Source organism: Aplidium turbinatum, chromosome 4 (assembly GCF_918807975.1).
Source record: "Aplidium turbinatum chromosome 4, kaAplTurb1.1, whole genome shotgun sequence".
Lineage (NCBI taxonomy): Eukaryota > Metazoa > Chordata > Ascidiacea > Aplousobranchia > Polyclinidae > Aplidium > Aplidium turbinatum.
In genome coordinates, this window is record NC_137475.1 from 12,510,281 (window position 1) to 12,582,369 (window position 72,089).

A 72,089-nucleotide genomic window follows, 5' to 3' on the forward strand; every position below is an offset into this window, starting at 1 on the left:
TCTGAAATATTGGGAAAATTATCAGATTAAAAATTGTTGGTGAATAAAAGAGCCTAAGAATCACAACAAAATATGAAATCTTTTGTTTTGGTTAAGATAGCTATATACTTCAAGTAGCCTACGTGTTTTTTTCAAAAGTTCAAAATAAGCTTCCAACCAAAGCAATCAATTTTCTGTTTAGGCTAATGGTCGAGGTTCCAATCTCAAGTGTCTCAAGGTTCAATGATCAAAGGTTGTCATGGCTAGTGGTTCCAGTTGCAGTGGGCTAGCGGTAAGGTAGACTAAATGGTAAAAATTAAACATTTAACGATTTTTCGAAATTATCTATTTATTGTAGCCCACAAGTAGTCAACTTCTACATCGGACGCATTTTAAATCAAAAGGTTAGGCCTACTTTAATACGAATTGTTTTCACCTCTTTCATTTGTAACTCCACGTTACGAAGAGAAAAGTTGTAAATTGAGGGTATTGGAATTCCAGTTTCCAGTATCTCTGAAATGGCAAACAGTTAATCTGAATGACAAGAACAATAGCTACGAAGAAAATGCTTGATTTTTTGAAAATGCTTGAAATGCATTTTCTCAGATTGACCTCGCATTCCAAGGCAGACCTATTGCTCACAATGTATTTTGTTACACTTATTTTTCCTATGAACCATTCTTCGCCACTCCAAGGGTCGAGGGGCTTTGCCTTTTACTGTACACTTTAATTATAGCCTAGGCTACAAACTACAAACAAGCCTACAAAAAACACCACCACTACGTTGATTAATTCATTTAAATTGCAAAATTTATTTGATAATAATTAGAGCCTATTGCTGAAAACTAACTAAACATCAGAACTGAGATGCAAATAAAAACGATATTACCATGTATTGCTGGAATAATGCTTGTTTCCAGCAAGCTGTCAACCAAGGATTGAACGAAATCTGGAGGGAAATTCCCCGACTCGACAACTGTTATGTTCAACTCGCCAAATCGACCAAATATCACGCTTTCGTTTATATTCACCCCTCCAAGAGCACTGATCGACTTGGAAAAAATACATTTTCTCTCGTAAATTCAAATATTTTATGAGTCAATGATAATCTATAAAATAGGTTTATGAATTCGGAGTACTGGAGTGTCTGGTGATTTTGAGATTATCATTGATTTGGTCTTTTTAGCGTTCATTTTCATATCAAATTCTTTACCAATTGACTTAACATTGTCCAATATTTCTTGCAGATCTCCTTGTGATTCAGCCAATAGAACAGTATCATCAGCATAGCGCAAATTTGTTATGTTCAAGCCGCCAACTTTTACCCCTTTCATATCATCAATGGGTCGAAAAATCATTTCTGTATATAAATTAAAAAGACATGGAGAAAGTACATATCCTTGGCGTCTTGTCCTAAACATGCCAGAACAATATTGTAAAACCTAGCCAACAGCATAGTGGCGTAACCAAGGGAGGCAATTGCTCAGAGAACCACAAAGTAAATACATGAATTTGGCACCAACAAAAGGGAAACTGGAAAAACAAGAAAAAGGAAAAATAACGTAGGCTACATTTAAATTGCCGATGCTTGACATTTGTCACATTTAGAACAGGGAAGCAACAGGCTCGATGACTAATATAGTCTTTCGCTGCTTCCTGTCTGTTGTGGTATCTGGATTGCAATAGTAGCCTACTATTTTATTCGTATTGTTTATAGTTGCACCATATTATTCTCGCAACAGACGAAATAAAAGTTTTCGCTCTCTCTCTCTCTCTCTCTCTTGCCCCCCTGTAAAAATGCAGCCAATAAAACAGGAAAACAATTTTGGATTGAATTCCTTGTCTTGTAGTAGGCTACAGTAGGCCTACAGTAACTCGCCTAATTTCACCAGATTTGGTTAAACACATCTGTTTTCCTTGATCCAGATGAAAACATTAGCTTATATGCCACAATTGATGATGTGTTACAGTATCTTGATTCAGCAATTTTGTTCTTTGGAAACTGTCATTTATGTTTCTTTTCCTTCAATTATAACCAAACCAGAATCAGCAGGTGCAGTCCGTATAACCAGGGGCATATAGTCATGAGGAAAATTACCCCCCTCCCAACAGAAATATTTTTGATTATCCCAACAGCAACATTTTTGATTGATATATTGTTGATTATTAACATTGGTCAGAGGCAGTGATATCTCACTTTGTTGTTTAATATTTTTGCTTATCAAATTGTTATGCTGAATGCTGCGACGCCCTCTCAGATATACTCTGATATGAACATTACATAAATAGTGTGGTTAGCGCGTTGGGCTCGCAGTCGAGAGCCTGCATGTTCGACTCCAGCCACCCGCACTTGCTGTTGTTTCTCTGGGCAAGAAATTTCACGATAATTGCCTCTACCCAGTGATCGAATTCGAGTAATGGGTAGTACCAAATTTAACTCATAAGTAGAGTAGACAACCGGAAACAGACATTGCCGTCGGCACCAACAAAAGGGAAAGATGGCAAAACCCAAAAGTTTAAAATATACATCGATAAAACAGTAGGCTACTAGTTAGTAGTTCGACTCCAGCCACCCGCACTTGCTGTTGTTTCTCTGGGCAAGAAACTTTACGATTATTGCCCCTACCCAGTGATCGATTTCGAGTAATGGGTAGTACCAAATTTATGTCATCAGTAGAGTAGACAACCGGAAACAGACATTGCCGTCGGCTGCAGCGTGGGTCATGGGTAGGGTAGCCTACGTCGGAAGGCGTACACCGATGCATAGCGCTCAAGTCCGCTTTCCCGCAATGCAGGATAAAGATAATAAAAAAACAAAAAAACAAGGCCTACTGCGTTATATTTTGTGCAAAAAATATTTGCTGACATCCGAAATTCTATCATTGAACACTGAACCAACCATTAGGCCTAGTCCAGTCTAGTTAGGCTATTCATCCAGCTATTTTGGTTTTTCATAGCTTAAATAAAGTTTTCACCCTCTGATACAGCATTATTTGACAGACTTTTACTATTGATTTTGGCCAAAATTACTCTTAGAATGCATAATTTTAAGGCATTTCTTTCAAAAGTTTCTGAAGAGGCTCTCCAGAACCCCCTCGCGGCTACTCATTTGCTCTCCTCGAAATTTTGTGATGGCTATCTCGCGCGTGATCAGCCCAAAAAAGTCTTCCTAAACCAAAAATGTTAATCTTTCATTGCCAATTTAAACTTATACTCGCGATAACCTCAATTTTAAAACAATTTATATCGCCTACGTTTATGATGTCACTGAAATGTTGCCCCTCCTCAAAGAAGGCTTGGTCTTTCTTTGCCCCCCTGACAAATTGATCCGGTTACGCCACTGTTACAGCATAACCTCTGTGCTAAAATTTACCGCCTAAAAGTAGGCTAAAACTTTCCGGATCGAATTTTGGCCGTTTTATGACTGAAGCAAATGAAGAATTATACTTTACCACTGGGTTAACCCACTCTCATTACTTTATTACTCACCAATCTGATGGTCAAAGCATCAATAAAGGTTTGATTGTCCGCGATAACTTGAGCTACGAGTTCATAATCGCCACTCAAGCCGATGGAGTTTTGTGAAAGCACTGCAGTAGGAGGACTGGTGAAACGAGTCAAATATCGCAAAGGCCTGTTACGAAAAGTTACTCCATATTTAGTTGCTATTCTGTAGACTACAACATTGGATAGTGAGGTTGTGACCCACTTGAATGTTAACCTACTTTACACTCAATCTTAAATATACAAAATAGGCAGGCCACAGCTTCCGTTGACTGCATATACTCCATTGGTAAGAGCTTCAAGATCCTTAAGAGTACTGTACGCGGCTGTGTCTTTGGCAAATACTTTATGACATGCTTGAATGTGCACAAAATTGGCTTTCTTTTATTCCAATCCGCGTTAATCTAAATCTCCAACAGGGCCGTGTGAGCACCATCTCGGCCTCCTTTCCCACCGAAACCCACTAGTAGGCCCCTATGTTTAGTGATTGTTCTTAAGAATAGAACCAGAAAGCGTTTAGGGCGCCAAGCTCTTTCAATGTGAGGAAAAAATTACATTCATCATTTTAGCAAAGAGTAAACAACTTTTAGGATTTTAAAGAAAAACAGGAGTTAATAGGCTATGCCGACAATGCAGAAGAGCATCTAGAAAAAAGTTGGAAAAGGACCAGAGTTTTAACAAAGTAAACTCTATAACATAAATGAACAATTCAATGCAAAAGTTAATGTCTAAATAAATGAAACGGAAAGGGAGTGTGGGCCGTGGGGGCTTGTCCCCTGACAATTTTGACAAATGTAATCTTGTTTTGTTCACTTTATAGGCATTTTTAGAAATAGTATATTTTTTAATCAAAATGCACACTTTGTGTGTAACCAAATTCATGAAATTAAAATTAGATTGGGGTAGAAGTTTTGTTTAAAATTTAAGTTACCCTACCATTTCAAAATGTTTTTATTCACAACCACAGAATGATTTCAATAACTTATTTCTTGAAAGTTTGTCTAGCCAAGTGTGTTGTAGCCTAGTAGCCTTTCACAAGGCTCGAACTTCAAAAATTGAATAGAAAATTCTAAAAAACAACATCTAAACTTTACTTCAATATTATGGCGCCCAACCTTGATTGATTGAATCTTTATCCTCGGACTAGCAAAGCTTCTTGCAGAGCTTAATCCCGGCAGTTTCGCATACTTGTAGAGGCTTTGAATCACTGACGCAGCCCGGTCACCGAGATTGACAGAGTGAAGTTTCTGATTGTTGAAGTGTTGTTGTCGGGGAATTACTCCATCCATTAGGTGCCGCTGAATGGAGAGCTGTCCTTAGAATGCGTTGCTCAAGCGCACACCTCGAGAGTCGAACCAGCGCCGCTTGACCTTGAAGATTATTCGTTCACGAAGTCACGCGCTAACCAACTGAGCTATCGGGGCGGACTTGCTTGCCCAATAGTGACGAGATGAACGAAATGTGGTTGAGCGAGCGAGCAAATGTTTTTGCAAAAGTAGAAGAAAAATTGTAAAATTACAAGCCGAAAAACGCCGCACAAACTAAATATGGGTGGGCCCCAGTTAGAGGTAGGCCCCCAGTCAGGGGTTTGAAAAGCTGTAAATGCGGCCTTGCATAATTTAATTAGCTATTGATTATCGAACTTCTGTAGTATTTTTATTTTTAAACAGTCGAAAAACATTAGACAGATTAAAACGAGTGGGCCTCCTTTCCAGCCGAGGATACGAGGGGCGGATAACACGGCCCTGATCTTCAACTACGTGATGTAAGCCTAGACATGACAAAAAAGTAGGCTACAGAAATATACCTTTAATGAAAAGGTGTAAGCTACGTTACTTACTTTTCTACGTGCGGAATAAGCGCTGGGTCAATGTAGGAGAGTGTCCTTACTGACAAATCAAAGTTGATGGCATCTCTGACCTACAAAAAAACATGATAAATTGTAGAAGTTATTTTCAGTAAAATAAATCAATCAATCTCGACGTTTAAGTCTCCATAATGTATATAATTTTGCTATAGCAAGATGAATTGTAAAATTATATCCTCCTGGGACCTCTCACCTGGTGCTCTTCAAACTGACGCTCAAAGAATTCATGACGTACGGCTGAAGCTAAATAAGTATTGATGGCGTAGTCGCTGATACCAGCTTGAAACATACGTCGGCTCTGACTCAGTGGGCTCATTGGAGTTTTGGAAACATTGTACCTGGTGAAAAAATGTTTAGATTATCTTAAAAAATAGATTTAAGCAGTTTGGAATCCATAGCTGATAAAAATATTGTAACATATTGTTTAGAAACGCTTTGATAGCCTATGGATCTCGTAGCAATAGTTCAACAAGCTTTTTTTTTGATAAAAGGAAAACCATCAAAGGATTTTACGCTTAGGGTACCATCAAGCGGTCAAATAAATAAGCCAGAGGGCTAAGTCGTAGGATTCTAGAGAAAGGTTCAGAAACATCTTCACAAGAACAGTTTGCTGAACCGCCAAAACAGGCTTGAAAGACACTTTCCTCCATACAAATATGTTGGCAATCAAACCTACTTTGATCGCTTAACAACTGAAAGATTCGTTTCACTTTCTCAGGCTGGATTGCCAGCGTAATGGTTTGATATTCCAGTATGTAATAGAGTTAAAATATCAATTTCTTCGCTTACAAACCCAGTTATTTAACCAACCGAAAGTTGCCACGTTTCAAAATACGCTAAATGCATTGAAAGTGAAAACAGTGATTGAAAGATGCCTTTTAAAAGTATTAGGTTATACTCGGTTGTTAAATATAACTTTACATCGAACCCTAAATGCAGGTTGATTAACCCTTCCAAGTCCCAGATTGGCCGTATAAGTAAACAATACTTGGACTCTATTAACGTAACCATCCGTGATGCATCACGACTGAATCAATGGAAAAACACAGACTCTGTGTTATCCTGGTTTAAGGCTATTCCATCTAAACGTCAATGCACCTTTTTGAAATTTGACATTGTTGATTTTTACCCATCCATTACGGAGGAACTTTTGTGTAAAGCAATTGAGTTTGCCAAACCATTTATGGATTTGGATGATTGTATCATACAAACAATTTTCCATGCTAGGAAATCGTTGCTTTTTGATGGTGGTGAAACTTGGGCTAAGAAAGATGGTTTGTTTGATGTTACAATGGGCTCATTTGATGGTGCTGAGATTTGTGAGTTGGTCGGCTTGTTTCTTTTGAACGAACTTTCTGCTATTGTTGACAGAGACATGCTTGGGTTATATCGTGATGATGGTCTGGCTATTTTGCGTAATTTATCTGGTCCTAAAGTTGATCGTTTGAGAAAAAATGTCATTCAATTATTTAAACAACATGGCTTAAATATTACTGTGGATACTGGTCTAATTGAAACTGATTTTCTTGACGTCACTTTGAATTTGCTATCTGGTAAATTCTGGCCTTATCGAAAACCCAATAATGATCCCATTTACATCCATGCCCAGTCCAATCACCCACCCAACATTAAGAGACAAATCCCGATTATGATTGCAAAGCGATTGTCCGCCACATCATTTGGCCAAAATGAATTTGATAAGACCGCATCTGTTTATAATGATGCCCTATTGAAAAGTGGTTTTGCGGAGAAAGTTTGCTACAACCCTGCTAATAACTTACGAACATCTAGGAAAAGGAGTCGGAAAATTTTATGGTTTAACCCTCCTTTTAGCTTGCAGGTTAATAGCAATATTGGTAAGGAATTTTTCAAACTTGTTTCCATACACTTTCCGCCCCATCATAGATTGCATAAAATATTCAACCGTAACACTATTAAGCTGAGCTACAGTTGTACTCCGAATGTTGCAAGCATCATATCCTCCCACAATAAAGCAATATTGCAGACTGATAATGAACCATCGCAGCCTGGTTGCAATTGCAGGGTGAAGCCAGATTGTCCTTTGAATGGGCAATGCTTGCAGAAGGCCGTTGTTTACAAAGCTACCATTGATAACGGCCCTAAGGTCCTTAATTACATTGGTTGTTGTGAAACTACTTTTAAAAAACGTTTTTCCAACCATAAATGTACCTTCAATGATAGGTCTAAACGAAACAGCACCGAACTATCTAAGGCAGTTTGGGACCTTAAGGACAAGGGTGTTGATCCTAAAATAACTTGGTCCATCCACAGCTGTGCTCGGCCTTATAGTGGAGGTGGTCGTAATAATTGTGGCCTATGTTTGGCTGAAAAGCTGGCCATTCTGAAGGCTGATAGTGGCCACCTTTTGAACAAGCGTTCCGAACTGGTGGGTAAATGTCGTCATAGAAACAAATTTAAACTCAAGTACTTCAAAATAAAATAAATTCCTTTTGATTTTCACAGGTTATTTTTAAAAAAAATTTCATTTGATTTTTACAGGTTATAAATCTCATTTAATTTTCACAGGTTTAGAAACAGATTTCATTTCATTTGTTCAGGTTACTACAGGTTACATCATCACAATTCTTTGTGATTTTCACAGGTTATAATTTTGAAAAAATTAAATTTCATTTGATTCTTACAGGTTATAAATCTCATTTAATTTTTACAGGTTTTTAAACAAACAATTTCCATTTATTTTGTTCAGATTACTGCAGGTTGCATTGATCATCAAACTGCATTCTGCTTTTTTGTGATGTCATAGAGGTTGCCATCAAGTTGCTTGGTTTCCAGATGGACAAATTAATTGAAACTTTGTAATAATGGATGAAGGTAGCCCTTAGTAATTCTGAGGTTTTTTTCTGCAGATTGGATTACGGTTATAATATTTAATATCTTTTCAGGAAGTACAGGTTTAAAGGTTTTTTTTGCAGATTAAATTACAGTTGTAATTATTTAATATCTTTTCAGGAATTATCGATTCATTACTTTTTTTGCATGTTTTTGCAGACCTTCTGATGATCCGTTAGGTGAAACAATTTGTAAAGGCTTCAGATAGTAATAACTATATTTGATTTAATTTGCTCTGCTTTGCTTTTTTGCTTAGCATTGAGCACTTTTTTGTAGTATTGATAGTTTTCATTGTTTTAGTAGCCTACTATATATTTGTCGGAAGTTTTCGACCGAGGTACGTAACTCATCCTGAGGTACTTGGCCCTTTCCCTCAGAAGTGATTGCTTCAAAGCATCAACACTTGGGTGAGCAATGGAACAGGCCTTTGCCTCCAATAACGATCACACACAAGAGTCCATGAGATTTAAATCAGGCAATGAGGGAGGCCACATTTCCTTGCTTTAGAATCTCAGTTCACGTGAGCACCAGTTTTGAGGCTTTCTTGAAGTGTGGGACGGTTCATCATCTTGTTGGAACGTGAAGGGCTGATCTTTGTAGTGTTGTGTCATCTCTTCAAAAGCTGGAACCAAAATATCGTTAATGTAGCGATCTGAATTGATTTTAATCCCTTGTTCTACAAAAATCAGAAAAGATTTCCAAGTTTTGGAGATGGCGCCCCACATCATGACAGAAGAGGGTTTTTGACGGCGGTAGGCTGTTCTCACAGAATCTTTAATATTTACTGAAGACTTTGCATGAATTCTATCACTCTGACTATTGAATTGAGCTTCAGTTGTGAAAATTTTTTTTCTGAAAAAATTGATCTGTTACCCGGCCATGCCTGCTTTCATTTCTCTGAAAAGAACCTGTGCTCTTTCAAGTCTCTTTTGCTTTTGGAGAGATGTAAGAAACTGCTTCTTTCTCATCTTGTAAGGAGACAACTGAAGATCCTTTTCCAAAATGGTTCTCATTGAAGTGTTGCTCACGTTCATGTCTTTGGCCATTTGACGGATGGATCTGTTGGGTTTCTCCTCAGCCTTTCTCAAACAGCCTTAATCACTTTCTTTGTTCGATCATTGCGAGGTCTTCCACTCTTAAGACGATCTTCAGATGTACCAAGTTCCTTAAATCTATTCACAACATGGTAAACGGTGGATTTGGAAACTTTTAAAAACTTAATGACCCCAGAGGTGGTGTTCCTTGCGCGATGGACCTGAGTGATGGCTTCTCTTAGGCTCATTTTAGACCTTGCAATTAATGCTTTCAGCTAATGTAGACCTAAATTTTGGAAAGTTTAGCAAGATATTTAGCATAGTAAAAGGCAATTAAATGATCTTCAATATGTTTAATCATAAAATGAAAAATATTTCAAGAACTTTCTGTTCCCCTGTATACTTATCCTTATGTTAAAAAGTAGGTGTACCGTTTTTCGGGATGATTTGTAGAAAAACACCGCCCGCTTACGCCAACTTCAATCGTGTTTGAATCGACCGTTGGAGGGCGCACAAGGCTAAAGTCAATGCTGGTGCTCAAAGGCAAAGCAAAAGTTGCTGAAAAAAAAAATAGTAAAAAAACGTTTACACAGCTTTTCATCTAAAAACAAGTTTTTTAAATGTATATTGACACCATTTTCATGCTTTTGTTTAGCCCTAATATGACTCCACGCATGATGTTTGTGGCCACCTTTATAGGCTACAACACATATGAAAATTATAAAACAATATCTTGCGTTCTTCTGGTGGCAGCAAACTAAGCTACAACTAACACAAGAGATTAAGAATGATAACCAGTTTTACCAGTCACCAGAAGAACGCAAGATATTATTGCATAATTGAATGCCTGGTGAACACTGAACAGTAGGGTGAATCGTTTTTCAACTTTTTTTCTTAATCGCTTATTAATAGTGCGGAAAAGTTGTGCACTGACATTGTAAGCACAACCCAAAAAAAATTTTCAAAAATTTTAATATCTTGGTTGCCCCAAAGAAGTTGAAATATTGGAAAAAGTGGAAAATTTCCAAAAAATTTATTTTTTGTTTTAGATTTTAATCGCTTTTTAAGAGCGCGGAAAAGTTGTGCACTGACATTGTAAGCACAACACAAAAAAAAAATTTAAAAATTTTAATATCTTGGGGTGCCCCAAAGAAGTTGAAATATTAGAAAAAATGGAAAATTTTCAAAACTTTTATTTTTTGTTTTAGTTTTTAACCGCTTCAGAAAATTTCAGAAAATTAATAGTTACTTTGCATTGCTGATGTCATGGTTGTCTGTATCCTGTTTAATAACATGAACATTCACCAACGTTTGCTTCCTTCCCTTCAGTGCGGGCCTTTTGTGTGTTATGTGTAGGCAACACAGCACACACTTGACTTACTGCAGGTTTCAAGCTGTATCTCTCTCACGCAGCTACACGGATCGCAAATCGATCTCATGACGACGACCATGACTCCAATTTCGTCCCACCATACTAGACCACCAGACCTGTGGCGATGCGTTCGATGGCACTTATGTGGGATCGCTATGCCATCTCTGATCAAGCACCGGCCGCTGTAGTGTCTGCTGCATTGCACGACGTAGGTATAGTAATGGTTAGTGCTGATAAAACTGGTATTATTGATAGAAACAAAGTTCGGAGATCAAGAAGTAGAAATCGAGTAGAATTGCAAGAGTCCAGGTCGGACGTTTTACACGGTTTGTATTTTGATGGCAGAAAAGACAAGACACAAAAGATTGAAGTAGACGATCATGGGGTGTTTCATAAAAGATCTGTTGTTGAAGAGCATGTGTGTATTATTATCGCCGAACCTGGATCTCAGTATTTTGGCCTGGTAAGTCCAACCGCGGGAACAGCCAGAAGCATTGTCGACTCCATAATGTCAGCAGTTTATGATAGAGGAACAGACACCAGCTTAATAACAGCCGAGGGGTGTGATGGTACTGTGGTAAATACGGGTCATGCAGGCGGTGTTATCCGACTGTTGGAATTAGAGTTTCGAAAACCGCTGCAATGGTTGGTAGCCTATGTCAACTCCACGCAAACGAATTACCCCTGCGGCATCTTTTTGAGTTTTTGGATGGCAGTACAACTGATCCTCGTGGGTATTCCGGACAGATTGGAAAGGCTTTACTTACATGTGATAAAATGCCTATCCGACGATTTGAATCAATACCAAGTAATTTTCCTCATATGGGTTTGACCGATTTAAGCACAGACCAAAGATACCTCCGGTACATTTGTCATTTCGTTTGTACAGGAGAAATTCCCAGTTCACTCGCCACAAGAAGTCTTAGTAAGCTTAATCACTCACTCTGGCTAACTGCGGGGAATTGCATTCTGCGGTTGTATATGGTTTGTATACCACAGAACCCTCTGATAATTTAAAAACGCTGGCTACCTTTATCATGAAGGTATATGCTCCTATGTGGTTTGAAATAAAGTGCAATCTACTCTGTATCAGCGGTGCTTTTCATCTATGGCAAACCATCAGCAAATCTTGCTTCCTCTCGGATAAACTAAAAGCCAATGTCGACCCTGTTACTCAAAGAAATAGATTTTTTGGCCACAGCGAAAACAGACTTTTATCAATGCTGTTTGACAAATAATCACATGTGCGTGAGCTGGGAATACGCCGTAGCCTATAGGCCTACTGCTTGCACGAGAAACTCCCGTTTACACTGAAATCCGGCGCTTCAAACTGCCAAAATTCAATTTTAATGCTGTCAGTTATGTTGATATGATATGCTGGCAAACCGATAACAACAAAACCGAACCTCCAATAACTATGAAAATGACAACAGAGAACTGTGGTCGTTCAAAAACATCAACACAGGCCAACATTCTCTCAATTTTCCCTGCCACACGCAAGCAGTCGAGCGAGGTGTCAAGGTTGTCACAAAGGCCTCTGTTGCAGTATGTGCTGGTGCCGCTAACCACGTTAGATTCATCAGAAGTCGGCTACAGTCCAGCAAAGACATGCCCCGTCTCAATACAAAACAAGATTTTAGATTATGTTCTTAAAAGGTTTGCGTATCTTACATGTAGGCTACTTGTACCATAATTCTACTTGTAAATATTGATTTTCTGCGTAATTTACACCGATTCGCGGGAGGCAGAGGCAGTGCAGTTACAAATGTGTAAAAATGGAATTTTTAAAAATTTGCAATTCTTTTTTGAATTTTAAACTTTGTTGGGGCACCCCAAGATATTAATTTTTATGGAAATTTATTTTTGCGTTTTGCTTACAATGTCAGTGCACAACTTTTCCGCACTCTTAATACGCGATTAAAAATTAAAGCTAAAAATAAAAATTTTGGAAATTTTCCATTTTTTCTAATATTTCAACTTCTTTGGGGCACCCCAAGATATTAAAATTTTTGAAATTTTTTTTTTGTGTTGTGCTTACAATGTCAGTGCACAACTTTTCCGCGCTCTCAAAAAGCGATTAAAAACTAAAACAAAAAATAAAAATTTTGGAAATTTTTCCCTTTTTCCAATATTTCAACTTCTTTGGGGCAACCCAAGATATTAAAATTTTTGAAAATTTTTTTTGTGTTGTGCTTACAATGTCAGTGCACAACTTTTCCGCACTATTAATAAGCGATTAAGAAAAAAAGTTGAAAAACGATCCACCCTACTGAACAGTCTTATTTTGCACAAAATAAAAAGGATATCTTATAACATACCCCGAGGATGTGAAATGACAAATGAACATCATCAATAGTGGTAATCAAATCTGAAGTCGGTTTTAGCTGATTAAATGATTTGCGCATTTAAAAGTAATGCTAAAGTTGATAAACTTGTTCTTGAATAAACCTTGTGATGACTGAACTCACCGTCAAATACTTTTATCCGTGAGTTCATCTCTGTGATAAGATATTGCACACTCGGACAAATCTGCAATGAAACAATACTCAAGTGGATCAGTAGCGTAGCCAGGAATTTTGAAAGGGGGGGGGGGGTTTGACGAACCAGCGGTGGGGGGTCTGGGGACCCCCCCAGAAAATTTTGAAAAATTACTTTGAATTTAGTGCATTCTGAGAGCATTTTCAACAAAAATGTTGGCATGAATATTCCTGTAAAATGGTGCTGTCCGGTGGCATAGCAAAAGGATAAGATCATGTTTTCTTCGGCATTTTTCGGAAATAAAGCTAAGTCTCTATGTTTTTTTGTTGCTAATTCCTGGCTGAGATGTTTGAATGTTTGGTATTGGCAAAACTCGCTCTTTTAATGCAGTTTCGTTTAAAATTACGCAATTTTTTTTTAGACTGAAAGCATCATTCTCAATATCGTGACGTCACACGCGTGCCAAAGGGGGGTTGTAACCCCCAACCCCCCCCCCCCCCCCCCCTTGGCTACGCCACTGAAGTGGATATTAATTTTAAATGCTTTGAAATTGTTAATTCCTAAACATTTTTCATGCATTTATTCTTCTATTGCATGAGAAGTGCTTTTTGTAGACTATATTTTATCGGGGTCAAATATCTTGACATTTCTCGAGCAGCCACTTGATGTTAGAGTTGTCCAGTATTGACAGACCAACTGTCTTTGGTAGAACAGGTGGTCTGAGCTCTTTCCTGGTGGCATATGTCTAAGGTCGGGAACAAAGGAGTGAGTTTGAAAGTGTTGTGTGTCCATTCCTCTTGCCAGGTCTTATTAATCCAAGATAAAGCACTGATGTAGATTGTGTTTTAAGGACAAAGGGATTTCTTGATGAGGCGGTTCTTTATCGCGTCGGTGGCCGTAGAGCGCGCGGAATGCTTCCAGTGACCAGCGGACCAGGAAGAGTGTGGCCGCGATTCGGCGAAGCTCAGCGAAATGCTTAAAAGAACTGATAAAAACTGAGTGGGTGTAGGTTTCAAGCATCTCGAAACAATATGCAAGGTGTTGGAAGCGGGTTTGTCGAGCAGGTGCATATGAGCACTACGACTCCATACATGAGCACACTGCTATACTATGCGGTGGAATGCACAAAAGCCAGGGTTGTGATGCGCAAAGTTGTTGTACCTGCCAGTCAACAGAGCACCCTTGGTGTTACTTTCTTGTGGAGTATTTTCAAGTGATGTTGATACATGAGAGTCGTATACAAACTGATGCCGAGGTACAAACACGTATACAAAGTGAAACCGGTACAAATTTCATCAAAAAGTGATGATAATAAGCGATCAAAACAATTACAGCAGGGGTGTCCAACCTTTTTGGCCAAAGGGCCACATGTAGTTTACGAATGGCTGCGCGGGCCACTTGAGTATTTACTGCTAATTTGTAATCTTAAAAATGACTGTCTGATAATTTCTAATTAAAAACCTCACACCCAAATTCTAATCTTAGAAATGTGTTTGTACATTTTATGGGTTATCATATATAAGAAGAGTGAAGTTGGTTTTAAAGTGGTTTAAGGTTTTTAATTGAAAGCAAACCAGCAGCAAAGCGTAAAAAATGTCAAATTGGCAATTGACCCTTCTGATGTTGCCGGAACAGCGGAGTTGCGCGTCCCGTAATGTATGGTCCGGCTGTTCCTAGGTTCATCCACGAAAAACTTGCTCGCACAAGTAAGTGCTGCCGAATAATGATGTCACGAAAACTGCCAATCTATGAATCCTCTGATCTTTTTCTTAAGAAACAATTTTTTTTTTGTAAAATTGTAGCAATAGAAAGTTTTGAACTTCACTCGCTAAAAGCAAGAAATATTGCTGATTGACTGACTCTTGAAGCACCAGTACTATTGTGTGGAAAGGGTGGATGTAACAATGTGGAAAATGTGATGCGTAACAATGTGCATTGTGATACAATAAAATTAACTTGAACAGTTGCGCACCCCATGCACTAGGGATTAAGAGTAATAGAGAAAGAAAGCAAACAATAAATGCCAATTTATCGGAATGTAAGTTCGCCATAAATTACGTTGGCGATTGAGTTGATTATATAATATATGTCATTTCGAAAAATATCACGCGGGCCATTCAGGACCTTCTCGCGGGCCACGGGTTGGACGCCCCTGAATTACAGGCTACCACATTTCATTATTTGGTTTAGAATGCGGTGATGCCCTTTTCTAAAAACTAGATGCTTTCTTCATGCATAAAATGCACAAAGTGGTGCATTATTACAAATATTCGTCAAGCTTTTTTGTTTGTTCACACGATAATAATAATTTTATGTGAGGTATGTTGATTCATACTAGGCCCACAATGAAGTTTGTTACTTCTACAGTCTGCCATATTTCAAACATGATCTTCAGTTTGTTTTCTTAACATTACTTTGCTGACGGTGTTGAAGTTCATACACAAAGCATTTGTGCCTACAATCCAGATAGCCATTAAACCGGTGCTGATCTTTATGGGATCGGGTCAGATCTCCTCAATCCTCCAGTCTGATGAAGATCTGTATCAGGCAAAGTAGGCTAGTTATTTGTTTTTTTGAAAATACTGTTATTTCATCTTACCAACTCCACAAACTTGTTTCGAATAACTCCTTTGATCAACTTCAATCCAGCTTCTATCAAGCTCGAGATGAAACTACCTTTCAGTTTGATGGACAGTCGTTGAACAGAAGCTCGGCAAAGGCCTGCTGTTATCTAAAATACAAACGTCGGTAAAACAATGCACACCACGAAGCAATTTTGTAAAAACAGCAGCAATGAAACCCAAAACAAAAAAAGTTACTCAAAACTCCCAAACTTCACAAGCAACAGCTGAATGTTTAAATATTTTAATTTTTTTAGGCCGACAACTGTTGCTCTCATCGGTATCCTACAAAATATTGTAGCGTATTGCAGAAACTTTTGTTGTTCAAGATTTCCTTGTTTTGATTGTAGTGATTGGTTACACATCACTTTTGAAAAAGCAACATTCTGTGCATGCATACATAGCCTAACACCGGGCAACATCAAAATTATTCCTCAAATGAAAATATGTTACCTAGACTAACTTTGGGATGCTGATTCCAAATCTGAAATCAGAATTGGTCTATCACGTCAGGATTTAAAGATATGAAAATTCACGAAATTCGAATTTTGCATTGATTGGCACTATATTATAAGGTACTACAGTATAAGGTATTGCGCAATTTTCTTTCCCAGCGAATTGTTGGTCTTCAATGCGTATCGTGTACGGTTAATATAGACATTATTTTGTAAATGCAATGTTCTACCTGATAATTAATGCATTCTTGAGTGTTCTTGGCGATGACTATGCGCACTTGGCCATGGCTATAGGGACTTGCGGAGTGGATGGTAAGGCTGTATCGATAAACCAACAACATCACTGTTTTGCAGAATTTCTAGTTTGTAACTAATTGTGAATTTAAGCTTTTGTTTACAATGAATACGAGCAGAAGACAATGCACGAACCACCCAGATAACTTCTGCTATATTTGTGGAAAATTTACCCCGAAGTCTAAGCGAAGAAACATTGCCAATCGTGTCAAGATTGACTACAAATATTACTTTGGTTGCAAAGTTGGTGACCAAGACAAGAACTGGGCACCTCACATCTGCTGTACCATCTGCTATGCCAATCTAATCCAATGGCTTAATGGAAAGAAGAAATCCATGCCGTTTGCGGTACCTATGATTTAACCACTCGGCAGCCGTGGCCGAGTGGTTAGCGCGTTGAGCTCACAGTCGAGAGCCTGCATGTTCGACTCCAGCCACTCGCACTTGCTGTTGTTTCTCTGGGCACGAAACTTAACGATAATTGCCTCTACCTAGTGATCGATTTCGAGTAATGGGTAGTACCAAATTTAAGTCATAAGTAGAGTAGACAACCGGAAACTGACATTGGCGTCGGCTGCAGCGTGGGTCAGGTGTATGTCGGAAGGCGTACACCGATGCATAGCGCTCAAGTCCGCTTTCCCGCAATGCAGGATAAAGATAAACAAACAAACAAACCTAAAAACCATACGTCGGATTGTTATTTTTGCACAACAAATATTGTTGGATATTCGTCTAAAAATAAGTCGAAAATCATCTATCCGACATGTGAGTCCGCTTTAAAACCAGTAGAGCATGATGCTGGCAATGGAATTCCTGTACCAATCCCTCCTTCATCGGGTACTATTGAAATGGATTTAACAGACGAAGTAGACGTGGCAGATGCAGATTCCACTTCAGATTTTTCGGATCATGATGAAAAAGACCAAATGATTCCCATGGATCAGGCATTTTTGAATGACCTAGTACGTGATTTATCTCTTTCCAAAGAAAAAGCTGAGCTTCTAGGGTCTCGCCTAAAGGAACTAAATTTGTTAAAGCCAGGAACAAAATTTTCACATTTTTGTCGACGACATGCAAATCTAGCCGCTTACTTCAAATTCGAAGACTGTGTGTGTTTTTGCACTGATGTTGATTCTCTCATGTATGAGCTTGGACATCAACACATTAGCACTGAGTGGAGACTGTTCATTGATTCAAGCAAAGTTAGTTTGAAAGCTGTCCTACTCCACAATGGGAATGAAAAGCCATCTGTCCCTATTGCTCATGCTGTCGGATTGAAGGAGACGTACGAGTCTATGGAAAACATCCTAAGGGTCATTGACTACCGGGCACATAAATGGAACATATGTGGAGACCTTAAAGTTGTGTCACTTTTACTCGGATTGCAGTTAGGTTACACCAAGCATATGTGTTTTCTCTGTTTGTGGGACAGTCGAGACGATGCAAACCACTATGACACAACCGAATGGCCAATGAGAACTGACTACATTGTTGGAAGATAGCCTATAATGTTAAGTGCCAACCCCTAATTGATCCCAGAAAAGTGTACTTGCCACCACTTCATATTAAACTTGGCCTGATCAAACAATTTGTGAAGGCAATGGATGTCAATGGAGATGGATTCCTATACATAAAAGAACAGTTTGGTGCTATAGGCTACTAAGTGATGCTAAACTGAGAGCTGGGATATTTGTTGGCCCCCAGATACGTGATTTGATCCGTGACCCAGTGTTTCCATCCAAGCTTAATTCAATTGAATTGGAAGCCTGGAATGCGTTTGTACAGATTGTACAAAATTTTCTTTGGAACTATAGAGCAGAAAATTACTCGGATCTAGTGGAAAATTTGCTGGAATCATACCGCAAAATGGGCTGCAGAATGTCACTTAAACTGCATTTTCTTCGTTCACACTTGGACTTTTTTCCACCAAACCTGGGTGATGTGAGCGACGAGCACGGTGAAAGATTTCACCAAGACATCTCTTTGATGGAATCGCGGTATAAAGGTCGATTTAACCCTAACATGATGGGGGACTACTGCTGGTTTCTCCAGCGTGAAACTGACACTGAACATGCTCGAATGAGCAAGTGTATAAAGCACTTTTGAGGGGATGCAATGCTATTTTGGTTTGGTTTAATCATCCTGGGTGGTGTTAAATTGTGCAATATGATAATGCTGTTATTTTCACTACCAATTACTGTGTTGATTACATGTAATGTTTTGTTCTGCACAGCCAAAATTAGCTAAAATGACAATTAAGGGTTGTCGTGTGCATATATCATATCTCAAAAACGTGATGTGTTAGAAAAAATTCAAGGCCAGATTTGGATTCAGCATGGCCACATTAGTCTAGATAAACTTGAAACGAGCAAGGAATAAAAAATAAGTTAAAAAATGTTGCCCAGTGAATTAATCAGGGCCGTTGAGAAGATAATTTAGACACGGTGCCAAAGAATTCCTCCGGCTCCCAAATAATCAAAACATCTCTAACACTCATGAGGAAAAGTAGTAAAGATATTAAGGTAAGAGATGGTTTTCTCTTTAAAAGGAGGAGTTGCCTCCAGAAATAGATTAGATGCAAAATAATGCAATCCGTATATCCAACGATTACGCGGTAGTTTTTTAGGTTCCCTGACCCCTTGGAAACATTCAGTGCCTCTACATCATCATCTTACGTCCAGTCTAAAACTACCCTTTCGACCCTTTGTTAACACTACCCCATGTAATGCAACCCTCCTGTTGACCAGATTGATATAATATTCATATGTACTTTTGACATATTAGTTTGAAATTTAGGGATTGACTTTTAACTCACAGTAGGTTGTCCCTGTCCGTCCTCGCCAAGTCTGATTTGTTGGGAGGCAGTGAGTCCTGAGATTGTTGCCTTAAACACACCTTCATCAGAAATGGTTTGTCTATAATATATACAGTATGCATGACAAAACCCATGCAAATACAATACAAGCGTATTATACCTTACGCTCGAATACATACAGTATACAAACAGTGACAGTAAGCGTTTTGAACAAATTTATTCTTCACTCAAAGCTTGTTTGGGATCACCCTGACTGGGATCATCAGAAAGTTTTTATTAAAATAGAATTAAATAATATTTCTTATAGTGCAACTGCTTTCAATGACGCCGTCGTTCTTGAATGTGTCCATCAGGTAGCTACCCTGTCCCTACTACTAGGTAGCCTATATTGATAGAGACCATGAAGTGAGAATGTAAGCTGGTTTTCGACAGCAATCACACCTTGACATAAAATATATTGTAATGTCTGGAGAAGACTAGTCTACATTATTAAAGCTATAGACCTACCATACAGACTTCAACTAAAAGAAAAATTGTGTTTGAAAAACTCATGAACAAATCTTTTTCTTCTGAAGAAGAAGATGAACAAATCAATACTCACGTAAAGAAGATAAAATTGACGAGTTTCGATATAAAAAAGTTTCCAGTGACTGTTATTCCCGCGTCACTGACCTCGGCTGTGACCAGGTTTGGAGACTCAGTCACAAGTGACGTATCACGAATGTCAAAACGATCAACGTTCACTCTGGTAAAGGAAAGAACGCTGGATTACACCATAGATGACTTACCATATGACTTATTTAAGTCATCTATGAATTCACGACTTAACGTTCAAATACGCATAAAAATTAATGATATTTGTGCTTGGAAACCTTTAGAAATTTTCTTGAATGCGTGGCCGAATGGCAAGTAAGTGTGCACTCAGCGTTCAATCAATCATCGTGAGCTCACAGATCATGCAAACTATTCGAAAACTCGCAATAAAAGAAAGAAATATGAAACAGATCTAAATCAACATCCTTTTACAATAGGGCTGTTTGTTTTAACACGAGTACTGCCGTTCACTTTACTTTTACAACAATAATATCAAAGCCAAATTTGAATCAAAAGTGAATCATTGACAAAACGTTGGCAAACCAGTTTTGCCAACGATTCACGTTTGATTCAAATTTGGCTTTGATATTATTGTTGTGAAAGTAAAGTGGAATTTCGTTTCCTTTTCACTTCCTATAACTGCATAATCATCATTGCTTCAATTTTTTATCTCTTGCATGCTTGGAATAACATGACTTACATAATAATTGATATGATAACTCTACTTATCTATAGGCTACCAGCCTACTCATCAAACTTTTCAATCTCATAGTTATAAGCATTCCTACGTTAGTTAAACGTAACCGATTTCATAAATCCACTCAAGAAAACTTTATGTCGAACAGCCAACTCACCCTGTAAACTTGTAGTTTATACTATAGACTTCACCAGCAATGTCAGGAATAGCAATTCGAGATCTTATGATGTCCATAAGCACGTGTTTGACTGAAAAAAATCAATTTTGAAACAAGAAATAACGTTTTATTAGCACAGAAAAATGCCTAAAATAACATTCATTGATAAGTTACTTCAAACAGGGACCACATTGTAAGAACACGTACCCACTCAGCGTAATAAAATATCCTGCTAAACATGTTTTCTTGTGAGCTACTAATCAAGCATTTCAACAAGTTTAAAAAACATGGTGTCATTTCGAACGTTTTAGGAAATCATAAACAATAACTTAAATCAGAGGTGTCAAAACTTGAAGCAATCATCACCTGCTTCCAGACCTTCTGGATTGATTCTTCCTGACATCCCAGCAAATTCATTCTCTTTTTGAGATAGGCAGAGAGACGGAAGTAACAATAAGCTTGCAACAACCAACAAAATAAATCGCTTATGCGCTATCATTGTCTGAGGTTCTTGTGGTAACGTACGTTCTGTTGCGAAAATTTGTGATAATGCTAATTGCACTGTGAGAGTGTAGATTTAAGCATAATCTGTTTCAAAAGATAGCAATAGCATAGAAACAACTATAGGCTATACTTTTATTTTATTTTCGCTTTGGTTGTTGAATGCTATGAAATCTCTGCATTGCAAAGCTTATAAACTCCTAGATTGAGATTACATTAAATAATTCAAATTAAAAAATTTCAACAGAAGACGGTAAAGATAATTATCAATGTTTTAATTTTAACTTCATTTAAAAAGTTAGCACGTGCAAGCTGTTTATGTTAATTATTCAACAATCGGTGTGCTCCAAATTATGTGCAAAAGGACAGTTTATCATCTATCTATGAAGAGACAAAAAGTTTTAACTCGTCAACAACTTCAACAAAAACAAATTTTTAAATGAATATTTTAGAATGTAAATGTTGAATGAAAAGTAATCGATTTTTTTGCAGATCACCTGACAGTTATTAAAACATCGTTTTCTGTTGCAAAAATTCACTAGGCTACATAGCAGTAGATTTATTAAAATAAAGTGATCATTTTAATTTTAAAAAGAGCCAAAAGTGTAGATATTAAACTCATGTTCACAGTTCATACTACAACTCATGTTCATACTAAACTCAGCAAAATGCTTTCATCTTCAATCCTATCGCCGCAGAATCTAGTGCCGGTAAGTTGACTTATTTTGACCTAATTTTGATCTATCAGATCTCAGTAGTTATTAACCAGGCGTTACAACCATGTTACTTCTAAATCGATCATTATTGCGGCAGTAGCAAAAAGTAGCTGATCAGTGATCACACTAAATCTGTTCATTCCTGTTGATTGCAGAGCTTTCGTCTCATACGTAGCCTACCGCATCGTCAGTGCATTTTCTACAACAAATTAGATCGCATAAAATAATACACTCAGATGACTCAGCATATGTAAACATGGAACATGAATTATTTAAGCCAATTGTCGAAACACATATATTTAAAATTTAAGTAAGCGTAGATAGTTTATAAAATCGACTCATTTATATTAAAGTAACTAATAAAAATCTGCATTGGATTATGATAATAACATATAGGCTACTTACAAATAACAAAAATATTTCTATCCGGAGGGCTACAAGGATCTTGCTGACTAATTCAAGGAAAATTATGTGATCAAAAGGTTTTGTGACGAACAGATCTTAAATTTTATCATTATGATCTGATTGTGGAACAATCATATTTTTACTGTAACCTTGCGTTGAAGCTAAAAGTTAAACATTCATGGCTTGTATATCTTGGGAAATCGAATACGGCTTTGCTCTAAAAGGCCAGATGCTTCCTGCATTAAATATAATAGTCTGTGCTTCCATGCAATACTTTCTGCTAGGGTTATCGTGGTAGTTATTAGGACGGGACTGCCTTGTTTGCCATTTTTGCTGTGCCTTTTATAGAGACCATTTTGTAATTAGATTTAAACGAAACTCATTATTAGCATTTAGCAATATGCCAAATAGGCTATTGCATAAAAAAAGAGAAAAAAAATAGGCTGAGTAAATCAAACTGTTTTAGTTTTTGAGCTTGGATAAACTTACTTGTTTTATCAGATTTCACAGAATTAAAAGCATATAAATCTACCAAATTTTTTTTAGTCATGAGCTCTTTCGACAAATTTTTTCTTGTATTTACCAAAATAGAAGAATATCTTATTTGTATCGTTCCACCAAATTCCTTTTGCCTCCAAACAGCAGCAAGTCATTAATTCAAGCTTCCCATTCGCACTGTCTCATAACAGTTGTAGTTTTTGTTCCGCTTTTTGACATTCACGTTTTTAACATATTGAAAAGCAGCAGACAATTAGGCCCATCGCCAATACGGGAAAACGTTAAAGGCCATACTACAATAAAGCTAAAATAGCAACATAGTTCTAGAAACTTATTTGAATGATGTCACAAGTATTATGGTTCGATAGTGCCTGAGCAGATTTCTGAAATGAAAACAAATGATTTGCTGACATCTTGAGAAGATTGTTTGTTGCTTGGTCTATTTACTGTACAGTGTACACAGAGGAGAGGATATTTTGAAGTCGGTGGTAATGATTCATAAAGGTCTATATTGCAGGGTACAAAAACACCTCTAAAAAAATCTATTTTTTACCGAGAAGAAAATATTAATAAATTTATCAAGAAAAAAATTTTTTTTACCAAAAAGCCTGGTCTCTAAAACAAACTAAATTGGATGTAAACGCGCTCCAGCATTGGAATATGTGATATTCATTTTAGGTACCTGGACTCATTAAAAAGATTTCAGGTCCTTAAAATCACCCCAGGCCAGGATCCAAAACTACCCTTTGGGCCACCTTTTATAAATGCTACTGACTGTGCAACTACGTATTCTGAATTCTATAAAGGCAGATTACAATCAAAGATGTTTCAAAACTTTTCAGGTGTTTGTACTGCGACTGACTGTTTTATTTAGCTCCAACTGTCATTGCTTTTCACAATGTTTTTCAGCTTTACCACGATTGTAGTGCCGTAGTTAATAACTGCAATGACCAAGTCCGGGTTGTTGCATTTTGTTCACTAGTGAGGCATCCCAAGCAAAAATCCGAATGAGACTAATTAATTTCTTTGAAGGATTACGAAGTTAAGCTACAAAAAAATTAACGTACTTTTGACAGGTACTCGCGGTTAAATTACTCGCCTACACCATAGTGACATAGACCTCCAAGAACTCTCAATAAAAACACACTTTTAAATTTATGACGCAGTCAAATGACCTATATTTCTTAAAATATAGGTTACACCACAGCTTATGTGTGCCGTGCATGATATTCAACAGCGTATTTAAATCTAAATATGGAGCCAACACAAGTAGCCTACAGCATTTTTCTAATGACATATTAACTGAAAATCATTTCATTTCGGATTTTTGCGTTGTAAAATTGCTGGCACAAGGATTTTTTTTATAAACTTTGAAGGAACAGTTTCTGCTCACTGGTTCAACTTCCTACCCAGTCTGCTACTTATTGAAAGAGATCATATTTTATCACTAGGTTTTAAAAATTAAAAAACTTTTTAATACGAATATATAGTTTTTATCCTGAAAATTTTGCTTGAAAATAAACATGTTCCATGCACATTCAACCCATTGCAGATAGGCTAGGCCCTACTACTCAAAAAAGAAGAAAATCTTCTTGGAAGTATGTAGCCTACAATACGTGCTCGGTGAGTGTCTGGTATGTACCAAATTGTTATTCTTCAGTAGTGACGTGTGTGACAATTTTGCACCAGGCACTTGTTGGCCTACCTTGAAAAGTAACACCAACTCACCAAGTAGATTAATAATTGCGTGATGTGCTTGGCTCCACCTCCTCTTGTGACGAAGCACATGACGATGCATTGAAGAAGAATGCTTGCCAAATACAAATGCAAAATCATGATTATCAAAAATCTCCATAAACTATAATTGTCGGCTAAAAATAATTTTATAGTCCACTACTTATGTCAATGTGAATGTAGATACCGTGATAGTGGTATGAAAAATAGTTTGAGCAACACTCTAATTTGGTACTACCATTGGACTGCGTGATAATAGTGCAAAAATCGCACCATATAGCTGACTAGTCACGTGATAACAAATCAATTAAAAGCTACTATCGGTCAAATCAAAAAATACTCATGATCTTTCAATTGCCATCTCTTCCAAGCACGCGAATAGCATTACTTCTTTACGAAATCAAATCAATCAATTCTTTTCGGTATTTGCGACTGACGTTTGAGTAACGCACTCAATGGACAGTGGACACCTCTGTTTCTAGCGGCACCTAGTGGATGGAATGATTCACAAACAACAACACTTCAGTAACAAGCAGAAACTTTATTTTGTAGCCTACATCTCAGTGCACGAATCTGTGTTGTTTTCCAAAGCCTCAAGAAGTATGCGCAACATGCAGAATTAAGTTTCTGAATGTTTTTTTCAGGCTGAGGAAAAAAAATTTACAATCAACCAGTTTTTACATGCAAAGTGCAAGCAAGTTTGTTTAAATTAGACTTTGGACGTTTGCGAAAGTTTCTTTGTGCAGATCTGCCATGCCATGCTAGTAAAGACGGAAATTTCGTCTAGTTGATAAACACAAACAAAACCGTTTTAATATGCGACCAACTTTTCAAGCAACAATTTTAAGAATGACGAGAATAGATTGCAATCTTCCAAAGGCACGTTACCATCTTCTGTGACGTAATAATGATAAGCATTTATGAAGCTATTCAAGCACCTGTTCAATTTGGCTTACACCATATCTCGTAATTCAAGATTTAACGATGATGTAATGTTTCAACAGGTGTGACAAAGGTGATGCAATCTTTGCTTAATTTCTATCAAGTCCATGACGTAAGACGTCAGGTTCAGTAGACAACGGTTTTATGTGATGTTTGATTTGTACAGAGATTGTCCGTAACATGGACATGGCTTGATCTTATTTTGTCTGAAACATCGATTGAAGGCAACATTCGACGTCGAAGCATTCGCATCTCATTCACTAATTGTTATTGAACTGTTGTGACCAACCGCTGGAGCGAACAAACGCTACACAGAGCTTTTATTAAGGATTCATAGAAGTATGATATAACCACCTGCAAGGCGAAGGGTGAGTTATTATGCAAAAGTAGATTAGCCTACTGCTATTCCTCTGAAATTGCGACTTCTCAAAGTGTTGGTGTGGTCTGTTCTCCAGTATGGTTGTGAAACATGGACCTTCAACACAGAAACTAGGGATAACATTGAAGCAGCTGAAATGTGGTTTTACAGAAGAGTGTTCCGAATTTCATATACTGATCACATCATAAATGCAGAAGTTTTAAACCAGGTACATCAAGATAAGAAACTATTGAACCGCATAACTGAAAGGCAACTCAAACTTTTCACTCAAATTTGTCACATCATCAGAAAAGAAGAATTCGAAAATCTCTGTCTAAGCGGTCGCCTTCATCGGGAGACGTGCTCGTGGCAGACAACGAAAAACGTTTGTATCTAATTTTCAACGAAATACATCAATCGGCCAACCAAGAACACTTTGGGACATTGCACGACGAGGTAGGCCATTACACGGGGAGCACAAGTTGTAATTAATGCGGATAGGAGCAAACGAAGTAACATCTACCGTACTCTAATGCCCTGACCTAAACGCAAGGTGCTTTGCACAGGATATGGCCGAGTTCAATGATAGAGCAAGAGCTTGCGTGATGCTCTGGGTTACTGCCGTGTGACACACGATGAAGAAGAAGAACATTCAATTGCTCACCTTTGAGAGATGATATGAATTAAGCATAGGCAACTCCAAATACTAGTCTGTGTTTAGATCTGCCTCGAATGCACAAAAATAAGCACAGATAGAAAAAATGTTGAGTGTGTGTAACATGTACCATGTTTTTAACTAACAAATTTACATTTTAACATTTAACCGAAACTTATCAGAATTGCAACATGCATTTCAACGCTGCAAATTCAAAACCTATATTCTGTTCTCACGGAATCTAGGTCACGCTTTCCCAGAAATGCCACTCTCACAGAATTTAGCTCACCACAATCGTATTTCTGAAGCGATGTAATTGTGTAACTGGCTTCGCTTAATAATTCTCACGATAAGCTATTACTGATAAAAAGGAACTACTTTATGAAATAAGCGGGGAATTGGAAAATGCTGATAACATAAATATATAAAACAGAGATTTTGAACGGCAGAAGGAGAGAACTAAAATTCACAACTGGAGAATGTCGCTATTCTGACACTGGTTGAAAATAAATTAAATTAATTAGATGTTTTTTCAATTTCCCGAGTTTGTAACTTTGATTTAAATAAAAAATGTTTAATTCTTTTTAATTCGTTTGCTTTTTTTGTAGGAAGTCATACCCCTAGACTAGACAGCCAGAAGCCTAAATTATCCTCTTTTAATTAGAGACTTAGAGTCTCTCAATATTCTTTTAAATTATCCTTTTATTTTATTTTTATAAACAAATTACGACAGTTAGATAGTAAAACCCCACGCTGGGGACTTAAGATAGACAAATCCCTACACTAAAGGGGACTTAGAAAGGTAAAAACCCTACACTGGGGGCTCGTCCAAAGGCGAAGTGTAGGCCTAACATGTTTTAAAAGGGTAATGAGTTCGTGCCTTTTTAAGTTAGAAATAGAAATTGTGGCAGAGCTTGCTTGCCAAATCTTTCATAGCTGATCTTTCTGCTTTTTCTCCAAATCTTTCTGCTTTGGGGAGAATTTTTCTTGAACTCTTTCTTGGGTGTCACCAAAGTGGTGCGCAAATTGTTAATTAAGTTTTATTCATTTTCAGCCCAACTTACGTTGGGAGGTCACTGTAGTGTCTGTGTATTTACATAATCTGTATTGGAAACCCGTAACGTGCTAGTATATAAATGACTCGTGTCTCGCTGTTTGGATTCTTTGTTCCGCCACGCAAATACAAGTGCTATGTTAAATCTGAACTATCAAGTTGTGTAAAGCAGGCTAGGCAGACACAACAATTCTGGCGACGAGGATAGTAGGAGAATACTCAGAAAAGAATGGAGATACCTACGTTTGATTTACAACCTTTTGACTGTGAAAGTCCTGGAGCAAGCACGCGATGGACCAGATGGAAACGAGCTTTTGAGTTGTATGCTGAAGGAAAGAATGTCACGAATGCTTCTAAAAAGCGAGCTCTGCTGCTGCATTGTGCTGGAATGGCAGTGCAGGACATTTTTTTTACCTTTGAAGGGGAATTGACCAGCTATGAAGCTGCTGTTCAAGCACTAACTAATTATTTTACGCCGTTAAGCAATGTCCCGTATGAACGCCATGTATTTAGATCTCTATTTCAAAAAGAGGAAGGAAGTGTAGAACAATTTATTACTCGATTAAAACAAAAAGCAGAAACGTGCAGTTTTGAAGACATGGATGATCAAATTCGTGATCAAGTTGTGGAAAAATGTAGATCGGATGCGTTACGACGCCGACTCTTAGAAAAAGGAAGTGACTTGAATCTAAAAACGTTAAGAGAATTGGCCTTGGCATTCGAAGTGTCAGAAGTTCAATCAAGATCATATGGTCAGGAAGTCAACAAAATCTCGACGTTTAAATCAGCTAAGAAAAGCTATCAATCTCGATTCCGATGTTACCGATGCGGAAGGGAAGGTCACAAAAGCAGCGACAGAAATTGTCCTGCGCAAGGAAAAGAATGTAGAAAATGCGATAAAATGGGTCATTTTGCAAGCTGCTGCAGAACAAAATCTGTTGGAACCAGCCACGTGGAAAAGAACCCGACGAATGGAAGCAACAGGACGAACCGAAAAAATAACATCAGACAAGTAAAACGAAATGCTGATGGTGAGTTGGACTATATCTTTAATGTATGTAGTTACAATACTGGAAAAGTTTCGGTAAATGTTGGTGGAATTAATATTTCAATGATTATCGACTCGGGAGCTACATGCAATGTAATTGATCGTGCACTGTGGGAAGATTTAAAAAAACAGCGCATTAAGTGCAAAAGCCATCTTTCGGACAAAACAATCTACGCTTATGGAAGTGATGCACCTTTGAAAATAGCAGGAATTTTCACTGCAGACGTTGAAACAACAAAAAAAGCACTGAAAAATGTCGAATTTGTAGTGATCGAAGGAAAAGGGCAACCGCTGCTAGGATTAAAAACAGCCACAGAGTTACAAATAATTAAATTTGATTCTGAACTAAATGCTGTAACTAAAAGTCCTTCGTTTTTGAATAAATATCAGTCATGTTTCGATGGTGTGGGAAAATTAAACGACTTTCAATTAACAATAGGCCTACCTGTTGATAAAAATGTAAAGCCTGTGTGTCAACCTGTAAGACGAATTCCATTTAACCTTCGTGACAAGTTGGAAAAAAAATTAAAGCAGCTGGAAGACCTTGACATCATCGAAAAAGTTGAAGAACCGTCAACTTGGGTTTCACCTGCAATGATCGTGCCCAAGCAAAATGGAGACATTCGTTTGTGTGTCGATATGCGCCAAGCTAACAAAGCTGTCAGAAGAGAACGTCACCCCATGCCTACCATTGAAGAAGTGCTGCATGACATGAACCAAAGCAAGGTATTCACTAAACTAGATGTCAAATGGGCGTATCACCAAATTGAATTACAACCTAGTTCTAGAAATATTACTACATTTGTGACGCATGAAGGATTATATCGATACAAGAGACTGATGTTTGGAGTTAGTTGTGCTCCGGAGATGTACCAACGAGTAATGCAACAAACGCTACAAGGCTGTGCAGGAGTCAAGAATATCCTTGATGACATTATCGTGTACGGGTCGACTCAAGAAGAGCATGACCGAAGACTCGAGAAGGTACTTGAAAGAATTCGAGATAGTGGGTTCACGCTGAACAAAGAAAAGTGCGAATTCAACAAAGACAAACTTGTATTTATGGGACATGTGCTATCGTCTAAAGGAATTGACCCGGAAGAGGCAAAAGTTGAAGCTGTTAAGGAAGCAAGAGCACCAAAAAACGCTGCTGAAGTAAGAAGTTTTTTAGGACTGGTGAATTATAATGCTAGATTTATACCTGATTTAGCCACGGTGTCGGAACCGCTTCGTATGTTAACTCGTAAAAGTGTTGATTTTCATTGGGGTAAAGCTCAACAGCAATCTTTTGAAAAGCTAAAATCTTTATTGTGCAATTGTGTAACTTTGGGTTATTATGACAAACATGCTAAAACTCAAGTAATTGCTGATGCTAGTCCTTATGCTTTAGCTGGAGTGCTGGTGCAAAACCAAAATGTGAAAAATTATGTTATTAGTTATGCTAGCCGTACTTTAACTGAAATTGAACGTAAATATTCGCAAACTGAAAAAGAAACTTTAGCTATTGTGTGGGCATGCGAAAGATTTCACGTTTATTTGTATGGGAGCAGTTTTGATTTATTAACAGATCATAAACCGTTAAAATTCATTTTCACTCCCCGCTCCAAGCCGAATGCTAGAATGGAACGCTGGATTTTAAGATTAATGTCTTATCAGTATGAAGTGAAGTATATCCCAGGGAGGCAAAACATTGCCGATTGCTTATCTCGCTTATTTTCTTCAAAAGCGCTGTGCAAACAGGTTGATGACACGCATGAGTATGTGAAATTTGTAGCAAAAGAAGCGACGCCTATTGCCATGAGCACACGTGACATCGAGCGTGCAACAAACGCTGATTTTGAGTTGCGCAATGTCATGGATTGCATTCTTTCGAACGACTGGTGTGAACTTGAATGTAAATCTTATCTAACAGTTCGAAGTGAATTAGCTGTCATTGGCCGTCTTCTATTACGAGGTACACGTATTGTGATTCCAAAAACATTGAGACAACATGTTCTTACGTTAGCTCACGAGGGCCATCCTGGTATCGTTGTCATGAAGAGACGTCTTCGTACTAAAGTATGGTGGCCTGGCATAGACAAAGATGCCGATCGTTTTTGTAAAAATTGTTTTGGGTGTCAACTTGTTTCAAAACCTGTATCCCCTGAACCCATGAAACGTACCGAATTGCCGGAAGGACCCTGGCAAGATCTTGCTATTGATTTAATGGGACCTCTGCCTTCTGGTGATTATGTTTTTGTTGTGATCGATTATTTTAGTCGTTACTTTGAAATTGATGTTATGAAAACAGTTACTAGTGAAAAAGTGATTGGAAGTTTAAAGAAAATGTTTGCAACGCATGGTTTACCTTGTTCAATAACTTCTGATAATGGTCCGCAATTTATTAGCAACGAATTTCATTCATTTTTGAGCGAATGTGGAATATTGCATCGTAGAGTGACTCCATTGTGGCCTCAAGCCAACGGAGAAGTTGAAATTCAAAATCGCTCATTGCTTAAACGCATTAAAATTGCACAAGCTGAAGGAAAAAACTGGAAAAATGAATTGTATTCTTTGTTTGTTTGTTTGTTTATTGGCCGCTGCGAAAAAATATGTACAATAAATCAAAACACAATGTACAGTAAAACTGTTGAAAAGTTTACAATAAAAAAAAAACGAGTAAAAAATGATGGTAGCATCACAGCAGCGGGAGGCTGCGAAGTGACCGTTCAAGGTCTTCAAGTCAAGCAGCCACCCTTAACTCATCAATGATAATTATAATTGAATAATTGAGACAAAGAGATAATAGTACATAAATAACGGTGAAGCTGTCCAAGATGATAAGAAGTCAAAAAACTGATTAGTAGGTTAATTTAGCATTTGTTTAATATGAGTCAATAATTTTCTTTTTGTACATTCTTTTAAAAGTTGTGAATGAGGATTTGCGAATTTCATCTGATATATTATTCCAAATTTTTGCGCCAGAGTATTTTATTGAGCGTTGTAGTTTTGTGGTTGTGTATCGATAATAATAGTAATCTAGGTTGGTCGAGTTTCGAGTAGAAAAGTTGTGAATTTGGTTACATTTTTTAAAGTAGTTTTTAAAAGTGTCGGGTAATAAATTAAAACTAAACTGATACATAAACTTAGCAATTTCAAAGTTGTACAGATCTTTTAACTTTAGGATATTTAGTTGTTTATAAAAGGGTGTGACATGGTCAGCCCATTTGCCTTTCACAACAGCTTTGACTGCCTTATTTTGCAAAACACCAAGCTTTCCAATATGTGTTTTGTATGACGACCCCCAAATTGTCAGTCCGTATATGAGGTAAGGATGCACAAGAGAATAGTAAAGCTGAAGCATAGCTTTGGTAGATAAACAATGTTTTAATTTAGAGAGTATGCCAACAGATTTGGAGAGTTTGGAAGATATAGCATCAATATGAGGAAGAAAAGATAGATTTTTGTCAATTAAGATACCAAGGTATTTAGCAGTGTGAACATTTTTTAGTTGGGTATTGCCGTAAAATACTTCAACATTAGTTGATTTTTGGTTGGTCTTGGGTGCAATTATTAAAAAGTTAGACTTAGAAGCATTTATCGTAAGTGAATTGGCTGTGATCCAACGTTTGATTCCTTTCAGTTCAAGATTAATTAAATTTTGAAGACTTAATAAATTATCGGCTTTAATAACCAGACAAGTGTCATCAGCAAATAATCTAGGAACAGAAGAAACACAGTTAGATATATCATTTATATAAAGTAAAAAGAGAAGCGGTCCTAATATGGACCCTTGAGGGACACCAAATTTTATTTCTTTTAATGTAGAATTTTCTTGACCAATAGACACAAATTGTTTACGATTTTTCAAGTAGGAAGTAAGTAAGGCATTGGCAACTCCTCGAATTCCATAATGATCAAGTTTATGCAAAAGTTTTTTATGATGAACTGTGTCAAAGGCTTTTTTAAGATCTAGTAAAACAAGTCCAGTCAATTCATTGTTCTGCATTTGCTCGTATGAGGAGGTAATAATGTCTAAAGCAGCATGACTTGTTGAATGGTTGGCACGAAAGCCATACTGAGTAGGCGTTAAGATCGAATGCTTATTTATAAACGACGTCAAACGTTTGAACATTAACTTTTCTAGAATCTTTGAAAAGCATGAGAGTAGAGAAATTGGTCTATAATTATTTGTTTCGAGTTTGCTTCCAGATTTATAAATTGGAATGACTTTAGCAATTTTGAGAACATCTGGAAATATGCCATTCGAAAATGCGTGGTCGAAAAGGATGGATAGAGGCAAGGCTATGATAGTCGAAGAGATTCGAAGGAAATAAGGCGAGATACCATCACTCCCTGCTGATTTATTTAACTTTAGCTGATTCGTATTTACTTATGTATCGCTCTACACCACACTCAACGACTGGAGTTAGTCCAGCCGAATTGTTGTTCAAACGAAAATTGCGTACTAAGTTACCATGCATTGATCGTTCTTATGACCATGATTCTAAATCTGTTCGTGACAGAGATTCAGAAATGAAGGAAAAGGGAAAGTTATATGCTGATCTTAGACGTGGTGCAGTTCAAGCTGATATTAAACCTGGTAACACTGTACTATTGAAACAACATGGCCGTGATAAACTTTCTACTACCTTTCGTAAAGATCCGTTTATTGTCACAGAGAAGCATGGTAATTGTGTGATTGTTGAAAATGATGACGCAAAGTATAAAAGAAACGTAACCCATGTTAAGAAATTTCATGATTCAAACAATGACCTAACCACTGATGTGTCTTCGAGACATAATGTCTCGACTGAGGCTTTCTCTGATTCAACTGATGTAATACCTGAACAAACTGTTTCGCCTGATAACCTTACTGACGCTGTTATTCTAACCAGGCCGCACCGCAACATCAAACCACCGCAACGGTTTAAAGACTTTGTTATGTAATTTACTGTGTTGTATTTAGCCAGAACTGCTATGTTTAATTCTTGATCTGTTGACTACATTTCGAAATAGTGTTTGATTCTGAAAAGGAAAGAGATGTAGTGTCTGTGTATTTACATAATCTGTATTGGAAACCCGTAACGTGCTAGTATATAAATGACTCGTGTCTCGCTGTTTGGATTCTTTTGTTCCGCCACGCAAATACAAGTGCTATGTTAAATCTGAACTATCAAGTTGTGTAAAGCAGGCTAGGCAGACACAACAATCACCAATGTGGTAACATTTATATTACATGGTTGTTAAATATTTCATAAAATTATTGATTTTATTGAGACTTGTCAGGTCAGGAGATCAATCACCCTGGTCATGGAGCAAGTGTAGGCTATTTGGACTTCGACATAAGACATTAGTTAACCAAATACGTAGGCAAGACGTTTCATGCTCAGGTTGGTCAACCGTGTTTACTTCGAACAATTCTAGAAGAGTTTTTCTAGACCCGTCTATTGAAGTTGGAGAAAGAGGGATGCTAACTTATTCCTGTTATCAGTGCTTTTTGAAAATGTTTGCCAGCTTTTGTGATACTAAAGGGAAAGAAACCTTCTGATAAAATAACAGAAGTGATGTCGCAACAAGACGTCAGCAAAGTCGTGTCAACAAAACCAAAAACATCGATTTGCAAGTGTTTTTTGGAATTTTTACTCCACTTTCTGAAATACTAACTCAAAATTCCAAAAAAAGTGCAGTCTGGTTTTGGATGGTTGCACTTCTTAATTAACGACTAAGGCTCGTTTTTTATTAGGCTAATATAAAACTATCAGTTTGCTTTCCACTACACAATTCACACCTTCAGTAGCCTTTGGACATCCATTTTAATCAGGGTTGCCAGATGCTCAAGCTATAATAAGGCCAAATCCATTATAAAATAAGGCCAAACCCATTATAAAATAAGGCCAAAAAAAGGCCAAATTTTTTATTTACTCCTAAGGCTAAATAAACGCTAACAACTAAATTGAAATAATTTTTTGAAAATGCCATTTTACGATCAAATATGACAGATAATAATTTAGCACTGTCAGAGCATAATGACCGGTTCGTTTGCATAATTTGATTAATGAAAAATTATTGTAGTAGCAGATAAACTAGAAACCATTATTACTTCAATTCATGAACAGTGCTATTCGGAACATCTAGCTAAGCAATAAGCATGAATTTGTCTTATTATTGAGTATATGTACCAGGGATGTCTACAACTACAGGATTGGAAACTATTTTCAGTGCTATATTTAACATGTACCATGTTTTTAACTAACAAATTTATATTTTAACATTTGACCGAAATTTATCATTATTGCAAAATGCATTTCAATGCTGCAAATTAAAAACCTAACGTTCTCACAGAACATAAGTCAAGCTTCCTGTTAACAAACGCCACTCACACAGAATCTAGCTCAACACATCTGTATTTCTAATGCGACATAACTATGAAACCGGTATAGCTTTTCCCTTGATTCTTACGATAGCTATTATTGATGAAAAGGCTCTACCGGTATATTATGAAGTAAGCGGGGAATTGAAAAGACAGGCATTCGAAATTAGACTTGCAAAGCGAACGGACTGAACTTTAGAACAAGAAGGTTAAATTCACGACTGGGGAATGTCGCTCTTCTGACACCGGTCGCAATAAATTATATTGATTAGAGATATTTTTCAATTCCTGAATAGCAAATTTGTAACTTTGATTTAATAAAAAAATGATTCATTCTATTTAATTTGTTTGCTTTTTTGTAGGAAGTCATACCCCTAGACTAGACAGCCAGAAGCCTAAATTATCCTTTTTATTATCCATTTTTAATTAGAGACTTAGAGTTTCTCAATATTCTTTTAAATTATCCTTTTTATTTCCTTTTTATAAACAAAATTAGAGTCTCAATAGCCAAACCCTACACTAAGGGGACTTAGAATAGCTAAAATCCCTACATATACATGACTACAGAAGAATTATTAAAATAAAACACTGTTTGTATCAACTAAAGAATGTATAAAATTCAATTTCGCAATAACAATATAAAATATAGCCTTCACTCACATCAAAACTTATTTGATGTACGGTATGGAAGTTTAAAACCACGAATCTAAAAAATCAAAAATAAACGAATGCAAAGATTCCCTGTCGTTCTGTAGCATTTCGCGTATTGCAAACCGGATCAGAAGTAAACGTGGAGTGTTCAATAGGCTAATCAGTGAAATGTGTTATCGTAGGCTTTTATAATAAACTTATTCACAGACCAACCCAGTACGAAATCAATACGTTTAAGATGTCATAAGAACTAAAACTAATACTCGGTTTTGAAATTATTTAGCAGCAAACAAAATACGACGAGATTGCACAAATGGAATGCAAACACATCACATTAACAAACAAGGCAAGTGTATACTATACGGTTTACGGCAGGTGCAACTTAATAGAACCGCCCTGTCCACTGCTAACACATTCTCTACTCTCTACCTATGTCTCTACTCACTAATTAAAATTAAAACGAATATAGGCCAGGCTCTAAGTGATGATAAGTGATACTTTTATATTACAATTGAAATTGAATTTCCTTAAAATAGTACTTTCTGAACCGGTTAAAACTTGCAGCCATAAAAAGGGCCAAATAAGACCAGATTTTCTGGCCTTATTTGCATCAATTTTTTAGGCCAACTGCAATTTAAAAAGGCCAGTTTTCTGGAATTTGGCCTAAAAAAGGGCCATTTGGCAACCCTGATTTCAATACCATATATTCTTAAAATCTGTTTGTTGAATTCGGTTGCTGAGTTTCTTCACATGAGTTTCAATTCTTCTCTGACAAGAAGCGATTTTTTTGAAGTTTTTATTCCAGTTTGGGAAGAGATGAAGCGAAATTGTGGACTCACCGTGAATTCTTTTGCTCATTGCCCTCTTTATCCTGTAAAAAAGCAAGGTGAGCACGACGGATAATTTCTATATCTGCATCTTTTTCGTCCAACAATCAAACTTCACCTTCAACGAGCTTTAAAAAGGTTGATTTATTTTCTTCGATCACCCAAACAAACAAACACGATCATACTCAGACTGCCTTTGAAAGACCTCGAAAGAAAACTAACCTAACACTCTAACACACACAAAATCACCTACCTGACTGCTCTCCATTCAGCGGCACTTAGTGAATGGAACAATTCCCCGGCAACAACACTTCAACAAGTGGAAAACTTCATTCTGTGAATCTCGGTAACCGGCCCTGCGTCAAGACTCAAGAGCCTCTACAAGTATGCAAAAATACCGGAATAACTTATTCAGGGCTTTATCAGTCCGAGGATAAAGATTCAAAACCAACCAACCAACTTCAAAAAAAGGAAAAAAAAAAAACCTTCAAGGTTAGCTTAAATTTTGAATGTGTCTACTTGTCTATGCTAGCGTAGTCTGCGTCTTATAGTACATGTTGCATTGTTGCATGCAAGTGAATTTGTTGAATTTTTCTCTTTGCGCCTTTCATTTTTGTGTTTTTCTTGTTTTTTGTTAATTAAATATGGACATCCTTGTCCCATACAAATAATTCATAATAAAATAAACAAATATTATCAACCAGCAAGGTGTTCTCTCATCGTCTCTAACAAAGAAAAACACTTTCCCGGGGACGTTTTTGTAATTTCTCGGTCTAAAAGTAGTGGTTGGGCCGCTGCTAGTTAGATAGTTCCTCAGCCGCTGTAAAGAAGGCCCTTTCATTGCTTGTTGACGTCATCACTGGTAGATCGTTACGCCTCACTAAGCAGGCTTTCTTTTCCTAACCACATGGCAAAACCAGCAATGCAGTGCTTCAGTGCCAGTGTCATGTGTTGATCAGTGGATGAGCTCTGAGAAGTTAATGTCTAGCAGAAATTATAGCAGTATTTATTTAGCAGGTTAATAATTCTGAAAACTAAACAATTAGGTTATTTCACACATTTATCAGGCTCTTTTTGTTACCTTATTGCAAGGTAGGCTATTGTGAATGCTAAATAACTTAGTTATAAATGCAAACTGAAAGGAATTGTAAGATTGGTTAGTTGCTAGAATTTATCTTTAAATAATATTTTCAAATATATTTTTAAATAAATTCTGTAAGTTTGGTGAGAAAACAATAAAAAGTTTGCAATGCCTTATATGTGCTGTGTTCCCAACTGCAGTGGAAATTATCATGGTAGATTAAAAGTGCAAGTTTTCAGTTTTCCAAAAGACGAGGAATTAAAAAAGAAGTGGCTCCATGCTATCAAACGTAAAGATTTTGTTCCAACAAAGTCCAGTCGAGTATGTACCTTCAACTTATTTTGTCAACTTGTTTCAACCCTAACAGAAAATCAGTCCGTTTATGAAATGTCTGCAGACGTTGAATCAATGTGAAAATACGATCGATTTGCTGTCTGGGAAGTAATGTCTGACTGCTGAACCGTTTAGTTTTACTGTTTCAAATAAATTTTATTCAGGCACTACTTTCTCTGCTCTGATTGAGATATTACGAAATTTTCTTGTAATCCTGTCTAGATTCCAACGTGTCTTCGATGTATTGATATGTTCCCTGTAGGCCAGCACAGAAATAGCGTTTCAAAAGGGCGAATTGACAAAAGAAACAATCCCTTTTAAGTTTACGCTTGAAAAGAGTTCTTCTGCTTGTTTAGATATAGATTAATTGTTCGAAAGAGTGTGTGCCTTTTTGAGCCAGCAAATGTTTCCCTTTTTGCAGCGTTTTTACATTGTCAGATGGTTGTTAACTGTTTAGTGTTTACTCTTAGGAGACTTCTGAGCTGTCAGCTGGATTACAGCTTTCACGAATGCTTGAACTGCAAAATGAGAAATGCCGTATATGTACAAAGCAAGTAAATGCAAATTAATGAGTCTGGATGCAATGTCGGTTTTGTTTAAAAATATTTGTAATTTTTAGGTATGTGAACTTCACTTTCACAAACATGAAATCAGCAAAACTGTTTCTGCATTTGATGAGAGAACAGGAAAACAGCTGTCCTATGATTTGAAAGTTTCGAAATTAGTACCTGGCGCTATACCATCTCAATTACCAAATTGTGCATCATATTTGAGCAAACCTTCGACATCCAAAAGAGCAAGTCGTCATGACAAACTTGAGACAATTGAAAACGCTCAGCTCTCTCAAGCAATCGCAAACAGCAAAGAAGAGTTTGCACTTGCTCTGGAAAAAGACAGTTTGACTTCAATTGAAGATGTAAAGAAAAAATTCAAATTCGATTCTTCATGGCAGATTGTAGACAAACGTGATAAAATATTGATTTGTGAAATAAAGCCTTGATATAACTGGGCCTGCTGTTACCTGTGCAGCAGTTTTAGATGAGCGCTTAAACATGACCGTATATAAAAGCTCAGTGATTTTGCCAAAAATTGATGATTACGTTTTTCCATTGCATGTAAATTCCATATCCACATTGGAGAGTGTATTACAATTGTTGTTATTGTCTTCTGAAAATTGTACCTTTCCAAGTGAAAGTGATTTTATTTTAAAGTGCAAGCTTGTTATTAGTATTTTAATGTCAATTAAAGGTTGTTTAAATTATAAAAATGTTATTTGGTTTATTTGTCAACAGTTAACTTTAATGACACAAAAGCGACCGGTTTATTCACCAGACTTTTTAATATTTTCGTCATTATTTCATAATGTTGTTCCAGACAATTGTTCACCTAATCAAACGTCATATAAAAACCGTTCAAGTCTACTGAATCTTACGTCATGGAAATTCCTAAAACATGAGCCAAAATTGCACCATCGTTCGTAAGACTTGTGTCAAACCTGTTTAAACCTGTTTCAGTTTGAAACCTGTTTAAACATGAAATATTGCGTCACACGAACTGCTGACGTGCCTTTGAGTTATCACAAATTTTTCTAATTCATTCTGGAAGTTGTTTGTTGGAAGTCGGTCGCACATTTAACTGGTTTATTTGGTGCTTGCTAGCTGGACAAATTCTCCGTCTTTTATCCAAGTAATCTGTTCTGTAGTGACAGTTTTAGAGGCGTACGGTGTTGCGTTCCATTTTCGATAGCCGCGGGCTAATTTTACAGGAATACACTTTTTGAATAGACGTTTCGAGGAGTGTTTCTTTTTCGGTCACTACATGCAGACAAACGGATCCGGGAACTTTATGTTACAATTTTCCCACGAAGAGATTATGGTTTACCGCTGTGACCATAAAAAATAAAAGACGAGTTCTTGTCAGTTGGTAGGTCAAGAAGAAATTAAAGCAAAAAAAAATAAAAGACGATTTTTGTTAGCTGGTAGGCCAAGAAGCACTTGAAGGCATAAAAATAAACGACGTGTTTGTTGTCAGCTAGTGCAGAAGAACTACTTAGAAGTACAAGAAATAATAAAAGAAGATTTGTTGGTTGGTAGTCTACACTCTTACAGAAGCAAAGAAAAGTAAAGACATTTCTTCTCAGTTTGGTACTGAAGAAAAATAACTTTGACATTCATTGGCAAGAAAGAAGATTAAAAGATAATCCATCTGTGCTTGTAGATTCAAGTGGAAGAATCCAAGCAAGTTTTGTGGACTTTAGGACTTCATACTCGTACAGCTACGGTATCGTGCATTTAAATTCTTTTTTGTATTTTTACGGTCTTTGCAGTTAAGTTTTTTATAACTACTGTAGCCTAATAATTTTGTGTGTTTGTGTAACTTAATTTTTTTAATTGTTAATTTAGCCCCAACATTTAATATGTCTACACTCGGTGGCGACAAGGACTCGACCGCCGTAGACTCGACTGAGTTTAAGCCTGATGATGCTCTTTGCGGTCGGGCAGGCCATTCTGGGGAGGGACCCAGTAACGATGAGGCTAAGTCAGTTCGAGAGGCCCGGCATCTTAGACGGGATATTTTGACTCAAATTGGGAAACTTTCTGTAGCCCTAGGTTCTTTGAGTGATAAGCAGGAACTGTTAATTTTTAGATCTAAGTTATCTACTTTAGAAGAGGAATTACGGCATTTCCATGCTCTTTTGACTAAAATCTTTAACTCTGCAATCTTGGCAGAACTTCGTGATAGGGTAGATCCCGAATTTAACTCGTTGAAAAATAACTTTGAACAAAAAGAAAGTGAGTTCTCAGATATGTTGGATGCTGACATACATCCTGAGGATAGCGCCTCAAATGTAAGCACTAGGATGTCTAGGAGTTCGTCTCGGATAGTTGCACAAATTAACCTGCAACTAAGACGAGAGGAGTTCCAGATCCAAGCTGAGGCCGAAGCGAGAGCTGCTGAGGCTGCCGCGAGAGCTGAGGCCATTCGAGCTGAGGCTGCCGCGAGAGCTGAGGCCGAAGCGAGAGCTGCTGAGGCCATTCGAGCTGAGGCTGCCGCGAGAGCTGAGGCCGAAGCGAGAGCAGCTGAGGCCGCCGCGAAAGCCGAAGCGAGAGCTGCTGAGTTCGCACTCAAAGACGCTCAGTTGAGGGCTGAACAACGTAAAGAGGTAGTTTTAGCTGAATATCGATCAGAGTTGGGCTCTCGGCGTAGCTCTAAGAAGGGCTCTTCTAGGCATTCCAGAAATGAACATCAATCGCAGTTTAATTTACATAACCTTTTCCAAACGCCCGTTCAACCTGTGAGTGGACCAGGGCAATCCACACGTTTTCCAGCTGTTTCAGGAGGTCTCGGGGCCGCGGCTAAGGGTCTTCCGAATGCTGTAGAGCCAAGGTCTGCGAATTACAACCGAACTCCTCCCCCAGAGCGTACAGGTCACGGGGCCGCCATTAGTAGTAATGCTTTGCCCCCTTCACAGTTTTCTGCGCCGCTAGGTTTTGATCGCCCAGCTACACGTAATTTGAGTGGTTGTGAGAGGCGTATCGCGTCTCCTGATTTTAACGTGTGTGAGGATCGTGATCGGGCTGGGCATGTGACTGAGCCCACTCAGCCCCTTAAGGGATATAGCTTGTCTTCTCCCGCTAAATCGAGTTCTCAACAGCAGGATTGCTTTTTTGAATACCAAAATAGTAGGACGTTTTTCGATAAGGCGGCCTTGATTGGTTACGATGGTAATAATATGCCATTTATCTTCTTTAAAAATCGTGTTACGGCCTTAATGGCAGCTTCGCCCTTTAAGGGGACTTGTTTGACTTTGTTACAAGCAGCTTGTGTTAGAACAGCTGCGCAAACGATTGCTAATTTGGTTTCTGACACCCCTGGCTTGTCAGAGGAAGACAGGATAGGAATGTCGTTAGCTCGCTTGTCCCAGCGTTTTGGGGTTCGTGGAGGTCTTTTCGCAGAACCAGAAATTAGAAAGTATCGCTATGGTAGCAAATTTACTTCGACCTCTTCCAGTGATCTGAAAGAGTTTAAAGATGAATTATCGCAGTGTTTGCTTTACGCGCAAGCTTATGGTCAGCGTGACTAATTGGAAGGACGTTTTGTTTTGGATTTGGCTAAGCGACTCCCATTTGACGCTAAGCAGCGTTATCTTGACTTTTTAGGTGATCAGTATGGTGGCACTGATGAGCCTACTTTTCAGAGTTTGTTTGAATTTGTAGAACGGGAGGAAACGCGTAAGTCGACTGATTTTAGCATTATGCTAATGGGCGATTCTGGTGAGTCGCAGCAATTTAAAAAGTTTGGCAAAGGAAAATTGCCTTCATGTCCGGTTAGGCAGACGTCGGTAAAACCCCATGATGATGTGATTTCAGGGAGTTCGCAGTACTCGACTGTTGTTGTCGCACCGCGCGGTGGTGAGGCTAGACGTAAAGACCTGCCGACATGTATTTGTTGTTCGTCACGTGGTCAAGTTGAATATCATTTTTTGTCTAATTGTAAAGAATTTTTGCGCTTGACACCTAAAGATCGGAGAGATGTCATTGTGAAAGCTGGCAAATGCTTGAATTGTTTGCGCCAGCATATGGTTAGGGATTGCGTTCATGCAAATAACTGTCGTAAGTGTGGGCCTAACAACGATAGGAAACACTATTTTCTTCTGCATGATTTTTATGTGACGTCACGTGATTCTCTGGATTCGGTTGGGAAAGATGATGCTGGTGCCAGAGTTCCTGTGCGTAATGTTAAGATTGGAAATGTTAAAGCAGCTTTTAATCGCGTTACGGCTGCTCGTGTTCTGAATCCAATGACTGGCAAATCGAAGTTGGCGTATTGTCAGCATGATCCTGGTTCGCAGTTGACGTTTGTTTTGAGTGATTTGGTGTGTGAACTTGATCTTAAACCGTACGATAAAGCGTCGTTTAAAATGGATACCCTGGCTGGTCAGAAAGCTACTTGTGCTAACCTTGTTAAACTCAACATCCAGTCGTTAGAGACAGATGAACTGTTTTGTGATATAACTTCGGTGGTTAACCCAGCTTGGGCTGACGATGTTAAAACTTTACCGCATAAACAAAATTTAAATGGTTTCCGTCATTTTCATGACGTGAATATGTTTCATTTGAATGATTGTAGTACTGTAGATGTACTGATTGGCAACGACAACGCTTATTTGATGTGTGCAAAAGAAGAGCGTGTTGGTGAAAATCGTAGTGAACCGCATGCTTTACTCACTCCTCTCGGTTGGTTGGCTTGTGGTGGTAAGTCACCCTTAGATGAAAGCGTTGCTAACGTGTGCAGAGTGCAGACGTCTTCAGAGTCGGATGTCATCTCTGGCTTTCAGCGTAAAATTGAGTCTCGCGATATTGAAATAGCAGACCTGAATAAAGTCATTCAGGATTTGACCTTGCAAAATGAAACCTGTGAATTGTCTCGCAATGACATTTTGGCTAGAGAACTTGTTGAACCGAATATTGAGTTGAAAGATGGTCGATTTGAGATACCTGTTCCGTTGAAGGAAGATATTGATCTACCTAACAATTTTGTGTTGGCGTCAGATAGAGTTGCTGCTTTAAGAAAGAAGGCTTTAAAACAACCTGAACTTCGTGATTTCCTTACTGACACCATGAAAGATCTTAAATCAAATGGCTATATTGAGCGTACTGGTGAAGCAGGAAATGTCAAGGGATTTGAATGGTACTTACCATACTTTGTTACGTCACAATTAAAAAAGCGCATTGTTTACGATGGCAAGTCTGAATTTCGAGGAACTTGTGTTAATGATGTAATGTTTTCGGGTCCTGACTTGTTAAACCCTCTGGTAGATGTCTTGGCTAGATTTCGGCTTGGTAGATTTGGTCTCATGGCTGATGTGACTAAATGCTTCTTTCAAATAAAGTTACCTGAGTCGCAAAGGGATTTGTTTCGTATATTGTGGTTTGAAGATGATGACCTTGAAAATGGTAGGATGGTACCATTTCGTTTTTGTGTACACCCTTGGGGAATAAAGAGTAGCCCGTATATCGCTTGCTTGGCTATAAAGAAAATGATCGAGCAGAATCCCAGCAGTGCTGGTGAATTGACTCTCTGCAATATTGCAAATAATATGTACATGGATGATTTTATATTTTCGGCTGATAGCTTAGAGGAAGCTCAGCAAATCACTCATGAATCAATTGCTTTGTTTGATAGCCGGGGGTTTAAACTTGGTAAGTGGAGTGCTAACAAGGAGGCTATGATTGTCTTGTCAAATTTGGATAATGAGATGCTTTCACCTTTGATTCGTGACATTGACTTTCAGACTGAAAATATGACTTTGCCATCAGCGAAGACATTGGGTTGTGTGTGGCAAACCGAGTCTGACGAGATGCGTATCGCATGTTCCTTAAAGCCCTTAGCTAAACACACGCGCCGAAGTATGCTCAGTCAGCTTGGACAAAATTTTGATCCGCTAGGCTTTGGAGCGCCATTTTTTCTAAAAGCACGCCTTATAGCCTACTTCAGCAATTGGCGATAGACAAGTTTGATTGGGACACCGAGGTCCCTGATAGCTTTGTTAAAGAGTGGGAGTCGTGGCTTCGCTCTTTGGACCTGCTTAAGGATTTTTCATTACCGAGATGGTATTTTGCAAACTCTGGTGTGTGCAGTCCGGATGATATTGTTTCATATCAATTGCATGGGTTTAGTGATGCTTCGAATCAAGGTGGCGCCTGGAAGGCAATGGTAAAACAATTTAAAATCGCATTTTTTCACATTTTGGACTCTTCAATACGTAAGCCCAGTTTTATTGAACTGCTTACGTACACCAGTAGTGCCGTTCGGATCGTGAACGAACGCCCTTTGGTACCTTTGAGTGACGACCCTAGGGATTTTACTGTCATCACCCCTGCCTCACTTTTGACCCCATACTTAGACCCATACTGTGCTGTTGGGCAACCACATGATCGTGACCAATTAAGAAGGGATTATCGGTTCAATTTGTCACTTTCTCAGCAGTTTTGGAGTAAATGGATCGATTTTTACTTGCCAGGTCTTCAGGGCCGGAAAAAATGGCTAAAAATGGCCGAGAATTTGGAGCCTGGTCAACTTGTAGTGGTAGGTTCTCTCCAAGACATTGGTAAACGTGGGAAGTATCAACTTGGGAGGGTGCATGAGGTAGTTCCACAAATTAGGAAAGGGAAGCCTGTGGTTCGTAGAGCTAAAGTTGCCGTCTGCAACTATGATGAGAGTACGGGGAAAGTGAAAGTAGACTATGTGTTGAGGGATATTTCGTGCCTCGCCCCCGTAAAGAACACCTAAGTGTTAGGGTTTGAGCCTGGTTTTGTCTGCGGTGGCCGACACTTGTCTGAGCCCAGAACAGTCGGTTATTATCGCAACCATTGTATATAGCGTCATTTTTGCGTGTACCTACTACCTATGGTACCAATTTCATGTATCGTCGTGTTTATTCTTATTGCTGTTCACTCTTTGCATGCCCTTTGTATTTGCGTATTAACTTAAACGTGAGTGATTCAAACAATTTGTGTATCATGTGTTTTTATTCATTGGCTCACAATTGTCGTCAATTCTTTTTTAGTTATGCCATGTCAGACTGTCATAACTAGGGTGCGCTATGTTCCAGACAATTGTTCACCTAATCAAACGTCATATAAAAACCGTTCAAGTCTACTGAATATTACGTCATGGAAATTCCTAAAACATGTGCCAAAATTGCACCATCGTTCGTAAGACTTGTGTCAAACCTGTTTAAACCTGTTTAAACCTTTTTCAGTTGAAACCTGTTTAAACATGAAATATTGCGTCACACTAACTGCTGACGTGCCTTTGAGTTATCACAAATTTTTCTGATTCATTCTCGAAGTTGTTTGTTGGAAGTCGGTCGCACATTTAACTGGTTTATTTGGTGCTTGCTAGCTGGACAAATTCTCCGTCTTTTATCCAAGTAATCTGTTCTGTAGTGACAAGTTTTAGTGGTGTACGGCGTTGCATCTAATTTTCGATAGCCGCGGGCTAATTTTACAGGAATACACTTTTTGAATAGACGTTCGAGGAGTGTTTCTTTTTCGGTCACTACATGCAGACAAACGGATCCGGGAACTTTATGTTACAATTTTCCCACGAAGAGATTATGGTTTACCGCTGTGACCAAATGTTTCACCACGAGCTTATAGATTTATTCGCGAACAAGGAAGTTGCCTTTTGCCAAGTTATTCAACAATTCGAAGATTAACTCTGTCCTGTGCTATGTGTCCTTCTCTTGAGCAAGAAGAAAACTTATTTCTTTCGTATACCAAGTTAAAATACAAAACACTTGACTCTCGTTCAAAAACTGTAATGCTGTTTGTGGACGAAATTCACATAAAACCCTTTTATGATTACAAAGGGGGTAACATTGTAGGTGCAGCTTTTAACAGCACTGATGCTGCAAGAACAGCTTTTGCTTTCATGATCTCGGGTATGTTTTCTAAATTTAAAGATGTTGTTCATATTTTGCCAACTAACAAAATGTCGCACTGTTTATTGTTTGACTTATTGAAAAAAATTATTGTCGGGCTTGAAAAAATCGGATTCATGGTAATCACTGTTATAACAGATAACAATTCCATTAATGGAAAAGCGATGTCGTTATTTGCTGATCCGCCTGCTCTTTCTGTTGTGTATCCGCACCCAGCTAATTCTGAACGTCCTCTATTTTCTATTTTCGACACTGTACACCTTTTGAAGTGCGTTCGAAATAACTGGTTAAATCAGAAATGCAAATCAAGAAGTTTTATTATTCCTGATTTTAAGTTCGAGACAATGGTTACGTCCAATTCTCATGAGCATGTTGCCACTTTTGATACTATCAAACAAACGTGTTATTCCGAACATACTTCACTTCTTAAGTAGGCTACACTTACACCTTATCTATGAAAGCTTTAAATCCTTCCACATTTGAAAGGCAAAATGTTAAACTGGCATTGCAAATTTTTAATGATTGTGTTGCCCAAGGTGTATCGCAGTTAGATGAAAAGTGTGTTATTCCGTATCATCAAGATACAAGTGCATTTATTCAAATCATTACAACCTGGTGGAAAATAGTTAATGTTAAAGCTCCTATGAAAGGTTGTCGCCTAAAAAGTGAATTCGAAAAGCCTTTAACTTGTGAAAAAAGTGTATCAAAGGAGTTTTTAGAATATTTTTATGACTGGTTAAAGAAATGGGATTGCATGAATGGTGCACTTGGGAAGCTCACCAAACCAACTTTCAAAGCACTGTTGCATACCACCAATGCCTTACTCGAATTAACTGATTATTGTATAAACGAACTTGGAGCAAAATATGTGTTACTAGGAAAACTCAGTGCCGGATGAAGAGTCTGCTGGCCTGTAGGCACATTTCATAAGTGGCCCGAAAATCAGGGTTGCCAACTAAAAAAATTAGAATTATCAGTGTTGCCAAATCATTGTCACAAAGATCGTTGTTGCAACTATAACACAGGGTACCGTGCAAAAACTTGGTCATATGCGTAATTAAATAGCACCTTTGCGCGTTTTTGCAATTAAAAACTCGTTAACTAGTTTTTGGAAGTCAATCTTACGGAGTAGATTGCTTTCAATACACAAAAGTGCCAGTGTACTAAAACGTTGTTGACACATTGTTGATCGTTTAACGTTTTTAATTCGTTTCAGTTGTGAAAACGAGCGTTCCCCCGAGCAATTTGTAGCCATTAGAGACAAATACATTCTAAGTGCTATTTCAGTGTTCGGAAATGCATTATAAACACCAGTAGTGTGCAGCATTTTAAACATCTTCTGGGCACTTCCTGTTGCTGTTGTTTCGTCGCGTCTTTGCTCTTTATACCAGCACATAAACTGACGAAATTCTGATGGGAAGTCGGAAGACAGGTCCTTTGAATACACACCAACCAGACCTGCAACAGCAACATCGATGTCTTCAACAGACCTGGAGTCGTACTCAGTCAAAACTCCAAACCTCTGCAGCACCATGGAATATGTATCGATACTTTTCTGTGGTGCACTCTTCAGTTGGTCGATGATCACATAAAACGTGTTGATTGTAAATTTTTGCTGGCCCGACATTCCTTTCACATCATCTGTAGCAGCTCCATCACTGACATGCTTCTGCCGCATTGGTGCTCGCTGACTTTCAGATTTATATATGCTGCTGCCACAGCGATCACGTGCCTGCTGCTCATAACAGTCAAAATTCTCTCTGCACTCATCCAAGAATTTATCCAAGCTTCAGCAGACCAATGGCTATAGTGTCAGTTCGATAATGGAACTTTGAAGCAACTTGCTACTAGTATTGAAGCCCTGCAAAATATAAATATTGTTCCAAAGTATGCACATTAGGGCAACTTCAAGAGTGTTCGTGTGTTTAGCCAATGCACCTGCTTCATTTGGTGTGCTGCCATTCTGAGTAGCATCCCCAGAGATTTCCTGGAGAGCACTTTGAAACTTGTGGTACCCAATGGTTTCTTGTGCATCAAAAGTGCTCTGCGGGCAGCACAAAATATGTCCGCGGGACGCATGCGGCCCGCGTTTGGGTTAGACCACCCTGCTCTAAATCACAACATTAGGCTAGAATGTTCATATCAATAATCAATTAATAACTTACATTTTTTCTTCTTAGAAGCATAAAACGTCCGATAAGAAACGGTTCAAAAGTCACAGCTTCAATTGCACTATAAAACTAGTTTATGGAAAATTTTTGCCATTTTTGCGAAATTACGATTTTTGTAACCTTTAATTCATCTGGAAAAACAGAGCTATTAAGATCAATACTTATTAATTTAAAAAATAATTATTTTAAAAACATGACTAAATTTTTACTGATTTTAAAGTGGCCTGGATTTTTGACTGGCCTTGTAGGCACGTGCCTACTTTGCCTAATGGTTAATCCGGCACTGAAAACTGCACACAGATTGTTTGGAAGATCGTTTTGGTCAATATCGACAACTAGCTGGTGGCAATTATGATGTGTCTCTTCGCCAAGTGTATGAATGTGAAAAAAAAATTCGAATGCTATCGGCTTTAGAAATTACGTTAAATAATGAGAAGATTGTGTTAAAGAATTTTTTCATTGATTGGACCAATTTGTCTGATACTGTTGAACCTTCATTATCGTTTAAGTCCATTACTGCAGAAGATTTTGCTAAATGTGAAACTGTGTTTTCTGTCATTACCTACCTTGCTGGATATTGTTGTTATACCGTTAGTAAAAAAATGAAATGTGAGGAATGCAAAGAACGCATGACTTGTGCCATGTCGGATGTAAATCGTATAAGTAATAGCTACATTAGTGCAATCACCAGAGGAGGATTATTATACCCTGATGATAAGATTATAAAGATTGTTCAAATAAATTATCTTATTGTGGACCAATTATCTGCTACTAAACAATTTCTACTCTCAAAGAACCAACGGCAGCTGGTTTTACAAACAACGTTGTGTGCTATTTTGGATTGCGATGTTGATTAGCCTACTTGTCCACAAATAGGCCTACTTGTGAAAATGGTCACAGCATGTCAACAATAACAAAAATGACTTGCTGGGCAGGGGCGCCGGAAGCGGGGGGGCAGAGAGGGCGAATGCCCCCTGCCTTCAATTTTTCTGTAGATGGAGGGGCAAGGGGGGCAATGGTGCCCTTTTAAGGTCATGCAAGCTACTGTACATTTTGCAATATAACAATTTCTGCTATTCGTTTTTGACTTAATTATAATCTTTTATTTTTGCCTCAAAATATTATTTACGGTGCAAAATTCTACAACACAGTAGATTACATCATTAAAACATAGCATGATGCCCTTCTTTGTATACCGGACACTTCTATCATTACTCGATAGTGAGCTGATAGATGAGCATTATCGCTATATCTTATCTTAAAACTTAAAAAAAAACTGGCTTTTAGCAACAAAAGTGCCCTTTTTTCATAATCCTGCCCCCCCAGTCAAAATTCGTTCCGGCGCCCCTGTTGCTGGGCATCCACAAATGCTTTACTCAATAATTTTTGTCGCAAGGAAAATGATGTAATTGTTCAACAAAGACTGACCAAGAAACGTAAATTGCAAACTGTTAATTCGTAATCTGCTGTCATTTATATGGTATTTACAGTATATGTTGCTGTACGACTTTAAGAATCTCTTATAATGATGTGTGTGATGTTGATCGCCAACTGTGATAGAATTGTATATCCGTACAACATTTAATGTGTGATAATGCTCTTTTCACAAATAGTAGTTTATAAAAAATTGTAATGTTTATCAATCGTGCGTATCAAGTTTTAAGACAGTATTGTGGCATTTTGTGATTACATACAACAATTATTTGTTTATTGTTACATGATTTTTGACAACACGTCGATTAAATTTTAAATGAGAACTGATTTTCATTTGTAATCGTGATTCAAGTTTCAATACAATAGCATTATGTGAGCTATCACTTGAATCTGGTGTCAGGGATATCTATAACTACGGGATTGGAAACTCTGTGGAACTGAAAACCATTTTATACACCAGTAGGGTCACTTTTCTTTGTGCGCTGCTGTGATAAATAATCACATAAATTGACCTCAAAGGGCAGCACGTAGTAGACTAAACGAACAACCAAAAGTGTAACAATCAATTCTCCTGCTGTAAATTGTAAGGTCTACGCTTGCCTGGTTTGTTTATTTGTTTGTATTCCATTAGTGCAGTCATGTTGTATTTTGTTTGCTGCTTAAAAAAATTCCAGAATGATTATTGGTTTTAGTTCTGATGACATCGTAAACGAATTGGTTTCGTACTGGATTGGTCTGTGAACAAGTTGATAATACAACAGCATATTTCACTGATTGCTGAACACTCCTCATTTACTTCTGATCCGATTTGCAGTACGCAAAATGCTAAAGAACAATAGTAGGAGGTTTTTGGACTCGTTGCATTCATTTATTTTTTGGATTCATTGTTTTTTTCTAGCAGCGTAAATGTACTCTTATACATCAATTAAGTGTCAATGGGAGTGTATTTTGTATTATTATTGTAAAATCGAATTTTGTATATCTTTTAGTCGGTATTTTATTTTGTTAATCTTTCTGTAGTCGTAGTAATGTGATGACCCTACTGATGTATAGCACTGAATAGAGTTTCCAATCCCGTAGTTATAGATATCCCTGATCTGGTGTATTTGTTTGCGTGCGTGGAACTATGGTCTTGGAAAGTTTAAATTAAAAAAAAACACGTTGATTTGTGGTACTTACAGTTGCTTACAAGCACAGGGGTCACAATGATTTCTTACATGTGTGTGACATTAGGACGCAGATTGCTGGTGTACAACAAAACACAAGAACCGATTGAAACAAGCTTAAAAGCCATTGCAGAACTCTAGCCACAATATACGCGTTTCGCTGAAATTCTGAACTACTCGTGATGACGTCACAAGGTTTGCCTTTTTCATGAAATGGCCTTTTGGAAGGTATTGTGCAAAGTCAACGTCCAAAAGTCAGGAAATTAGATAATTTGAAGAATATCTGGCAACACTGCGAGTAGAATTGGTGATTCCTGATTTGTTTTTTTTTATGATGAATAAGTGGTGACGTTGGGAAAGGTTTTCAGCTTTAGTTTTGGTACTTTTAGTCTTTTGCATTTGGTTTCGTGTAATCAGGATTGTGTAGGCCTTATCTCTAAAGCAATATTTCAAGTGCGATTCGTTGAGAGTAAGACTTGAGAATTCGATTGATTGATTGATTCTATAGGCAGCTGACTGTACCAGCAACACTATAAAAATTTGGCAGTGGCTATTTGACCGGCGCCGGTCTTTGAATCTGAAACACTATTTGACCGGTCATGACGTCACTATATAGGCATTTTTTTCTCTTTCTCTTTCAAAGCAAAAGACGAGAAGATTGCCTATATAAGTTCTAAATTCAACATGTAAGTTCAACTGATTCTGTGGCGCGTAGGATACGTATCGGGCTGATGCTCCAGAGGGAATGAGTTCGATACTACGCGGAAGCATTTTTTTTTTTAATATTTAATTTAATTTTGACCCGAAGTGACTCAATCGTTAGGCTTCTGCAATTTTGTGGTCAATTTTTAATTTGTGTAGCCTACAGCCCAATTTTTTATGTCTTTTCAACAATGAGTAATAAAGTTAGAGTTTTTAATTTTCTGAAATTTGAGAATTTCTCTGGGTAATTTTGCGTTCGTCATAATTTCCGTTTGTCATTACATTTTTGCGTTTTGTAGGCTACTCAAATTAAAAATTGACTACAAAAATGCAGAAGCCTAACAATTGAGTCACTTCGGGTCAAAATTTAGTTAAAAATAAATTTTAAAAAAACGCTTCCGCGTAGTATCGAACTCATTCCCACTGGAGCATCAGCCCGATACGTATCCCACGCGCCACAGAATCAGTTGAAGTTACCTGTTGAATTTAAAACTTATATAGGCAATCTTCTCGTCTTTTGCTTTGAAAGAGAAAAAGAAAAAATGCCTATATAGTGACGTCAGGGTGGCGACGATGTCGTCCCCTGCCGATGTCGTACCCCCGATGTCGTACCCTCATACATCGGGACGCGCAATAATTTACGCCGGCAAAAAAAAAGCTTCAGATGCGGCGCGCTGTTGGATTTCAGCTCGAGCGTCAATGCCCATGTCGTCTCCAGTGAGTGATCATGAATCACGTTGCCGAACAGACTTCAAAATGCGGCGGGCTGTTGCATTTCAGCTCGAGCGTCAATGCTCACGTTATTCTTTCAGTTTGGTACAACTTGTGGGATTAGTTGATGAACAAACAATTTTTTTTTTGTTCAGATGAACAAACAAATTATTTTAATTTCAAAAATAAAAATTAATTTCTAGGCTAATTTTTTTTCAAATGTCCGCTAGCCAGGGTTAATTATTTTGTTGCTGACGAGTAAACAGTTTGTTTATTTATTATTATTTCTTTAAAATAACATAACCTACGGACACGGTAGCCCACTGCTACGAGTGGCGAATCTATGCAAAATGGCGCCCATGGCAAAGTTTAAATGTGCGCCCTTTTTAACAATTTAAGTTAAATATTGCATACAAGTTAGGGATGGTAGAAGTAGGGGATTGCTTACTCAAAAGCAGGGATATCTAAAGAAGGGGATACGAAGGCTTTTATTACGTCTGACAATAGAAGGGCTTTTGTTTATCGTAAATAATCTGTGTTTATCGTAAAATGACAATTGGCACCGATAGTAGTTTAATAAATTTTGTTATGATAACTTGCATTGCGCTATTAGCATCAGGCCTGGATATTCACAGCATGCTCATGGTTGCTTGTTAATTCAACTACCCATATACTTGCTTTACATCTAGCCTACTGCGAAGGCTGTGTTCAAAAAAACAGCTTACTGGTAACTTTTCAACTGTCTTTGTAAGCAAGTATTCTTTAAATATGCTCTACGTAACATTTGCTAACTGTCTCCTGTAGCTCACTGTACCAGCTGCACTACAAAACTTTCTACGATTTTAAACAGAACCACATGTTTAAAGCACTACAAACTACCGCCCTGGTAGTGTCACGAGAATAAGGCAATCGCTGCGAGCCTTCATATCCCCTTCTCTAGATATCCCTGCTCAAAAGTAAGGTGGACAACTGGAGGGTCACAATGTTATGACAAAATTTTATGCAACTACAGCTTGAGGTCTACTGCCATATGTTGCATACTCAGGTGCAGTTTATATGACCTGCCCACGTGTGTACAAAGTGTGTATCGCCAAAATAAAAGTAGGAAATATATGATATCATGTTTATTTAATAGTATTCAAGTCATGGTAATGCAGTAGTAGACTTCACGCAACACCGGTAACGGTAGGTAGCCTCAAACTGCTGCAGTGAGGTTTTGCAGCTTTTCAAGCACCCCAAATTTTAACCAAATATAGCAATTCATTTGATGAGAATGAATTTACCTAAAAGCAAAGAAAACGTTGTGCAGTTCTGCCAATTTTTGAACTTCTTAGTAACCCTCCAGTTGTCTATTTCGTAGGAAAAATCAGTAAAGTGAGTCGTCCCGGTATTCTACTGTCCCTAATACAAGTCTTTTATGAACAAATCGTGAAGAAAATAAATCAATGTATTATTACCGTTTTATAATGTTCAAAGGCAGTCACGAGAGATTGTTTCGTCATGCAAATTTTGTTCTCTCTGTAGAGCTAATCAATTTGATAGAATGCTGCGCTATTGCGCCTTTCCAAGTTATTTCTAACATAAAAACTAGCCAACGCGGCTTATTACTTTTTCATCTGACGCTGTGTGTGTATAGTGTACTGTAGCCTACTACCAAGTGAATTATTGGACAAAATCAATCGGACATAAGCTTGTCTGCTTGACTTTTCAGCTTCTGCTGCTTGCAAGTCTCGTCTCTTTCGCCCTTCAGCCCCACTTTCCTTTTTCTTTGTATTGGTTTGTTTCAGAGTCTAAAAGGGCAAGTAAAAGTTAAATTAAAAAAATCCTTGGTCGATAATTACAATATATAGCCTAGGCATACGCAAAATGTTTTTGTAGTTCTTTACGTAGGCCTAGCCAACTTAATTAAAAATTCATCTCAATAGAGCACTGTGTTGATGCAACCGGCGGTGACCGACCTGTAGATAGGGGTATTTTTGTCTGATAACTGTGGATAAAAATAAAACGACCCAAGTCCGGCAGATTTTTTCAAAAACTAATATTAATTAATTTAATTTGTCGCTGACATTTGTTGGCATGTCGGCGGGTTTTGTAACCGTTGGGTTATAGCCTATGCTAACTAGAGATTGAAGAAACTGATAGCGAATCAATCCCAACATTGGTGTGTAGGCTACTAGCTACTAAGAATTGCGTTCATTTTATCCGTTTGACAACTTGAGGAAGTTAGGTAAAAGTACGGTACCGTATATTTATAAAGCACAGCTTGTGAAGTTGTCAATGAACCTCAAAACTTCAGACTGCTTAAGTGCTAGGCAGTGCCAGCACAGCACGTAAAAGAAATCATACCTAGCATAATTCGGTGCTCTTCCACAAGACGCCCTGTTGGTCAACCAGACAAAATGATGACGTCACACATTGGAATAACCTATTATGAAGGAGAAAGTGCGGGGTGGAAATGGAACGAAATACACCAGAAGGAAATTGTCTCCCATTCATTCATTTCTTGTTCAATTTCAACAAATTTGCTATTGTTGGAAAGCACAAGCATAGATCTAACCAACTAAATTAGTACCAAGTCCCAAAATACTACTAGCTCCATCTGGTGGCCACCTAAACTTGACCAAATTCAAACCATCACCAAAACTTCATTTTAAATGATAAACAATCTAAATCAAATCTAATTAAAAGAACATGTTACTGTTTATTGAAGTGCTAACTTTCATTGTTATATCTTATTCAATATGCGCGCAATCGTTGTTCGAAGACAGCCCCCTAACGAAGCTTTTGCCCAATGCATTTCAATGGCGAATCGATCGTCTTCCAATTCACGCCCTGCATGATCACGATAATTAATTGTCTCCCATTTATTCATTTCTTGCTCAATTTTAACAGATTTGCTATCGTTAAAAAGCACAAGCATAGATCTAACCAACTAAATTAATACCAAGTCCCAAAATACTACTAGCTCCATCTGGTGGCCACCTAAACTTGACCAAATTCAAACCATTATCAAAAGTTTATTTGCAATGATAAAAACATTAAACGACAACCAATTAAAAGAACTTGTTACTGTTTATTGAAGGGCTAACTTTCATTTTGACACCTTATTTAATATATGAGCAATCGTTGTTCGAAGACAGCCCCCCAACGAAGCTTTTGCCCAATGCATTTCAATGGCGAATCGATCGTCTTCCAGTTCACGCCCTGCATGTTCACGATAATTAATTGTCTCCCATTCATTCATTTCTTGTTCAATTTCAACAGATTTGCTATCGTTGAAAAGCACAAGCATAGATCTAACCAACTAAATTAATACCAAGTCCCAAAATACTACTAGCTCCATCTGGTGGCTACCTAAACTTGACCAAATTCAAACCATCACCAAAACTTCATTTTAAATGATAAACAATCTAAATTAAATCCAATTAAAAGAACATGTTACTGTTGATTGAAGTGCTAACTTTCATTGTTATATCTTATTTAATATGCGCGCAATCGTTGTTCGAAGACAGCCCCCCAACGAAGATTTTGCCCAATGCATTTCAATCGCGAATCGATCCTCTTCCAGTTCACGCCCTGCGTGTTCACGATAATTAATTGTCTCCCACTTATTCATTTCTTGCTCAATTTCAACAGATTTGCTATCGTTGAAAAGCACAAGCATAGATCTAACCAACTAAATTAATACCAAGTCCCAAAATACTACTAGCTCCATCTGGTGGCCACCTAAACTTGACCAAATTCAAACCATTATCAAAAGTTTATTTGGAAGGATAGGAACATTAAACGACAGCCATTTAAAAGAACATGTTACTGTTTATTGAAGTGCTAACTTTCATTTTTGTATCTTATTCAATATGCGCGCAATCGTTGTTCGAAGACAGCCCCCCAACGAAGCTTTTGCCCAATGCATTTCAATAGCGAATCGATCGTCTTCCAGTTCACGCCCTGCATGTTCACGATAATTAATTGTCTCCCATTTATTCATTTCTTGCTCAATTTCAACAGATTTGCTATCGTTGAAAAGCACAAGCATAGATCTAACCAACTAAATTAATACCAAGTCCCAAAATACTACTAGCTCCATCTGGTGGCCACCTAAACTTGACCAAATTCAAACCATCACCAAAACTTCATTTTAAATGATAAACAATCTAAATTAAATCCAATTAAAAGAACATGTTACTGTTGATTGAAGTGCTAACTTTCATTGTTATATCTTATTTAATATGCGCGCAATCGTTGTTCGAAGACAGCCCCCCAACGAAGATTTTGCCCAATGCATTTCAATCGCGAATCGATCCTCTTCCAGTTCACGCCCTGCGTGTTCACGATAATTAATTGTCTCCCACTTATTCATTTCTTGCTCAATTTCAACAGATTTGCTATCGTTGAAAAGCACAAGCATAGATCTAACCAACTAAATTAATACCAAGTCCCAAAATACTACTAGCTCCATCTGGTGGCCACCTAAACTTGACCAAATTCAAACCATTATCAAAAGTTTATTTGGAAGGATAGGAACATTAAACGACAGCCATTTAAAAGAACATGTTACTGTTTATTGAAGTGCTAACTTTCATTTTTGTATCTTATTCAATATGCGCGCAATCGTTGTTCGAAGACAGCCCCCCAACGAAGCTTTTGCCCAATGCATTTCAATAGCGAATCGATCGTCTTCCAGTTCACGCCCTGCATGTTCACGATAATTAATTGTCTCCCATTTATTCATTTCTTGCTCAATTTCAACAGATTTGCTATCGTTGAAAAGCACAAGCATAGATCTAACCAACTAAATTAATACCAAGTCCCAAAATACTACTAGCTCCATCTGGTGGCCACCTAAACTTGACCAAATTCAAACCATCACCAAAACTTCATTTTAAATGATAAACAATCTAAATTAAATCCAATTAAAAGAACATGTTACTGTTGATTGAAGTGCTAACTTTCATTGTTATATCTTATTTAATATGCGCGCAATCGTTGTTCGAAGACAGCCCCCCAACGAAGATTTTGCCCAATGCATTTCAATCGCGAATCGATCCTCTTCCAGTTCACGCCCTGCGTGTTCACGATAATTAATTGTCTCCCACTTATTCATTTCTTGCTCAATTTCAACAGATTTGCTATCGTTAAAAAGCACAAGCATAGATCTAACCAACTAAATTAATACCAAGTCCCAAAATACTACTAGCTCCATCTGGTGGCCACCTAAACTTGACCAAATTCAAACCATTATCAAAAGTTTATTTGGAAGGATAGGAACATTAAACGACAGCCATTTAAAAGAACATGTTACTGTTTATTGAAGTGCTAACTTTCATTTTTGTATCTTATTCAATATGCGCGCAATCGTTGTTCGAAGACAGCCCCCCAACGAAGCTTTTGCCCAATGCATTTCAATAGCGAATCGATCGTCTTCCAGTTCACGCCCTGCATGTTCACGATAATTAATTGTCTCCCATTCATTCATTTCTTGCTCAATTTCAACAGATTTGCTATCGTTGAAAAGCACAAGCATAGATCTAACCAACTTAAATTAATACCAATTGGTCATCTGTGCGCAATAATAGCATCAGGCTGCAATAAAACTATTATTTAGTGTTTTGTGTTGTACATAGCCTATCATGTGATCTGTTCCTCGCCAATTATTCCTCGCCAATTGCGTAAGCTATCCTGCATTGAATTCGTGTGTCAGTTGTTGATGCCGGTGCTGTTGAGAGGTGTCGCTTGTAGCTTACAGCTTTAATGCAAAATTTTCAAATTCATTCATTTATTTCTCTTAGATGTAGCCTATAATTAGTCCTGATGAGGACACTATGATTTGGTGTCGAAAACGTTGGATTTAGTAGTTTTTTCTTGTTTTTTTGTGTGTTTAATAAAAAATGTTAAATCCACTAACGTTACTGAGTGTTATATGTATCTGCGGTACAACAAGTCAAGCTCTCTACCAAGGCTCAAACGTAACATCTTGTCAAAACATCATCAAATTAATCGTCTGACCAATAAGCTTTCTTCATTAACTTTTGTATTCACCACATGCCTAGCAGAGGTGAACGAAGTTACTTTTTTTTGACTCGGTTCCGTTCCTGCTCCGAAAGTATTCACTTCGGCTCTTGCTCCAACTTCTAAATTCATTTTGAAGTGAAATAAGCGTGAAACTACCTTTTTCAAATAATTTTAAAAAAACACAAAAAAGCCCAAAAACACCCGAGCTTTTTAAGAAAAGCCCGAGTTTTTCTCAACCCTGCTTTTGCTTCCCTATGTCCTAACCGAACAGGAGAAAAACCAACTTTTACGATTTAATTTTGGGTGCTTTAAAATGGAACATTTTTGCACGTAAAGCATTAAATCACCACTTTGGGCCCCTAATTTGCGCGCAATGCACTCAATTACTTCTCCGGGCCTTTTTGCTACATTACGGGCCCCCCAGGACTAAATGATAACAACTTTTATGCTTGAATTTAGTCGTTTAGGGTGGTTTTAACCATCATGTTTTCGCGTAAAGTATAAAATCACAATTTTGGGCCTCCCAACAATCACAGGCCTGGGCCCTCAAGGGTACGCCGTACCCTCAGTATCCCCCTCTCATAGGCCCTGGGTCTCCAAGCAAAACATTCAAACACAAACGGTTTTGGAACTACAAACATTCGTGCTTGTACGAAAAGCATAGGCTACTATGTGGCTTCATGCCACACCATCACTATTGATGAACACGAATATTTGCCATTTGTTGATAACGTACAGGTCTGTTCGGAGGATTTGTTGAGGAATCAGCATCAAATCGGTGGACCTGGCCACATCGTCGCTATCGATGAGTCCTTGGTGGCCAGACGAAAACCAGGAAATTCACAAGGGCGCCCAGTGCCACAGCAGTGGATCTTCGGCGGGATTGACACCACAACAAAGTAAGTTATATATTATGTGCATGTTTACCTCCTACAACTAGGCCTACGCCTAGTCAACTACGTTCGAGCAGGTGAGCAATATCACTTGGGCTTGGGATTTGAAGGAATATTTGACAACACTTTTATTTAACCTACCCTCCTTAGGGCACGTTCTTTTGCACCTCAATGCCTGTAGATATCCCTAGTAAAATTGTGCTATTAGAGAATGCTTCATTGTAATGGTACCGCGGCGGGACAGGGCTACACTGGAGGCAGAAATTCTACGCCACATCGCACCAGGAACAGAGATTCATTCCGATGAATGGGGTGCATACTCTAACTTGTCTAGTGAGTGTTTCTTGTAGTTCTATTTTAAAATGACATAGGCTACACTAACATGTAAACACTTAACGTAGATTATGTTAAACATTAAATGGATTGGATGAAGTACATAAAATGCATGTAGATTAAACATTTGTGTAGACTAGGTGTACTGAGAGTAAAAATGTGTAGGGGAGATGTGGCACCTATGGGACGAATATGACATTATTTCTAAAAAAACGTTATTTTAAAGCAAATCATGAACTAAAGCAATTTTATTGCAAAGTTTAGTCATTGTTTTTTTAACATGAAATCAAAACAGTGATGACTGTAGGCTAATATTCTTTATTGTTTTTTTTTCATCATTAAAAAGTGTCAGACAACTGTCCCATAGGTTGCTTACATACATGATCAATGGGACAAGGGGTTATGTCCCAGGAGACACTTTTCTAGATACATCAATTGATTGTCAAGGGTATGATGGAATGAAAGAGACTCAAGAGAAAAGAAGCAGAACTTGTTTTCTTGGTTTTCATCAATAAATAGACCCGCTTTTCTTTTCAGACATGATAAAATAAGACACTTTAAAGGTTCAATGAATTGAAATCTAAAAAGGTATATACTTTGCCATGATCTATAGCAAAGTGTAGTGTAATAAGGCTTTTCAAGATTGTACAAAATAAAGCAGTAGCTCTTATCTACATCCCTAGTGAAAAATACTTTTTAAGTGAAAAAAATTTCTTTCAGCCTTAAAATAACGTAGGAATATGTCCCAAAAGTGATTGCTTGCACAGTCCCATTGGTCATTCAACCACCAGTTTGTGTTTAGCTTGTCTGAAGACATATCACAGTACAATGTGTACTTTTCTGTTGTGATAGCATCAGACCCAACCATTTGGCTTAAACTGTCATGCCAGGTCCCACTTGATACAACTTATTCATAGTGTAGAAACTGTTAACAACAATTAACCATTTAAAGTTACTTTGGGAGCAGAAAAAAAAATCAACTGACCTCGCCACTTAACTGCACAGCTCCTTTTCAAAAAGCACGATGGCTCATGCCAAAACAATTATGCATCCATTAAAAATAAATTTAACAATTTAACATGTTTTTGTTATTTCTATTGGGAAACCGTTGCAGCAAGCATTTTAGGCTGAAATTTATTTAAAGTTGCTTTCGTATTTTTTAGATCTTGGATATCGCCACCAAACGGTCAACCATCACCATCATTATGTTTCGGCCACAGGGGTTCATACGAACCACATTGAAAACCTGTGGCTGAATTGTAAACGGAAATTTAAAAGAATGGGTGGCACCACAAGGCCCATGATACCTGGGTATCTTGATAAATTTATGTGGCGACATCAGTTTCCACGGGGACGACATTTTCCGGAAGTTCTCCGCGCCATAAGGGAGTCCTACCCCTTACTGTAGCCGCCACATCGTCCATTTGCCAAAAAAAAAAAAAACAGCCCTTTTCAGGGCTACCTAATGATAAAAAAGAGTTGCTGCCCACATAGCCTACTTTGTGATATTTAATCTATAACAAACAAACTAGGCTAAAAAAAGTGCAATGTCACATGAAACAAAATAATTTTTTTAACTTACGTTTGTAACATGATTTTTGTGTGTTAACGTTTAAGGTTTGGACCTATGAATCATTTTGTTTACACACACGGATGCCTTTGGGAAAAAGACTTCGTGTGGTAATGAAAGAACACGAGAATGCAAGCCCAAGTCATTTCATTACGGTTTCGTTACTTACCTTTGATCCATATTTAAGCCTAGGTTTATTAGGCTTAGCCTATGTGTTGCGAAAAAATTTCTTGGCTAAGCATTGAACAAAACATAAGTATCCGCACCCACTGTCTCGCTGGTTGTTGTTGCTTTTTATTATTTGCAGAGGTTTCTCCATCCAAATAGGAACAATTTTCTGGCTCCTGCACTTGGAGCTGACATCACTTGCTTCCTCAACCGAGCTTTTCCAATAGATGTCGACTGAGGGCCGAGTGACAAGAATTCTTCCACGACCTCCCAAAGGATCAAAGTTCTACACCGCTCTAGAGCACACATCGCTTTCCTATTGATCAGTGTTTGTTACATTACTTGATTCGGACAAGCCATCACACCACCAACTAGGCTATTTGTGTGCCTGATCCTAATACTTTCTATGACTTTAGCATTTTTTCAATATAAATGGGACACAATTAATTATCGCGATCACGCAATGTGAATCCAGAAAGACGATCGATTCGCCATTGAAATGCATTGGGCAAAAGCTTCGTTGGGGGGCTGTCTTCGAACAACGATTGCGCGCATATTGAATAAGATACAAAAATGAAAGTTAGCACTTCAATAAACAGTAACATGTTCTTTTAATTGGATTTGATTTAGATTGTTTATCATTTAAAATGAAGTTTTAGGGAGGGTTTGCATGTGGTCAAGTTTAGGTGGCCACCAGATGGAGCTAGTAAAATTTTGGAACTTGGTATTAATTTAGTTGGTTAGATCTATGCTTGTGCTTTTCAATGATAGCAAATCTGTTGAAATTGAGCTAGAAATGAATAAATGGGAGACAATTAATCATCGTGATTACGCAGGGCGTGAACTGGAAGAGGATCGATTCGCGATTGAAATGCATTGGGCAAAAGCTTCGTTGGGGGGCTGTCTTCGAACAACGATTGCTCATATATTAAATAAGGTGTCAAAATGAAAGTTAGCCCTTCAATAAACAGTAACAAGTTCTTTTAATTGGTTGTCGTTTAATGTTTTTATCATTGCAAATAAACTTTTGATAATGGTTTGAATTTGGTCAAGTTTGGGTGGCCACCAGATGGAGCTAGTAGTATTTTGGGACTTAGTATTTGTTTAGTTGGTTAGATCTATGCTTGTGCTTTTCAACGATAGCAAATCTGTTGAAATTGAGCTAGAAATGAATAAATGGGAGACAATTAATTATCGTGAACATGCAGGGCGTGAACTGGAAGAGGATCGATTCGCCATTGAAATGCATTGGCCAAAAGCTTCGTTGGGGGGCTGTCTTCGAACAACGATTGCGCGCATATTGAATAAGATACAAAAATGAAAGTTAGCACTTCAATAAACAGTAACATGTTCTTTTAAATGGCTGTCGTTTAATGTTCCTATCCTTCCAAATAAACTTTTGATAATGGTTTGAATTTGGTCAAGTTTAGGTGGCCACCAGATGGAGCTAGTAGTATTTTGGGACTTGGTATTAATTTAGTTGGTTAGATCTATGCTTGTGCTTTTTAACGATAGCAAATCTGTTGAAATTGAGCAAGAAATGAATAAGTGGGAGACAATTAATTATCGTGAACACGCAGGGCGTGAACTGGAAGAGGATCGATTCGCGATTGAAATGCATTGGGCAAAATCTTCGTTGGGGGGCTGTTTTCGAACAACGATTGCGCGCATATTAAATAAGATATAACAATGAAAGTTAGCACTTCAATCAACAGTAACATGTTCTTTTAATTGGATTTGATTTAGATTGTTTATCATTTAAAATGAAGTTTTGGTGATGGTTTGAATTTGGTCAAGTTTAGGTGGCCACCAGATGGAGCTAGTAGTATTTTGGGACTTGGTATTAATTTAGTTGGTTAGATCTATGCTTGTGCTTTTCAACGATAGCAAATCTGTTGAAATTGAGCAAGAAATGAATAAATGGGAGACAATTAATTATCGTGAACATGCAGGGCGTGAACTGGAAGACGATCGATTCGCTATTGATCACGCAGGGCGTGAACTGGAAGACGAACGATTCGCCATTGAAATGCATTGGGCAAAAGCTTCGTTGGGGGACTGTCTTCGAACAACGATTGCTCATATATTAATTAAGGTATAAAAATGAAAGTTAGCACTTCAATAAACAGTAACATGTTCTTTTAATTGGTTGTCGTTTAATGTTTTTATCATTGCAAATAAACTTTTGATAATGGTTTGATTTTGGTCAAGTTTAGGTGGCCACCAGATGGAGCTAGTAGTATTTTGGGACTTGGTTATAACTTAGTTGGTTAGATCCCTGCTTGTGCTTTTCAACGATAGCAAATCTGTTGAAATTGAGCTAGAAATGAATAAATGGGAGACAATTAATTATCGTGAACATGCAGGGCGTGAACTGGAAGACGATCGATTCACCATTGATCACGCAGGGCGTGAACTGGAAGAGGATCGATTCGCCATTGAAATGCATTGGGCAAAATCTTCGTTGGGGGGCTGTCTTCGAACAACGATTGCGCGCATATTAAATAAGATATAACAATGAAAGTTATCACTTCAATCAACAGTAACATGTTCTTTTAATTGGATTTGATTTAGATTGTTTATCATTTAAAATGAAGTTTTGGTGATGGTTTGAATTTGGTCAAGTTTAGGTGGCCACCAGATGGAGCTAGTAGTATTTTGGGACTTGGTATTAATTTAGTTGGTTAGATCTATGCTTGTGCTTTTCAACGATAGCAAATCTGTTGAAATTGAGCAAGAAATGAATGAATGGGAGACAATTAATTATCGTGAACATGCAGGGCTTGAACTGGAAGACGATCGATTCGCTATTGATCACGCAGGGCGTGAACTGGAAGACGAACGATTCGCCATTGAAATGCATTGGGCAAAAGCTTCGTTGGGGGACTGTCTTCGAACAACGATTGCTCATATATTAATTAAGGTATAAAAATGAAAGTTAGCACTTCAATAAACAGTAACATGTTCTTTTAATTGGTTGTCGTTTAATGTTTTTATCATTGCAAATAAACTTTTGATAATGGTTTGATTTTGGTCAAGTTTAGGTGGCCACCAGATGGAGCTAGTAGTATTTTGGGACTTGGTTATAACTTAGTTGGTTAGATCCCTGCTTGTGCTTTTCAACGATAGCAAATCTGTTGAAATTGAGCTAGAAATGAATAAATGGGAGACAATTAATTATCGTGAACATGCAGGGCGTGAACTGGAAGACGATCGATTCACCATTGATCACGCAGGGCGTGAACTGGAAGAGGATCGATTCGCCATTGAAATGCATTGGGCAAAATCTTCGTTGGGGGGCTGTCTTCGAACAACGATTGCGCGCATATTAAATAAGATATAACAATGAAAGTTAGCACTTCAATCAACAGTAACATGTTCTTTTAATTGGATTTGATTTAGATTGTTTATCATTTAAAATGAAGTTTTGGTGATGGTTTGAATTTGGTCAAGTTTAGGTGGCCACCAGATGGAGCTAGTAGTATTTTGGGACTTGGTATTAATTTAGTTGGTTAGATCTATGCTTGTGCTTTTCAACGATAGCAAATCTGTTGAAATTGAGCAAGAAATGAATAAATGGGAGACAATTAATTATCGTGAACATGCAGGGCGTGAACTGGAAGACGATCGATTCGCCATTGAAATGCATTGGGCAAAAGCTTCGTTGGGGGGCTGTCTTCGAACAACGATTGCGCGCATATTGAATAAGATACAAAAATGAAAGTTAGCACTTCAATAAACAGTAACATGTTCTTTTAATTGGATTTAATTTAGATTGTTTATCATTTAAAATGAAGTTTTGGTGATGGTTTGCATGTGGTCAAGTTTAGGTGGCCACTAGATGGAGCTATTAGCATTTTGGGACTTGGTATTAATTTAAGTTGGTTAGATCTATGCTTGTGCTTTTCAACGATAGCAAATCTGTTGAAATTGAGCAAGAAATGAATGAATGGGAGACAATTAATTATCGTGAACATGCAGGGCTTGAACTGGAAGACGATCGATTCGCTATTGATCACGCAGGGCGTGAACTGGAAGACGAACGATTCGCCATTGAAATGCATTGGGCAAAAGCTTCGTTGGGGGACTGTCTTCGAACAACGATTGCTCATATATTAATTAAGGTATAAAAATGAAAGTTAGCACTTCAATAAACAGTAACATGTTCTTTTAATTGGTTGTCGTTTAATGTTTTTATCATTGCAAATAAACTTTTGATAATGGTTTGATTTTGGTCAAGTTTAGGTGGCCACCAGATGGAGCTAGTAGTATTTTGGGACTTGGTTATAACTTAGTTGGTTAGATCCCTGCTTGTGCTTTTCAACGATAGCAAATCTGTTGAAATTGAGCTAGAAATGAATAAATGGGAGACAATTAATTATCGTGAACATGCAGGGCGTGAACTGGAAGACGATCGATTCACCATTGATCACGCAGGGCGTGAACTGGAAGAGGATCGATTCGCCATTGAAATGCATTGGGCAAAAGCTTCGTTGGGGGGCTGTCTTCGAACAACGATTGCTCATATATTAAATAAGGTATAAAAATGAAAGTTATCACTTCAATAAACAGTAACATGTTCTTTTAATTGTTTGTCGTTTAATGTTTTTATCATTGCAAATAAACTTTTGATAATGGTTTGAATTTGGTCAAGTTTAGGTGGCCACCAGATGGAGCTAGTAGTATTTTGGGACTTAGTATTAATTTAGTTGGTTAGATCTATGCTTGTGCTTTTCAACGATAGCAAATCTGTTGAAATTGAGCAAGAAATGAATAAGTGGGAGACAATTAATTATCGTGAACACGCAGGGCGTGAACTGGAAGAGGATCGATTCGCGATTGAAATGCATTGGGCAAAAGCTTCGTTGGGGGGCTGTCTTCGAACAACGATTGCGCGCATATTAAATAAGATATAACAATGAAAGTTAGCACTTCAATCAACAGTAACATGTTCTTTTAATTGGATTTGATTTAGATTGTTTATCATTTAAAATGAAGTTTTGGTGATGGTTTGAATTTGGTCAAGTTTAGGTGGCCACCAGATGGAGCTAGTAGTATTTTGGGACTTGGTATTAATTTAGTTGGTTAGATCTATGCTTGTGCTTTTCAACGATAGCAAATCTGTTGAAATTGAGCAAGAAATGAATAAATGGGAGACAATTAATTATCGTGAACATGCAGGGCGTGAACTGGAAGACGATCGATTCGCCATTGAAATGCATTGGGCAAAAGCTTCGTTGGGGGGCTGTCTTCGAACAACGATTGCTCATATATTAAATAAGGTGTCAAAATGAAAGTTAGCCCTTCAATAAACAGTAACAAGTTCTTTTAATTGGTTGTCGTTTAATGTTTTTATCATTGCAAATAAACTTTTGATAATGGTTTGAATTTGGTCAAGTTTAGGTGGCCACCAGATGGAGCTAGTAGTATTTTGGGACTTGGTATTAATTTAGTTGGTTAGATCTATGCTTGTGCTTTTTAACGATAGCAAATCTGTTAAAATTGAGCAAGAAATGAATAAATGGGAGACAATTAATTATCGTGATCATGCAGGGCGTGAATTGGAAGACGATCGATTCGCCATTGAAATGCATTGGGCAAAAGCTTCGTTAGGGGGCTGTCTTCGAACAACGATTGCGCGCATATTGAATAAGATATAACAATGAAAGTTAGCACTTCAATAAACAGTAACATGTTCTTTTAATTAGATTTGATTTAGATTGTTTATCATTTAAAATGAAGTTTTGGTGATGGTTTGAATTTGGTCAAGTTTAGGTGGCCACCAGATGGAGCTAGTAGTATTTTGGGACTTGGTACTAATTTAGTTGGTTAGATCTATGCTTGTGCTTTCCAACAATAGCAAATTTGTTGAAATTGAACAAGAAATGAATGAATGGGAGACAATTTCCTTCTGGTGTATTTCGTTCCATTTCCACCCCGCACTTCCTCCTTCATAATAGTCCATTCCAATGTGTGACGTCATCATTTTGTCTGGTTGACCAACAGGGCGTCTTGTGGAAGAGCACCCATAATTCTTGGTCTCAAAATTTCACATAATGATGCTTATAGGCTCAATAATACTTCAATGCTAATTTCTTCCTAGAACAGACTGAGTGCTCTGGTCAGGACAAATTGAAGTCATACAACAGATTGGATTTATAAATTCTTATAAAAATGAATAAGTAAGTAGGCCTACTGGAGCTACTTCTAAGCTTCAACTAATCGCTGCTTAGCGACTTTACTAAACTTCCAATTTTTAAATGGCAAAATCGTCATTTCCGTAAGGTGGCAAATGACTAGGTCGTCTCGTTGTCTCCCTGTCGGTATGGAAACTTGTGTAACTTTTGCATTGTGTATATTACTTGCATATTTCCAACATGTAGGCCTACTGTACTATGTTCCTGTTACTGACAAATAAACCATTGATTGATTGATTCCAATTGTTGCTGACTGAACGTAAAGTGAGCCAGGAGAGGCACAATGTTGCTTTTTCAACGTCCATTGTTTGACAATGGCTGCAGTAAAGAGTGACCCTTTTTGATGCTTGTTGGGCGCAAATTAGATTTTGAAGAAAGTATAACTCACAAATTTTATTTTTTACCAACCGATTTTTGCGCCCAAGGCTCAAGCCATGCCTGCCATACCCTAGGTAAGCTACACCACTGCAGTGCTACGGCCTCTAGGGGAACAAAGTCGTAAAAATGTGGCTTGTAATTCTGTTCACTTCCGTTTAATTGTGTGTCTGAAAATACGTTATCAATGGAAAATTACCATCACAGAAATGAAGAAGAGCAAATTCTAAAATTAGTTTGCAGTCATTATGTGTTTATATCTTGACCTAGCCTATAGCATAAATTTCAAGCTAATACCTGTCCGCTTACAACAGTTAGCTTTGTTTTCTAAGTAGGCTAGTCCTAGGCCTATGTTGATTTGCGAACAAGGCGGACTATATAGAAAGCAGTATAGACTATATAGAAAACAAATGCGAACTATCGATGCAGTGCAGTAACGTGGCACCTTTTTTTAACATTATTGTTAAGCAGAAGCGCTATGTTCTTTGCTTGGATTCGCTATCATGCAATAGGCCAAATGCAAAAAAGTAATGCTTTGAATGATAATCAAGACATAAAATAGCCCAGTCAAGCCTAACTTTCTCAGACCCTAATGTGGCCCTTCATGTTTGCAGTCTTGGACCACCCTGGTTTACACAATTGTTTTTTTTAGTCACACGTTAACTGAGGTTTACTCTAGCCTAGCTTTTTTCTGTTTTCATGGTTTTAGCTTTCAAAGTAGCAGTTCAGATTTTCAAAGTAGGCTACTTATTAAAAAGTAACAGTTGAGCACATCTCTAATCTACATTACCAGATAACGTAGGACCACACTTGTTGCATGTCATAGTTAATGTTTTTGCTAGCTGTTTCTGTGTTTTTTGTCATAGGTTAGATATGTTTACTTTCGCCATTTTATGCGTTTATTTATTGTCCGCCCCGTTAGCTCAGTTATGCGCCGGCTCAAGACCACGCGGCGCAAGCTCGACGCTCGGGATGTGCGCTTGAGCAACGCATTTCAGGACTGCTCTCCATTCAGCGGGCCCTAGTGAATGGAATAATTTCTCGGCAACAACACATCAACAATCGGAAAACTTCACTCTGCCAATCTCGGTGACCGGCCCTGCGTCAAGAGTCACTGCAAGTACGCGTAACTACGGTACCAGGAATAACCAATCAAGGCTTTGTCAGTCCGAGGATAAAGATTCAAAACCAACGAACCAATTTGCAGTGGGCTACGTTAGCGATGTGAAAATAAATGTTCATGAAAAGAAATTGAGTGTTGATTCAGTGGCGTAGCTTGGAAATGTGCCGCCCGGGGCGGATTCAGATTTTGCCACCCCTTCAAGAAAAAGTATGTGAAAATGAAATGCGTTTTTTTATCAGATTATAATCAAAATCAAAAATCGTAGTCTTAAAGTGCCACCCCCAGACGTGCCGCCCGGGGCGGTCTGTCCCCCCCCCCCCCTTAGCTACGCCACAGTGTTGATTGCAAGAACATGAAATCCATGTTCTTCGGACAAAAAAGCAATCCGAAATTCATGAGGAATCAGAACAGGGCAAGAAAGATTTTTTTGTTTACAATTCAGTTTTATTTTTCTTTGTATAAGTGATGATAAGTTGAACAATATTGTAACGAGTAAAACAGTAATGATAAATTTAACAATAGAGTACAGGAACAAAACCAACAAAAGAAAAAGGTAGCAAAAATTTCGTTTCGATTTGAATAAGTTCGTTTCGAAAAACCATAATTTTTACCTACATTTAAATGGACAAAAAAAGTTGAACATCTGGCAACAGGGACGACATCGACGTGAGACGACATCGGCAGGGGACGACATCGGGGGGACGACATGTCCAGGGGACGACATCGGTGGCATTCGTGACGTCATGACCGGTCAAATAGTGTTTCAGATTCAAAGACCGGCGCCGGTCAAATAGCCACTGCCATTACAGCAACTTTAAAAATACCACATGTTTAACTCGCTACAAACTACTGACCGCCCTGGTATTGTCGTGAGAATAAGGCAATCGCTGCGAGCCTTTGTAGCCCTTTTAGATGACCCTCTTCAGGTCTCAAAGATCTCTGATTTTAAAACTTCAAGATTTTTCCATTCAACAGCATGCTGGTACCGGTATGTTGATTATTGCAGTCAGGGTTCGATCTTAGCACTGGTCCTCTGGCCGGGTCTGCTACTATTCGGCTAGTCCGATTCGGCTGATCCGATTCGGCTAGTCCGATTCGGCTATTACCCTTTTCGGCTACAGCCCGATTCGGCTAGTCCGATTTGGCTGATCCGATTCGGCTAGTTCCCTATTGGGCTACAGTCTTTATCTGTTAGTTCCCTATTCGGCAATTTTTTGAAAATCCAACGATAATCCTTCTGTAATCCAACATCGTTTCTATTGCATTCCGACAAAGAAAAACAAATTGAAATGAAATTTAGCTAAAAATGTTTGAACTATTAAATTGAACTGTTTGCTCACATAAAATAGACAACGTCTTCTGTTTATTTAGAGAATGTTGTAATATCGCTTCTTTTATAGTTGAAATCATCGAAGCTTTAGATGAGTGGGGTTTAGACCTAACCATTGAGATCTTAAAACTAAAAAGCGAATTAAATTTATTTTTGAACTATCAATGTTTGCTCAGATAAAATTGACATGTATCATGCGTCGCCGTCTGCATGCAAACTTAGAATATATTAGAATCCTCAACTATTACAAAATTCTAAATCCAACGACACTTTCTGTTTATTTACTGTAGAGAATTTTGTATTTTGATCTCGAAGCTTTAGATGAGTGGAGTTTAGACCTAACCACTGAGATCATAAATCATATTTATGACACCGGTTACATCCCTAGTGATATGGTACGTTCCATATTCATAACTTTACCAAAGAAAACCGGAGCAACAGAATGGTCACTCCACAGAACACTTAGCCTTGTGAATTACGTAACAAACAGCTTACTCCGAATCATGTTGATGAGATTGAGACCAAAACTACAATCGGAAATTTCAACAGCACAGTTTTTATTTGTTCCAGACAAAGGGACCACAAAAGGAATTTTTTACATTAAAAATGATAACAGAGAAATGTATGTCCGGTTCTTCTGTTTATTTAGAGAATTTTGTATTTTAATTCGACAATATGGTATCTTTTGCATTCTTGCATTTTATCCAGTGTTTACCTTTGAGTGCCTTCCCAGACGGCAAAATCTGTCATTTTTACATTCATTCAACGTCTGCAGACGTTGAATCAATGTAAAAATGACGAGTTTTGATGTCTGGGTTCGTTCAAAATATGTGTTTTACATGAAAACAACAGTTTTCATGATTACCAATAGGGGTTAATGAGATAAAGTCTCAGCGAAAACGTGTCAACGAAAAAAAGACAGTTGCCAAATAGCGTTTGCAATAAAAGATGAAGTTAAAACCTAAGTGGCAGTTTAGAGTAAACCTGGGTTTCGGCGTTACATGACCTGAAATTCCTTTGGTTAGTTCCTTCGTTAGACTCTCAGTTGATGTTACTTGATCATGGCAGAGGAATCGATTAGTACGCAGCGCAAAGGTGAGGTTTTTCTACATGATGGCTACATGTTTCAACTAGCTCAATATAGTCCAGACGGGCTTAAGAAATACTGGCGTTGTTCCCGACGTGATGAGAAATGCAAGGCTCGCATCAACACTTGTGTGGCAACAAATCAGGTAATAATGTGTGTTATGATGACTATATTTTGATCATTTGAGAAAATGTGCCAAGAAATGTCAAGTACTTGAATTGTAATAATTGCAACCGTTGTTCACCTGCATTGACGTTGGACCTGGGAATGCACCACGGACTGCCCTACCCTAATAATAACAACTGCTTTGATAGTGACGTTGTGCTATTACTTATTACTAGGGCCATTTTTTTACCTAAAAAATTGAAAAATATGACTTTATTTTTTGAAATATATGATAATATATGACTTTGTTTTAAGCATCAAATTTATGCTAATCTCTAATTAATAACTCGTATGTAAGTTTTTACATGTA

At 37.8% G+C, this 72,089-nt stretch overlaps 1 protein-coding gene across 1 annotated transcript; it reads right to left on the minus strand.

Moving 5' to 3' along the window:
• Window positions 1–3,040: 3,040 nt before the first annotated feature.
• On the minus strand, window positions 3,041–16,522 carry LOC145768915 (bactericidal permeability-increasing protein-like). The gene is made up of 8 exons (XM_082580519.1): window positions 16,412–16,522; window positions 15,705–15,836; window positions 13,096–13,156; window positions 9,687–9,813; window positions 5,544–5,688; window positions 5,324–5,403; window positions 3,469–3,613; window positions 3,041–3,148 (listed from the first exon to the last, which is right to left on the minus strand). The coding sequence occupies exons 1-8, from the start codon at window positions 16,520–16,522 to the stop codon at window positions 3,041–3,043; spliced, it is 909 nt and encodes a 302-aa protein (XP_082436645.1).
• Between the last annotated feature and the right edge of the window lie 55,567 nt (window positions 16,523–72,089).

What these genes read in the sequence shown, in the direction of transcription:
- LOC145768915 (XM_082580519.1), bottom strand. Translation starts at nt 16,522, where the DNA reads ATGTTGTTGGTTTATCGATACAGCCTTACCATCCACTCCGCAAGTCCC. An exon ending in AAGAATGCATTAATTATCAG is followed by an intron (nt 15,837 to 16,411) that starts GTAGAACATTGC and finishes TTTGTATTTTAG; the next exon opens with ATAACAGCAGGCCTTTGCCG. An exon ending in GAAACAAGTTTGTGGAGTTG is followed by an intron (nt 13,157 to 15,704) that starts GTAAGATGAAAT and finishes GTTTCATTGCAG; the next exon opens with ATTTGTCCGAGTGTGCAATA.